At 40.2% G+C, this 72,089-nt stretch overlaps 2 protein-coding genes across 3 annotated transcripts; one reads left to right on the top strand and one right to left on the bottom strand.

Moving 5' to 3' along the window:
* Positions 1–43,302: 43,302 nt before the first annotated feature.
* LOC108703510 (neurosecretory protein VGF) lies at positions 43,303–45,728 on the top strand. The gene has a single exon (XM_018239677.2). It carries the CDS (start codon positions 43,335–43,337, stop codon positions 45,033–45,035), a length of 1,701 nt encoding a protein of 566 aa, XP_018095166.2. The 5' UTR covers positions 43,303–43,334; the 3' UTR covers positions 45,036–45,728.
* Positions 45,729–53,326: 7,598 nt separating this feature from the next.
* ap1s1.S (adaptor related protein complex 1 subunit sigma 1 S homeolog) lies at positions 53,327–62,140 on the bottom strand. Of its 2 annotated transcripts, none has more exons than XM_018239675.2 (5): positions 61,990–62,140; positions 58,553–58,731; positions 56,576–56,684; positions 54,679–54,816; positions 53,327–53,856 (listed from the first exon to the last, which is right to left on the bottom strand). In XM_018239675.2, exons 1-5 carry the CDS (start codon positions 61,990–61,992, stop codon positions 53,809–53,811), a joined length of 477 nt encoding a protein of 158 aa, XP_018095164.1. In that variant the 5' UTR covers positions 61,993–62,140; the 3' UTR covers positions 53,327–53,808. The 2 variants fall into 2 exon arrangements, with proteins under 2 accessions (XP_018095164.1, XP_018095165.1); XM_018239676.2 differs by lacking the exon at positions 61,990–62,140 and adding an exon at positions 61,702–61,896.
* Positions 62,141–72,089: the final 9,949 nt, after the last annotated feature.

The following is a 72,089-nucleotide window of genomic DNA, read 5'->3' as shown; positions in this document are numbered from 1 at the left end:
ACATGACTTGGGGCAGCTGGGAAATTGACAATATGTCTATCCCCATGTCAGATTTCAAAATCGAATATAAAACAATCTGTTTGCTCTTTTGAGAAATGGATTTCAGTGCAGAATTCTGCTGGAGCAGCACCATTAACCGATTCATTTTGAATTTTTTTTTTCTCATGACAGTATCCCTTTAAGTGTAAAAACCACAAAAGCCTTTAATGGCAAACTTTGGCAAGTAAAAGTTGTTAAGGTATTGTAGAAGTTAGTGGGAGGTGTGCTGATCCAATTGGACCATTTTTATACCAATCAGAATTTTAGAGATTTTTGGATTTTTTTTCACTGACTTGTCTGAAAAACGTACATTTTTAGTTTTTTTTTTTTTTAGGTATTTGCTTTTTTTAGATCGTTCAGCGTTCGTACTTTTTATAAGCAGAACTTTAAATAAATCAAATGACAATTATGGTTTTAGCGTTTAGTCGTGGTTTCAAAAACCTCTAAAACCACTAAAATTCAACTTTTAGTAAATAAGCCTCTTGGTCTTTCTTCACACAGACTTTTCTCCTTCCATCATTTATTTTCCTGTATCATGAAATCTTGTTTCATTTCACCCTGTCTTTTACACATGATTTATGATGATACTTTACCTCTTCCAATCTGTCAGTTTCCCTTTTTTTACTCTTTTTGTTTTTTTTTTCTGTTTTCACTTCCTTTCATTTTATCATTTCTCTAATTCTTGATTCCCATATGGTCTTTTTCTTTTTTTCCTGCTTCTGTTGCTTTCCGAACTATAATTTTTAGCTATTTAGTATTTTCCGCCTCCTTCCTAGTTTCTACTGATTATGTTTTAATCTTTATGAGTCTCTGCTGCTGTTTTGTTCTCTCCATTTTTGCAGTCTTTACAGCTTTTTACAGTTATCGCTTCTCCTCATCTTTATGTTACAGTCATATTCATATGTTGTGCTCATCAAAAGCTCCTTTTAATTATGACTCAAGCCCTTTTTATATTTGCAATCCTCTATGACAGATTTTCTCATTTTCAGTTCTCATATTTTTATCTTCCCGTTACTGATTTTCTTCTTTCAATTTTCTTTCAGTTCTTTCTTCTGGATTATTATTAACACTTTCTATGTCCTACATTCCTAATTTCTGCTTTTGCTTCAATTCTGTCTCCTTATTTTTTGCCCTTACATTTTTTGTGTAATAGAAAAAATATCATACAAAGATACTCTCTGCTTCGCATGCTGTTTCTCTTCTGATATATTTCTTCTCTTTAGTTCCCTGATTTTCTCCTCTCTCGATTGCTCATCTCTTTCTGCATGTCTTCTGTAATTATCTTTGATTTTCCTCTAATTATCTCCCTTGTCATGTTCTCATGGCCCTTTTCCTCTCCCTCCTGTGTCATTCTCTCATGAGCTTTCTCTAAGTGGCACATTTATCAAAATGTACATTTTGTTACATTCCCTCCACTTTACTCCAAGGAATTCATATTCCCAGTGACCAGCTGCTAATGAACAGCCATTAGGCGAATGTAAAGGAGAGATTTGTTGAAAAGATACAGGGCCCTGTAGACATTTTTCCTGTTCCAGGAAACAGAGCAAAATTTCATGCAACAAAAGGTTGACAGTAGACTTCATGTTTAGTCATAGCCAATCCCAATATGATGTCACACTTAGGGGCAGATTTATCAAGGGTCGAATTTCGAAGTGGAAAATACTTCGAAATTCGACCATCGAATCCTCCAACATTCGAATTCTAAGGGGCAAATTCACTAAGATTGGTAGTTAACTTTGCCGCACTTCGCCACACTTCGCCAGTCGTAGTTTCGCCAGCACTCCGCAAATTCACTAAAATCCGACGTTGCGCACAGGGGTAGCGTAAGGTTGCGAAGTTGCGCTAGCATTGATTAAGCGAAGCGAAATTGCGCTAGCGATGGTTAATTTGCATACGGCGCCATATTCAAATTTCAATGGAGGAATACGTAGAATCACTACTAATGCCTGGGAAACCTTCAAAACATCAAATAAAATTGTTATTTTGCCCTACACATGTGCCCCCTGTATAGTTAAGTTGCCATGAAATGTAGGGGGAAGGAGGGGAGCCCCAAAAAAATTTTCGATCTTTTTCAGCCTATCACCCATAATATAGAAAAAAAGCCAGCGTTTTTTGGGACTTAGAAAAAATTTGAACTTTTTTTGAAGCAATCTCTATCTACTCTATTGCGCTTCGCCTGGTCTGAGGTGGCGAAGGAAGTCTAGCGTAAAAGGTAGCGTTCAGTACAATGCGCGTGTTAGTGAATTTGCGTAGTTACGTCCGTTGCGAAAATTCGCCAGGCGTAAGGGTGCGAAGTAACACTAGCGAATTTACGCCAGCGTTCGTTAGTGAATTTGCGAAGTAACGAAAATGGCCAACGCTAGCGAATTGACGCTAGCGTTAGGCGCTTCGGCGCTTAGTGAATTTGCCCAAAGGTCGGAGGATTTTATTCATCGTACGATCGTATTCCAATCGTAGTACGATCGTACGATCGTACTCCGATCATACTTCAAATCGTACGAGTCGAACGATTTTATCGTTCGGTCGCACAAGTTCCTTCAAATACAAAAAATTTCTAAAATTGCTCTAGAAGATCCCCATAGGCTAACATAGCACTTCGGCAGGTTTAAGTTGGCGAAGTATTGAAGTCGAAGTTTTTTTCAAGAGTACTTCGATTATCGAATGGTCGAATAGTCGAACGATTTTTACTTTGAATCGAAGTTGAAGTAAGTTCAAAGTCGTAGTATCCTATTCGATGGTCGAAGTATCCAAAAAATGACTTTGAATTTCGAATTTTTTTACTTTTAAAATTCCCTCACATTCACTTCGACCCTTGATAAATCTGCCCCTTAATCTTCAATTTGTAGAAAGAGATTTTTTAATATTTCATTCATTGGTAGTTTCATTTTTGGAGGGATTTAATATGTGCTTGAAGGTCCTTTAAAGGTTAAAATGAAGTTGTACAATGGATCCCCTAGCGAGTTTTATGTTTAACCCACTGGAATGTAAGGGTCTCAGTTAGTTTTATCCAAAGTTCCCCATTCCCACTTGTTTTAAGGTAAGATTTAAGAAAGGGAATCAGCTCAAAATGTTTTTATGACTCTTGAAGTGGTATGAACTGACCTAGTAGTACTTTATACCTACTTTGCAGGTGGTTTCTAAATACATGTATTTGCCCCAATTACTTCCGATAGGAAGTTCATCTATAAATAATGACCACAGTTATTCTTTGCTCAACTGAACAGGTAAAGAGTAAATGGGCCCAAACAAGATAAGTTCTTCAGACCCTACTGTAAAGAAGGATTGATTTGCATGAATAATAATCAAATTGAAAATATATGATTTAATACATATGCTCTTTATGCTGAATTTTTTTTTCTCTAGTAGGTTTGCTCATTGAAAGTTTTCTTAGTTTCTATAAATTATGGTTGTCTGATTTCTTATGATTTCTGTTCATTTGTCCTGATTTTTCTTCCCAGGATCTTTCCCCATTTTGTCATATTTCTCATATTTCTTTATAAATACTGTTTTTTTTAATATTTATTTTGATATTTCACACATTTTTATTTCATGTTGTATTTCACTTGTTAACTGACTATTTATTCATTGACTATTTATTGCACATCTGATGAAAATCAGCTTTTAATATTGATTGATATTGAGTTTGGCTTCGTATTATGTCCTGGGAAATACTAAAAAAAATCACAAGTTATTAACTAATATTTTTTCAAATTTTTGCTCATTGAAAGTTTTTTTAGTTTCTATAAATTATGGTTGTCTGATTTCTTATGATTTCTGTTCATTTGTCCTGATTTTTCTTCCCAGGATCTTTCCCCATTTTGTCATATTTCTCATATTTCTTTATAAATACTGTTTTTTTTAATATTTATTTTGATATTTCACACATTTTTATTTCATGTTGTATTTCACTTGTTAACTGACTATTTATAAATTGACTATTTATTGGGAATCTGATGAAAATCAGCTTTTAATATTGATTGATATTGAGTTTGGCTTCGTATTATGTCCTGGGAAATACTAAAAAAATCACAAGTTATTAACTAATATATTTGCAAATTTTTGCTCATTGAAAGTTTTCTTAGTTTCTATAAATTATGGTTGTCTGATTTCTTATGATTTCTGTTCATTTGTCCTGATTTTTCTTCCCAGGATCTCTCCCCATTTTGTCATATTTCTCATATTTCTTTATAAATACTGTTTTTTTTAAATATTTATTTTGATATTTCATACATTTTTATTTCATGTTGTATTTCACTTGTTAACTGACAATTTATAAATTGACTATTTATTGCGCATCTGATGAAAATCAGCTTTTAATATTGATTGATATTGAGTTTGGCTACGTATTATGGCCTGCGAAATACTAAAAAAATTACAATTAACTAATATTTTTGCAAATTAGTACATTTAATTGTAAACAGAAAATTAAAACAGAAAAATATGATATTTACATGGATATTGTTTTTGCCTAAAGACATTTAGTAAATGAAAGCAGATTTTACATATATAAAAAAATAAAACCCTGGCCCGGGGTTATTCGAGTGAGCACCAGGGAGCGATCCTCTTCCGTGTTCCGCTAATTCGCGCAGCTGCTCATGCGCAGTAGAACAAAAAGCAGAATTTTAATGAAAAAGTCAGATATTTCATTCTACTGCGCATGCGTCTGCCTGGGAAATTTAAAGAAAGCAGACACTGGAAGAGGATCGTTCCGTGGTGCTCATTGGTATAACCCCGGCCGGTGCAATTTTCTGCTGATCGGAGAACCGACTCGGGGTTTTAGGTAAGTCAATACAATCACTTGGGGGTGCCTAACATTTGGCACCCCCAAGTGCACGAAGACTTTCCTTCTCCTTTAGAGTTTTTCTCCCATAAGCTTCATACAGTACATTTTATTTAAATTATTATTTTGATATTTCGGTCTTCACTACGTAACTATGGAAGATTCTAAAAAAAGATGCATTAAGGTCTCAAATGTCAAATTGGCCAATTTCATTCCTTCGTGCTTCCTTTCCACTTATCTTCCCACACTCTTCCTCTCACTTGGCTCCAAAAATAAATCAAGCTGTGTTGCCTTCCATATCTTTTAATCCCTTTGAAGGCCAAAGTATCTTTCTTTTTTCTTAGGTGATACCCTTTTAACCGAATAAGTAACAATTGGAAGCTTTCGGAGCACACAGGCCCCTTTGTCAGGCAAAATACAAATGAAAGCTGGAAATGCACATTATGGGGGTTATTTATCAAGGTCCGAATATCGGAACCTCGAATAATTCTTAGTTTTCGGAGAAAAAAAAAAAACTATGAATTTTTCGATATTTATTTAAGGCTGATGGTCTAAAAACTCCAAATCCGAAACCCCAGCATTTAAAATCTCTCAAAGTCCTGTATAAGTCAATGGGGAAGGTCCCAGTGCCTGCGCTGATGTCTGTACCGATATCTGTACCGATATCTGATGATTTTGGGGTTTCGGCTCAAAAAACTCAGAAAAAAACCCATAATTTTTGTGGACAGCTCCGAACAATACGAGTTTTGGGGGAAAGCTCTGAAGTTTGCCCGAACCTATTTTTTGGGATTTTTTCTTCATAAATAAGGTCCATTCGGGAATCCAGAGTTGCTCAAAGTTTGATATTAGAAATACTGAGATAAATTTGGACCATGATAAATAACCCCCTATATATACTGTTAGATCACTGAGAAAGGGTTTATGGGCAATACATTAGAAAGTTACAGATAGACAGAGATAACTTGTAGAGATAATCAAATTATTTAGGGTTGTAAATAGTCCAGGCGTCTGAATTCAATCAGGTGACACAGTTTGAATTGTTACTTATTTGGTTAGTCAGTAAAAAGGTATCACTAAACTTTACATTTTCTGCATTTTTTCAATGGCTAACACTGTACAACATCTTAAAACTCCTTTTTCTCTAAAAATTTTACCCTCCTACACCTACAAGGAATTTATTCTTTCAAATTTAACTACCCCCTCTTTTTACTGTTTGTTACTGCTACTGTTACTCTCCATATACTGACACTCTCACTACTTATTCTTCTTCTTATTGTTATTATCGTTTATTTCCCAAGCATTTAGTCACTTTTTGACACTGCTAATAACTGGTTACTATTAAAGAGATACTGACACTAAACATTTTCTTTTCAGAATATTACTCTACATTAAGAGGCAGATTTCTCAAGGGTCGAAGTGAAAATTCAAAGTAGAAAAATGTAAATTTCAAGCTATTTTTGTGTACTTCGACTAACGAATAGGCCAAAATTCGATTAGAATTGGAAAAAAATTAGGCTATTCAAATATGGAATTTTAACATGTACTGAATTGCTGTTTTAAACTATGGGGGACCTCCTAGAACCTATTTGGAGTCATTTGGTGGACTTTGAAAAAGTTTTTTGGGGCAAATCCTTTGATTTGAATTTGATTGAATGCGCTAAATTTTGATTGGTCTTTTTTTATTCAAATTTCAAAGTTATGAGAGTTCGAAAAAACTCCCATTACTTCGAAATTCGACCCTTGATAAATCTACCCTTAAAAGTTAACATAACATGTTGATTCATGTTATGAATATGGCAGCCTCCACATAGAGGAACATGGGGGTAAGAAAGGTAATGTAAAAGAATCAGGCAAATACATTTATGGTAAAATTATGAAAAAGACAATGTTATGATAGATATTAAGAAATATTTTTTTTTTCTATTGTTAGCATCTCTTTAAGATCCTTAAAGGAGACCCGTTACCCAAAATAATTATTCCAAATCCTATTTTATCACGTTAGTCAAGCAAAATGAACTTTAATTACACTGTATAAATTATTTGAATATTGTTTCCATCAGTCTGGGAATTCATAATTCTAGCAAGCAGGCAGGAGCCATCTTGTTTGTGCACCAGAATGGGGGACCTGATGTCCATCCCCATGTCCTGGTTACACAATTAAATGGTGAAGAGAACGGGGGAATGTGGGGAGAGCAGTGACATGTAGGAAGTGCTGAATGGAAAGTGAAAGTAATTGCCTAAGGCATAGAGGAGGGGCAGACAATATTTGATTGACAGCTTAGATTTTTAAATGAGTTTACAACAGCTATGAATGCTTTAATAAAAAAAAGAATTTGGATTTCATGTTTAATTTGAAAAGGACTTTTATTATACAGCTTTTTATGTCTGGGTGAAAGGTCCACTTTAAGAAAAAAAATGATATTTTATGCACTTAATTCTTCTTAAACGTATATCAAGTACAATGAGACCAAATTAACTTGTAGAAAAGCAATAATTGAAATACTGAATATTGAAAAATGATCATTGCTGATGAGGATAAAACTAATCACACAGAGAAAATAATAGTTATCTGTTTACACAAAGGAGTAACCAATTATACCCAATTTAAATAATTAAACTGCCAAACAATTGCAGATCAAAATAGCTAAATGAGTAGTGATGAGCAAAAGTTTTTCAAAAATGATGCCCATAAACTTCATTGGTTAAAAACAAATTGTGGTGCAAGAAAAAAAATTGACACCCATATACTTTAATGCATTTTGGTGAATTTTTGCCATTTTGAGAATTTTTGGTGAAGTGAAACAGGTAAGATTTGACGATCACCAACAAGGAGGTTTAACATTGATATTGATATAACAAGCTGTAGAACTCTAGGCAGTGTCAGTCTGAGGCTACTAAAGCTGTCTTTTATATATAAAAAAAAAAAAAAAAATAAGGGCTATAACTCCGGGAAAGAAAACATAATTTTTGCTCTTTATAGGTCCCTGATAAAGCCTCACCTTGAGTATGCAGTGCCGTATTGGGCCCCAGTCCTTAAAAAGAATATTAATGATCTGTAAAAAGTGCAGAGACAAGTAATTGAACTGGTAAAAGAAAGGAAGAATTAAAATCGGAGGAAAGACTATCAAGTTGGGGTTGTTTTTAGTCTTGACTATGAAGACTCTCATTCATCTAGTTCATGAGTATCTAGAGCAGTGATCCCCCACCAGTAGCTTGTGAGTAACATGTTGCTCTCCAACCCCTTGGATGTTGCTCCCAGTGCCATCAAAGCAGGTGATTATTTTTGAATTCCAGGCTTGGAGGCAAGTTTTGGTTGCATAAAAACCAGGAGTACTGCCAAACAGAGCCTTAATGTAAGTTGACAATTCACATAGGGCTACTAAATGACCAATCACAGCCCTTATTTGGCACTCAAAGAACATTTTTCATGCTAGTGTTGCTCCCCAACTCCTTTTACTTCTGAATATTGCTCACAGGTTCTAAAGGTTGGGGATCCCTGATGTAGAGTATCTAGTAGAATTAAGTGAAAGGCAACTGGACATTTAGAGTTTTTCTTGAAAATGTTTCTCCACTCATCCGAGTGGCTTCTTCAGTTCAACTAGAGTGGTAGGAAAATCATGGTTTCAGCCAACTCCTTACTCAAACCATTGTGATTGGATGTCTTTGACTTTACTACCCTCAAGGGTTTAAATGCTACGACATTCTCTACCACTCTGAACTGAAGAAGACACTTGGATGATGGTGAAACATTTTCAAGAAAAACTGTCCAGTTGCCTTGACTTCATTTCCACTAGATCATTTAATCTTCAGATTTTTTTTCTACTTTTTTCTAGTTGCTTCTCAATTTTGTTCATTTCCACATATTATTATTCTTTTTATTTTTCTCCAACTCATATTTTTGTCCTTTTATTTTCCATTTCTAGTTTTTATATTGTCATTCACTCTAGGCTGTAATTCTCTCTCTTTTTACTTTAAATTGTTCTCCCTTAATTCCCGCTGACATCCTTTTCGCCAGTACTTTAATCTACGTGTTTCTCTTCTTCCCTCTCTAATTCTCTTAGTCACCTTCCCACCCCCATTTCCTTCTCAAGTCATTTTTTTCTGTAGTAATTTTCTTTGCTGTCATTTGCTTCTACTTCAAGTGCTTTCTTGAAATTACATGTTTTTTTCTTTCTTTTTTCCAATCTTCTTTTGCTCATTCTTTCATTCATTTTTATTCCCCAATTTTCCAGCTCTTTCTGAATGTAGACTGCTGCTGTTCATTTCCTGTTCTTTATTTAGTTATGACTAATGTTTTCTGACTTCTTTTGTGCTTGAAAGTGGTATATTTATGACAATTTTCTACAAAGCCTTGTAGATACAGTATATACCATAAAAAAACGATATAAATGCATTCGGTTTTGAAGAATATTATAGAGGATTTTGTTTATGAAATTGACTCTTTATCCTCAGTTGCTGTGAGAGCTACTGTGTATCATTTTTCACGTTTTCTATATTTATTTTGCCCTGTTTTTCTTTGTGTTGCGGAGTATGTGGGCTTAAACTCTCGTTTTCTCCATTTGAGGAAAGAGAAAGAAATTCCTCTGTGCTTCAAGGACTTTTACCTATACAAGAGGAATTAAAATAATGGCTTTAGATTTGTTTCAGTCTCAATACGCCCGCGGTTAGGGTCAAACTTGCAATGCATATCTTGCTTTCTAGAAATAAAACCAAGTGATATTAAACAGGAATTAAACTTCATTATTTCGGGGGGTTGGCTGACTTGCCTCTTCTTTAGGCTTGGGATAAAAGGTGAGTGAGTTATTCTTAAAGGATAAGTAAACCTTTAAAATAAGGATGTAAAATTGTTGATTGTGCCATTGTGTAATTTACATTCATTATTTATTTTGTAGTGAATGAATGAATATTTTGTAAAGAAAGAGGCTGCTCTGATGTTCTTCTGCTTAGGAAAGATGTGAGAAAGGTTTCTAATTTTATTCCTAAGCAGAAGAACATCAGAGCAGCCTCTTTCTTTCTCCTGACAACTTCCTTGACTACTTGCTGGTCAGACTGGTGGGAAAATGACAGCAGGTGGCGCTGTTGTAACAAAATTCATTCATATTAACAGCACATGTATCCCTTAATATCTTGGAATAAAAACAAAATAATTAATGAATGTAAAATACAAAAGTGCTTAGAATTTTACATTCACTTACTTTAAAGGTTTACTTATCCTTTAAGTTGAAAATTTGGTCATTCCAACGCCCTACATAAGTAGATGCAATGGAAGCAACAGTTCCCAGCTCACTATAAAATAATTTATAGTAATAATAATTTTCTAAAATCAAAATAACAATTAAATAGTGACCTGGACCAACCACTACAAATGATCTTTATTACTATTATAACTGCATCTTATCTTACTGGCTAAAAGGCCTCCATGCTGGTTTGTAATTCTGAATACTTAAAGGGATGTCCACCGAAATATTTTTTTTTCTTTTTTTGTATAATGCAATTTTAAGTGAATTTCAATATACATGAATTTAAATAATTTATTGACTTTAAGTTCTATTTTTAACTGATAAATTAAATGTAAATATAATTAGTATTAGGTAGAATGACAATACATTTCACTTCATTATGTACAAACAAAATAATTATGGAATGATATTTCCTTTCATTATGTAAAACCAAAAGGGATTTTGTGGGTGGCTATCACTAGTACTACTGCCTGCCTTCTTTTTAGGTTTTATTTCATCCTTCAAATGGCTTTTAGCAACCCCCAACCAGTAGACAACTCTTGCTTAAAACAATGGTGAAGCCCTCAGTTCGATATTTTGTGATATGACATAAAAAATAAAAATGTATATTCTTGTGTTACTAAATTGAAATGTAAATGAATCCACATCTTGTTAACTTTTCAATTCATTCATAGTTTTTTTTTACTTTTCTATTTTAGTTCTGTCTCATTGAGAAATTCAACAGTGCATTTCAATTTTTTATTTCCCCGTACAATGGAAATTTTCTTAGAATTAAATCAATTACATTTAATTAAATCAATTACATTTAAAAAAAATGAAAAAAAAAATCATTTGGGTTGACATTCCCTATAGTATTCGAAATGACTGGGCTTCTCTGGCGTGAGAACGTCCCACAATGTTTCCCATAGACTTTAATGGTAAAGCAACTCATGAATTTTCCCAAACTCTACAGAATTCTTGATTAGCTGAAATGATAGAATGAATGGTTTGAAAGCGTCACAAAAGCTTTGAGCTCCCTCGAACTAAGGCCGTCAACAATAAAAGTGAAAAATTGATCTATGAATCTCTAACTTGAGAGTTTTTTTCCCCTTGGAGAGTTAATATAAATTTCATCACATCATTTGAGGAACTGCCGTCTTAAACGGCAGTTTAGAAAATTCTACAAAACTCGGTCTTATAATTCGTTTACTTTCATTTTCAGGGTTCTCTGGCAAGATCATGGATTTATATCATGAATATGTTAATGAAAATGTATGTGTATATTTCTGATTCTTTAATTCCTCCCTTCCTTCCATTCACTTCTCTCTCTCATTCTCTTTCTCCCTGATCTTTCTCTCCCTGCTTCTTCCCTCTCTCTCTGTCCCCCTCATTCTCTCCCCGTCTCTCTCTCAGTCTGCTGCCAGGCACATTTGCTCCTCTAATAAGCATTAGCCCATCAAAGTGAATCTCTCAGGTGTGTGGGAGTCTCAGTGACTCACAACTGCAGTGCTGGAAGGTTGTGTGTTGTAATGGCTGTGTGTGACTGAATAAACATGCAGCGTGTGTGAGAGTGGGTTATATGGTTACAAACTATAATTTCAGCTCCGTGCCCACCTTTCCGCTGGCATGCCTCAATACTCATTCCTTTCTTCACATTGACAGAACAAAAGAGGCATGGGGGATGTTGGATTTCGGTAGTTAAAATGTTTTTGTTTTTCTGTATTTTAGTGGATTCAGGTTTCCTTTGTTCAAAACAGGCAGCCGGGATTGGCTGAACCTTATTCAGGAAACTGACAGTCACACAAACTGGGCACTTGGCACATTACTGGCATATTAAGCAGATAGTAGATTTAGCAAAGCCGTTCCTTTTTCGAATTTGGATCGAATTAGGAGAATATCACTGGTTTAGGAGTGTAACCGCCGAGTGAGGTTCGGATATCTTCACCAGGTAACCAGGCAATAAAAAACACTGACTATTGCTCCATAAACCGATAATCATTCACAATAGAACGTCTATGAACCATCACCAGATTGTGACTCCGGCCTTGGAACAAAACCAGTATGGCTGCCAACTTCAATCCCCCAACTGACAACACAATACAAAACACCAGTCCACTCAGCCGAAACAAAAAGGTTCATTACCCTGTTAATTGGTGCTTTCATTTCCCTCTGTCAAAAGGATACTGACGCCATTAATTAATGCTTGAATTCCTCTCTATCAAAGGGAGGCTGACACCATTAAAAAACGTATTTTGTTTGTCATCCAATGGACCCATTTCCAGGTCATTTATAATTTCTCAAAACAGTATTCAGGCTTGAGTTGGGTGAAGTGGAAGACTGTGCTGCCACCTGCATGTTCCAATACAACAAACAACAACCCAACTTCCTAGGCGCCTAATTCTGCCCATACATTTGGAAATATGAATGTTCAAATTGGTAAGTGCGTTTGTTCAGTAGAGAAAGTAGAGAAAGCGATAGAGCATTAACATATTGGAGATAAGATGCTTTGTACTGAAGATTAGTCGGCAGACTACCCATGAATTTAAAAATGTCAGTTTGGGAAACCAGTCAGGAACATCATCCATTCCAATATCATTCTATCCTTATTGACTGCACAATATATTTATTGACTGCACACTCACAGCCACAGACAAACCCTCCGATGATTTCCGGAATGGTGTCAGTCTCCAGTTAAAGGCAGTGCACGGGTGAGACACACAATGTTTATCATTTATCCTCGATTAACTAATGAAAAGAAAGTCAATGTCCCCATGCACGTACAATAAAGGAAACAAAAATCTAATTTTATGTTGTGGGACGGTTCAAAGAAACTCTATTCATGTCACATAAATGTCATACCAAATGGTCAGTTAGTAAAACTGAATCTGCTCATCCCAATGCTGATCCTCCTCATTCCCCACATCAGGTACAGTGTTTAGCTATTCAGGAGCTTTTATTAAGCTATTAGCCTACCCTACCCTAGCTACTGCCACCTTCCCAGGGTTCCAACAGTGGGCTGCATCAATGGGTGATCCGTACTTGCACCTAAAGGATCAAGTACTATGACAATTCTAATACAATATTTTTCACACACTCTCTATGAAGAAGCAGCAGCTATACATTATTGGGAGGAAGGAGTCCACTCGAGCCTCACCAGAGAACTTCAAAAGTCACGCTAGTCTCACAGACTGAGAAACACTGACTAAGTACATCTGACTGAGGGAGGGAAGGTTCCCAAAATAATGTTTATTTCAATTTTAGTACACAGGGCATAACACCCTTGACTTGTTTGGGGGAAAAATATCCCTCTTCAACCTTTTGAGATGAGAAGTTGACAACAGCAGCAGTTTTCACCCTCCAGTGTCCTCTCTGATTGGTACAACCATCTGTGTTTCATTGATCGTGTACATTTTAGTGTATGTATTTATTATAAATGGCTACTGAGGGAATATCGGATAATACTTGGGATACAAAACCAGGCAGGCATTACGAGTCAGCCCTGACTGATTGCATCTTGCCTTCAGCAGAACAACTGGCTTCATCCTGAAGGTTTGTATGAAGGATGGAGGTTGCAGAGGAGATGACAAAGAGGATTAATTCTGCCCGTCAGCACACAGTTGACTTATATAGCCTGCCCAGCTTGTCCATCTTCATGTATTGCTTATATACTAGCAGTAACCCAGTCTTTCTCAAGCAACCCAAGCAATCAACCTGGTGACCAGCACATTGGTTTAAAATGAATGACTATTGTCTATTGTAGGAAACATTGTTACTATAATAAATGGGATCATGGAGTTGTGTCCCAAAGAGTACAAGCATATTTGTACATATGACCCCATGACAAGCACTTTACAGGGCAGACTAATACACCATCTACAATTCTCCCGTAGCCTCGCTAGAACTTTACTCCACTCTTGGCAAAACTGGTATTTGGGGAGATGGAATATCCTCCCAATCTTAAACTTGCAGTCAAATGGCCTGAATAGTTTGCCAAACCAGTGCTCTATCTGCCACGATGCAAGGTGAGACGTTTGCCTTAGACGGGACTTCACCGAAAAACCACCAATTGACCAAGGTGGCTGGAGACACCAAAGTGCCCCTGAACCAATTTGAGAACAAAACGAACAGTCAGTGAGTAGAACATATGCAACAACACACACGGCTTTCTGAAGCTCCACTATCAAAAGTCACGGGGCCCTGTCCTAATAATCCGCATCCTGCCACTCAGTTTAAACCAAGGGCCAAAATTAAAAACAAATGCTCAACCAAAGAAAATATGCCTGACTGTACATGTCTCTTGTTGGAGAGTCCACTCATCCCCTCTCTTTAGTGGTCCATGAATTAGGCCTTTGCATAAGTCCTGCCCCCCAAAAATGACAGTACACCCACATTTCCACCTGATTGCCATCCAGGATTTCACCCCCAAAAAAATCTGTATTTTTCCCAATTAGAAAAACTTTATTTAAAGGACAAGGAAACTCTTTGCCACAAGACTTTATTATATTGTAGGGAATCATTTGTTGCACCAAACCACTAACTTTTTTTTTCTTCCTGCAAAATACATTTTTTTTGGGTTGGTAAAATCTTCTCAGTTACAGTAAGAAAGGGCAGTCGTGGCTGCTATTTTTACCTATATTATGTAACTAACATGGCCGCTGCAATTACCCTCCACGTGCATGTAGGGTGTCATTGATTATAGAAAAAAAGATAGTTGCCTGGAGCCGGTATGAGCACTACCACAGTAAATAGGATATCAATAATATGTATAAACAAAATGAAATACGGAGAGGAGTATATACTCACAGTTCACCCCAATCCATGGGTGCATATCAATAAGAAAACCAATAAATGTGAGTCCCTTCAAAAAATCACTCAGAAGTTTATAAAAATATAAAAATATTTATTAGGACATAGTTGATGGAGGGCTAACGAGTTTCGTGCCTATTAGAGCCTATGAGTGATTCCCCCAATAGGCACGAAACGCGTTAGGCCTCTGTGGTGTTTGTGCAGATGGCATGTAGATATCACTGTGCTCAGACTTATACTGTGCATACTTCCTGGATAGCTTAAAAGTGAAAGTTACTGTTGTGTAATGCCTGCATGACTCTGCTAATAAAGCACTGTTATACTCTTCTCATCCTCGGCTACCCAAAACATAACAGATTGACGACAAGGATGGCTCTTCTACCTCTGCAGCAGCCTGCACCTTTTCTTCCAAACCCTGGTGAGCCTACCATACCTTTTACTGCTTGGATCCGTATGTTTGAAAATTACATTATTGCTGCTGACCAAGGGGAGATTTCTGCTGCTAGAAAGCTTTACTTATTCACTGCCTGGGAGCAGAGGGACAGAGTATATTCTATACATTACCATTACCCGATGATACTTATGAAACTGCTCTTACTGCTATAAAGAACTTTTTTGTGCCAAGAGTAAATGTGGTTGCTGAAAGATATACATTTTGCCAACTTGGACAGCGTAAGGGTGAATCCACAGAACAATTTGTAGCAGCTTTGAGAGAGCTGGTTGTTACCTATGAAAACAAACTCACCTCGCATTAGAGAGACACTTCTCCTAGAACAGTATTTAACCCTTGCAAAGGCTACTACAGTTACTAGCCAAATTGAAACAGCAGTAGCAGAGGCTAAAACTCTCAGTCAGGGAACTGCTAGGAATGTACAGACTGTGAATTCAGCACTGTGGCCTAATAATGCACAGTCATAGGCAAAATACAGTGCTAAGGAAAGGGATTCACCTACACTGCAAAACCATACAGCAAATACAAATAGAAAATACTGCTTTCGCTGTGGTTCAACACAACCCACTGCAAATCATTTTACATGTCCTGCAAAAGCTAAACGGTGCCGCAACTGCACAAAAGTAGGACATTTTGCTAAGATCTGCCGTAGTTCTGCTAAAGATGTTCATGAAGTCACTACTACAAATGTCACAGTATTAAGTGTGGATAAAGCTGGTACATTTATTCCAGACAAGTTTATATGCACTGTCAGTGTCAGTACTGCTTCTGCTGACAAGGGACACTCCATTAACCTGATGCTTGATACAGGTTCAGCTCTTTCTTTACTACCAAAGGATATTTTCTTGAAATACTTTGCAAAAGATCCGCTTGTGCACCTGCCCTGAGACTGGTCAGTTACTTAAAGGATCCAATCCCTGTGCTTGGTTGCTTGCCAGTGACTGTACAATTTGAATCAAATGCATTAAACCTACAATTAGTTGATGGTCTCATTACTACAGCACCAGTGCCTGCCACACAGCCAATGTCTAAAATTTCACCACAAAGCAACACTTCACTGGGTTGTGCAAAGAACTCTGTACACAAAGTAAAGTTGAGACCAGATGTAAAACCAGTACCATTTCCTGATTCAGCATGGGAAAAACTTGCTATTGATATTGTCGCTCCTTTTACAGATGCTCCTATAGACTGCAGATTTGCTATAACCTTGATAGACTATTACAGTACTGGCTATATAGACTATTACAAACTGGCTATATGTGCATGCACCACTCACGGATTCTAGCCAATAGGCTTGTTGTGGTGTTGGTCTGAGATGAGGAGAGCTGCATTACCTGGTGTCCTGCCGGCCCAGTCTGACCCTGTGTATGCCTTTCCAATGGGCTTAATTTTTTAATTAGACTTTCCTTGTCCTATAAGAATCTATTTCCCACTCCAGAATGATCCAATCCAGTGTGGAACAAAAAAAAGTCAATTTACTATCTGAATTAATGATTTAGAGGGCCGTTATTACCCAGAACTGTTCCTGAATTGGCACCTCCCCCAGTTCAATATTTTATATATCAGCTCCCAAATGCAAATTCATTGTCCTGGCCCCTATTGCCCTGCTCTGAGGTCCTCTACAGTCAGCTGCTGACATACCTCACTTATAGGTGTTTTTAATTGGTCTTTAATTCTTTCAGGACAATTTAATGGAAAGGATTGTTTCAATTATATTTGTGTTATGAAAACATCCAATCCATATTAGAAGTTAAAGGGCCACCTTTAAACCTTCATTGTTCATTGGTCACATGTCTCCCCCTCCATTAGAAACAGCAAGCTACGTATAAAGGGTCATTAAAAGAATAAATCAATCTTGTACAAGAGTTCATTAGCAATGCAGAGCCCACTAATCAATGATATTGGCAATTAATAAAGTGCTGATCAATTCATATCACATTACAAGAAGAAAAAACAAGTCAATAAAGCCCTTAGGTGTTGACATATTGATTTAATTGGATACCAGTTGAGGTTGTGCTGCCCTATCGGAGGGTACGTGGTCAATGGCTTTGGATGGAAATGAAGTGATATATTGTCTGTGTTGGGCAACAGGTACATCCCACTCACCAGTATCAAGACTATTACTTGCAGTGTCTTATCCATTAATGGGGCTACTGTCTGGCCAACAAGGATCTGTAGCCTCAGTAGGTGAAACAGTAGCAGCCAATGTGTCCCACAGAGGTATTTTCTGCTCTGTTGGACCCTGTACCACTCCTTGATGTGTTTCACCCTTTCATACTTCTTCCCCAGACCCCCAATGTGAGTGTTGTACTTAGTTACTTTAAAAAGCCAATATAACCTCAAATTGGAATACAGGTATGAGATCAGTTATCTGGAAACCCATAATCCAAAAAGATGGGTAGTCTCCTATTCCTAACTCCATTTTGTCCCAAATTTTTAAAAAATAATTGCCTTTTTCTGTGTAATAATAAAACAGTAGCTTGTACTTGATTCCAACTAAGATATAATTAATCCTTATTGGAAGCAAACCAGCCTATTGGGTTTATTTAAAAGCAGTCAAAATTAATCAGTTCATAGTTCTGCTCCAGCCGACTCCTGCAGTGAAATCTGTTTTTCAAAAAAGCAAACAGATTTTTTAATATTGAATTTTGAACTCTGACATGGGCTAGACATATTGTCAGTTTCCCAGGTGCCCCCCGTCATGGGACTTGTGCTCTGATAAACTTCAGTCCATTGCAAGTTGAAATGATATCACCCCCCAGCAGCCCATCAGCGAAACAATGGGAAGGTAACCAGATAGCAGCTCCCTAACAAAAGATAACCGCTGCCTGGTAGATCTAAGAACAGCACTCAGTAGTAAAATCCAGGTCCCACTGAGACACATTCAGTTACATTGAGTAGGAGAAACAACAGTCTGCCAGAAAGCAGTTCCATCCTAAAGTGCTGGCTCTTTCTGAAATCACATGACCAGGCAAAATGACCTGAGATGCACCTACACACCAATATTACAACTAAATACACTTGCTGGTTCAGGAATGACATTTTATATTGTACAGTGAATTATTTGCAGCGTAATATAGAAATAAAAACAACATCATAAAAATCAAGACAGAATCCCTTTAATCTTTAAATGATTTATTTTAGCAGATTTATGAAGTATGAAGAACCAAAGTATCAAAAGATCTGTCAGGTTTATCTATTAGCTGCAATATATATAATCTGCTTAATTTTTACATGTTGCTACGTTTTCTACGTTGGTCCTGCTTGCTCCGAACCAGCCCTCCCTGTCTTCCCCATGCATGCTGGGAAATGGTCCATTGCTATTCTAATTTACTCAATTTAACCAGCAGAACACTATGTTTCCAGGCACCAATAAAACCGTTTTACACTGACGTCAGTTTCCCTGTAAGCGCAAGTGTAGGCATGCATTATGCTGTACATATTTATTGAATAATTAGCGTATAGTCTCTTTCCCTGAAACGAGCAGCAGAGACGCAGCCTTCTCCAAGGTAGTCTTGTTATTCCGCTGAAAGAGGTTTATTTGAGGGATATGTTTCTTAACAGCTGGAGAAACCCAGTTTTATACATATAATCCCCTTCCTTTTTCTCACAAAAAACAGCAGTCCTGCCCTGCTTTATGGCAGCTGAGATTCTAGCTATCTGTATAACAGAGCATTCTGTCCCAGTGGCTGCACAGATCCTATCTGATCCCCATTGTAAGCAGCAGTCCTGTCCTGCTTTATGGCAGCTGAGATTCTAGCTATCTGTATAACAGAACATTCTGTCCCAGTGGCTGCACAGATCCTATCTGATCCCCATTGTAAGCAACAGTCCTGTCCTGCTTTATGGCAGCTGAGATTCTAGCTATCTGTATAACAGAACATTCTGTCCCAGTGGCTGCACAGATCCTATCTGATCCACATTGTAAGCAGCAGTCCTGTCCTGCTTTATGGCAGCTGAGATTCTAGCTATCTGTATAACAGAACATTCTGTCCCAGTGGCTGCACAGATCCTATCTGATCCCCATTGTAAGCAACAGTCCTGTCCTGCTTTATGGCAGCTGAGATTCTAGCTATCTGTATAACAGAGACTTCTGTCCCAGATCTATTATTGTAAGCAGCTCTATATTTAATAGATTTATTTTGCAAAACGATTGGATAAGAAAGCTCAGAAATGCAGAGGACACAACACCACCATTATAAAATACAATTCCATGGCTATATTTAGTAACAGAACCAGCCGTGCACTAATAAGTTGTGTATAAAGAATGAAGTGCAAACATTTCAACAAGACCAAGATAGTCTCCCTGAAAGCATTTCTGTTCTTTAATAGACTGCCTGTTGATAGGCCGGGCCATTTCAAGCTGTAACATCTGACTCATGAACAGGAGGCAACAGAAGGGAATGAAGCGGTGAATTGTTGAAGTGATGCAGAGATGAATCAGAAGCCAGGGGACAGAGACGTGCCGAGCTCCAGGGTAGAAATCAATTGGAAAAAAAGAGCAGGAGATGATTTTCCGAGGCTGTGTGTTCAATGGCGTGTAATTGAGAGAGGTGTGAGACGGGGATGAAATATAAAACAATCGCGGGATAAAAGGGTCGGGGGTGAAAACAATCAGAGAGCTCATGGGAAAAGAAAAGAAGCAGAGACAATGGGCTGAAGCACCACTTCTCTATGTTTTTCAACCCCAAGACACTGTTTCATGCTCAATTTACATTCTTGTTATTTATTGCTTATCTATTCAGGCCTCTTCCTAGTCATCTGCCAGCCTGTCACTCAAAGCTCTGCCTGGTTGCTATAAACACTGGGGCCCTAGCAACCAGGTTGCGTTTAAACAGAGAGAGCATTTAAAGCCTAGATGGCTCAAGTGTGATCTCCCATGAAGTCAGTGTTCCTCAGTCCTCCTCAGTCCTCTGCCTGCCATCTTTTATATATATATATATATATATATTCTAGGTTGGGAAGGTTGGTTTAGGGTTGAACAAAGGTTGACTTTTTGTCATGCCATCCATCATTACTGAATCTGACAAAACACACAGGACAAGGGGTTTTTGGAACCTTCACAGGACTAGACCACCCTGTAGCTAATCAGAGGACCAGAACCTTCAAAGGGCTGGACTACCCTGTAACTAAATGGTGCTTTGAAACCTTCACAGGGCTGGACAACCTTAGTTAAACTCATCAGATCACTGAAACCATCACAGGGATAGGCCACTCCTGTAACTAATCAGAGCTCTGGAACCTTCACAGGGCTAGACCAGCCTGTAACTAGTTGGAACCATAGAACCTTCATAGGGCTAGACCACCCTGTAACTAATCAGAGAACTAGAACCTTAACAGGGCTAGACCACCCTGTATCTTATCGGAGATCTAGAACCTTCACAGGGCTAGACCACCCTCTTATCAGAGAACTTTAACCTTCACAGGGCTAGACCATCCCTGTAACTAATCAGAGCTCTGGAACCTTCAAAGGGCTAGACCACCCTGTAACTAATCAGAGAACTGGAAACTTCACAGGGTTAGACCACCCTGTAACTAATTGGAACACTAGAACAATCACAAGGCTAGACCACCCTGTAACTAATTGGAACACTAGAACAATCACAAGGCTAGACAACCCTGTAACTTATCAAAGAACTGGAACCATCACATGGATAGACCACCCCCGTAACTCATCAGAGAACTGGAACCATCACAGAGATAGACCACCCTGTTTCTTATCGGAGAACTTTAACCTTAACAGGGCTAGACTGCCCTGTAACTAATCCAAGCTATGGAACCTTCACAGGGATAGACCATTCCCATAACTAATCAGAGAACAAGAACCTTCACAGGGATAGACCACCCTGTAACTAATCAGAGAACTAGAAACTTTACAGGGCTAGACTACCCTGTATCTTATCGGAGAACTTTAGCCTTTACAGGGCTAGACCACCATGTAAATAATCAGAGAACTGGAACCTTCATAGGGATAGACCACCCTGTAACTAATCAGAGAACTGGAACCTTCACAGGGATAGACCACCCTGTAACCAATCAGAGAACTGTGACCTTCATAGGGATAGACCACCCTGTAACTTATCAGAAGTCTGGAACCTTCACAGCACTAGACCAGCCTATAACTCAGAGCACTGGAATCTTCACAGGACCAGACCAACTTGTAGCCCAGAACTTTTTATGCACTTCTTGATTGTGTTTACAGGAGATGTGTAGCACATAGAGATGTCGCGAACTGTTCGCCGGCGAACTTGTTCGCGCGAACATCGGGTGTTCGCGCTCGCCGGAAGTTCGCGAACGTCGCGCGACGTTCGCCATTTTGGGTTCGCCATTGTTGGCGCTTTTTTTTGCCCTCTCACCCCAGACCAGCAGGTACATGGCAGCCAATCAGGAAGCTCTCCCCTGGACCACTCCCCTTCCCTATAAAAACCGAAGCCCTGCAGCGTTTTTTCACTCTGCCTGTGTGTGCTGAAGAGATAGTGTAGGGAGAGAGCTGCTGCCTGTTAGTGATTTCAGGGACAGTTGAAAGTTTGCTGGCTAGTAATCGTTTTGATACTGCTCTGTTATTGGAGGGACAGAAGTCTGCAGGGGTTTGAGGGACATTTTAGCTTAGGTAGCTTTGCTGGCTAGTAATCTACCTTCTACTGCAGTGCTCTGTATGTAGCTGCAGTGGGCAGCTGTCCTGCTTCTGATCTCATCTGCTGACTGCTGCAATAACAGTAGTCCTTGTAAGGACTGCTTTTATTTATTTTTTTGTTGTTTTACTACTACTACTACTACTACTATAAGAGCCCAGTGCTATTAGTCTAGCAGTGTTGGGGAGTGGGACTGGTGTGCTAATCTGCTGCTCCTAGTAGTTCAGCAGCACCAACTTTAATTTTTTTTTTTTAATATTCATTTTTTTTTTATTTTACTTTTTTTTATTTTACTACCGCTGTAGTAGTGTATAAGTTGACCTTTTAGGCATTATTTGCCCTGTAGGCATTATTTGCACACTGTTTTCTTCAACCCGCCATCTAGCTGTGTGACCTTGTTCACATTCTGTCTAAATATCCATAATATTACCGTCTCCAGAAAAAACACCGGAGTGACTTTTTTCAAGCAGCATTCATATATTTTACGTAATCCGTATCCACCGCTGTAGTAGTGTATACGTTGACCTTGTAGGCATTATTTGCACAGTGTTTTCTTCAACCCGCCATCTAGCTGTGTGACCTTGTTCACATTCTGTCTAAATATCCATAATATTACCGTCTCCAGAAAAAACACCGGAGTGACTTTTTTCAAGCAGCCATAATATATTTTACGTAATCCGTATCCACCGCTGTAGTAGTGTATACGTTGACCTTGTAGGCATTGTTTGCCCAGTTTTTTTGGCCGCAGCCACTGAAGCACAGAGGCCAGAAAAAATATGCCATATAAATGCTGAAAATAGTCATTTTTTGCCATACGTTGACTCAACGTATATGGCAAAAAATGACTATTTTCAGCATTTATATGGCATATTTTTTCTGGCAACTGTGCTTCAGTGGCTGCAACCAAAAAAACTGGGCAAACAATGTCTACAAGGTCAACGTATGGCGAAAAATGACTATTTTCAGCATTTATATGGCATATTTTTTCTGGCAACTGTGCTTCAGTGGCTGCAACCAAAAAAACTGGGCAAACAATGTCTACAAGGTCAACGTATGGCGAAAAATGACTATTTTCAGCATTTATATGGCATATTTTTTCTGGCAACTGTGCTTCAGTGGCTGCGTCCAAAAAAACTGGGCAAACAATGCCTACAAGGTCAACGTATGGCAGTTGTTTAAAGAGAACAGTAGATTACTAGCCAGCAAAGCTACCTAAGCTAAAATGTCCCTCAAATCCCTGCAGACTTCTGTCCCTCCAATACAGAGCAGTATCAAGCAGATTACTAGCCAGCAAACTTACTATCATCTGTCCCTGAAATCACTAACAGCTCTCCCCCTACACTATCTCTTCCAAGCACACACAGGCAGATTTTTCAGATACATTTTTGCCCTTGATCCCCCTCTGGCATGCCACTGTCCAGGTCGTTGCACCCTTTAAACAACTTTAAAATCATTTTTCTGGCCAGAAATTTTTTTTTTAGATGTTAAAGTTCGCCTTCCCATTGAAGTCTATGGGGTTCGCGAACCGCTCGCGTTTTTGCGCAAGTTCGCGAATATGTTCGCGAACTTTTTTTCCGACGTTCGCTACATCCCTAGTAGCACATAATGCTCTTACCAAGCTCATCACCTGCTATTCATTAACCATCATACACCACTTATACATTATACACTGCTTGTATATTACAGAATCCAGGGTTCAGGGGTCGTTCTAGGGATGAGACACCAGACCCAATGCTCCTGACTAGCCCAGAGAGCTCAATTTCCAGTATTCTACCCTGACACAAACCCTTTCCCTCAGCCTGGGTGCCCAAATATCCCTGCCCCAGTCGGCGACGTTGATCAGTATCAAATGCATTAGCAGAATCTCACTACATCACATCAACAGCCGCGTCCTGATCCAGTTTACTACTGATTCTTCCCCGAGGCTCATCTGATTTGCTTGGTACTAGCGATCCTTCATAACAAACCCGCTCTATCTCTCTCCCGCTAATCGCTTTATATGTTTTATAACCTAATTCTGAGTGGCATCTATTAATATCCCTTCAAATAAATCCATTGCCCAAGCCCTGAGGTCGTCGCTCTCGAAGCTCTGCTTCCTGGTGGGGATCTTGTTCCATCTATAAATATTGTTACTACAGCGGCTTCACATAAGTCTGCTCTATAAAAAGGAGCTCATCAATATTGCAAGGACTTGGGTTTCTCTCAATGCCGAGCCTTAAGTACAACATTGCCGAGTGCCGACAAACCCTCCCCCCATTGCAAAGGGAAAGTCATCCCAGTGAAATGTCGATAAATGCAGGAAATGGTCCTTTATTTTATATTTGGATGAGTGTTTGGATGACATTGGGCAGTCTGGGTGATTTCCACCACATTCCCTGAGTATCTGGACGTGTCCCGGGCCATTTCTATGGATTATCTGGCCTGTTTGCTCATTTCTCTTTGGGGTGAATGGTGTCGCAGCAGATGAAGAAGTGAAAAGAAGCCACAGCTCATTTTGGCTGTTGGCCTGAACCAATGGAACATTGTGGCCATGTATAGATATAACCTGTCGGACAATATCCATTGGTTCACCCTACTGGGTGATACCTTAGATCAGGGGTCCTCAATGTTTTTTTTTTACCCCTACGCCACATTCAAATGTAAAAATAAGTTGGAGAGCAACACAAGCATGAAAAAAGTTCCTGGGGTGCCAAATAAGGACTGCGTTTGGCTACTGGTAGCCCCTAGGACTGGCAACCTAAAGCCGGCTCTATTTAGCAGTACATATGGTTTTTATGCAACTAAGACTTGCCTCAAAGCCAGTAATTAAAAAATAAGCACCTTCTTTGAGCAACATCCAAGGAGTCTCATAAACCACTGGTTGGGGATCACTACTTTAAATGATTTCCCAGTGTCTGGCCCCTCAGCATTAATGAACATTAGACTATTGCACTTTAACTCCCATCAAGCCAATGTGGGTGTATGCCACTCGCACCTGGTGATTGATCAATTTCTCCCCTTTTAAGTCAAATTACAGTATATTCCAGGGAATAACTCGGCTGCCATTGATGCACAATAAACATGGGATTAGTCTGTGTAACGACCCATTTGGTGCTGACACATTGACACCCGGAGGAATTATTAACTCTATAAATCTCTCCCGTCTAGAGTGTTTCTCCCATGCCTCCCTAAGAGACTTCCCCTCCATGCAGTCTAGTATTCACTCCATATAGGAATGCATTTATAATGTCAGCACTTCCCCCAGCTCTGCCCGGCGGATCCCTGTACTTCCCCTTTATTAGTAGTACAATCAATGATGGCGGATCCCTTACAGCTTCATTAAGGCTTAAACCTTCTCAAGCCAAATATTAACTCTGCCGATGTCTGAATTTAGCAGCTCATATCTCACAAATTGCTTCTTGCTCTTCCCTAATCACCTGCATTGATCGGATTGGCCAACATATTTTTTAAAAAATAGTTTTTTTACTAAACAGATTTTTAAAGGGAAATAAATGAAAATGTTTACTAATGACATGCCTTACTTTTGATTTAGATGCCTTATTAAACCTCAAATTCTGACCCTTTCCTGCCTGCAAAAGGAAAATGCTCTGGTTGTCATGGTCACTGCCCCCCCATCCATTCTGACTTCTGCAACCCAAAAACTGGTATCCGTTAAAACTCCAAAAACAAAGAAAAAAATGACTGCTAATTTTCTTAGTTTTCTAGTTTTGATGAAACTGGACAGATTTGCTTCACCAAAAAATTTGTATTGATGAATTTTTTTTTCTGCATTTCCCCCCCTAAAATTAGTTTTTTCTGGAGATACAAAGGCCATAGAGAAATTCTAATAATACCACTGGCATTTTTTTTTAGTTTCCTCATATGTTTTCTCCAGCACATGTTTATTTAGCACTAAAGCCAGTGAGATCCATTGAGCCTCTCTCTGTGCCTCCTCCGTACACACACAATGTGCATTGATCCCATATACATATCCCAGGGTACCTCATACACAAGTGACAGTTTCTAAGCTGCCATAGGAAAGTAAAGAAGGGGATAAACAAATGGCAGATAATTATCCAATAAAGTGGAGCCGGTAATGAGAATCACGGGCAAATCAAGGTGCCATATGGCCAGTCTGGCAATGTATCGTGGGTTCCGACTGTCTGACAAGTGATGATGGATGAGGGGGGTGGCAGCAGGTGCTGACAGTTGGGAGCTTGTATATATTCAGATACATTCACATCACCCAGTCCACCTGGAGACTGCAGCACCCGGGCACCTTATGCCAACACAGCAACCTCTGCCCGATTAGCTGAGCAATAGCCTGAGTCAGACAGATGCTTTTATCAGCCTGAGCCATTATGTACTTATTCGTTTGTCACATTGTCATGCTCCTCTTTTTTTAGATGGGTTAACCCAATCATGCCCAAATTGCACCAAAATATAGCTCCCAGGACATTATAATAGCCGGGGGGATCCTGCTGAATTGTGCTTAGTACAGGGGAATACCTATGCTGCCATAGTTTTATGGGATCTCTCTGTACAGACTATGAGCAAACTTAGGGACTGTTCCTGCTGAATTGTGCTTAGTACAGGGAATACCTATGCTGCCATAGTTTTATGGGATCTCTCTGTACAGACTATGAGCAAACTTAGGGACTGTTCCTGCTGAATTGTGCTTAGTACAGGGAATACCTATGCTGCCATAGTTTTATGGGATCTCTCTGTACAGACTATGAGCAAACTTAGGGGCTGTTCCTGCTGAATTGTGCTTAGTACAGAGGAATACCTATGCTGCCATAGTTTTATGGGATCTCTCTGTACAGACTATGAACAAACTTAGGGGCTGTTCCTGCTGAATTGTGCTTAGTACAGGGAATACCTATGCTGCCATAGTTTTATGGGATCTCTCTGTACAGACTATGAGCAAACATAGGGGTCTGTTCCTGCTGAATTGTGCTTAGTACCAGGAATACCTATGCTGCCATAGTTTTATGGGATCTCTCCGTATAGACTATGAGCAAACTTAGGGGCTGTTCCTGCTGAATTGTGCTTAGTACAGGGAATACCTATGCTGCCATAGTTTTATGGGATCTCTCTGTACAGACTATGAGCAAACGTAGGGACTGTTCCTGCTGAATTGTGCTTAGTACAGGGAATACCTATGCTGCCATAGTTTTATGGGATCTCTCTGTACAGACTATGAGCAAACTTAGGGGCTGTTCCTGCTGAATTGTGCTTAGTACAGGGAATACCTATGCTGTTATAGTTTTATGGTATCTCTCTGTACAGACTATGAGCAAACATAGGGGTCTGTTCCTGCTGAATTGTGCTTAGTACAGGGAATACCTATGCTGTTATAGTTTTATGGTATCTCTCTGTACAGACTATGAGCAAACTTAGGGGACTGTTCCTGCTGAATTGTGCTTAGTACAGGAATACCTATGCTGTTATAGTTTTATGGGATCTCTCTGTACAGACTATGAGCAAACTTAGGGGCTGTTCCTGCTGAATTGTGCTTAGTACAGGGAATACCTATGCTGCCATAGTTTTATGGGATCTCTCTGTACAGACTATGAGCAAACTTAGGGACTGTTCCTGCTGAATTGTGCTTAGTACAGGGAATACCTATGCTGCCATAGTTTTATGGGATCTCTCCGTACAGACTATGAACAAACTTAGGGACTGTTCCTGCTGAATTGTGCTTCGTACAGGAATACCTATGCTGCCGTAGTTTTATGGGATCTCTCTGTATAGACTATGAGCAAACTTAGGGACTGTTCCTGCTGAATTGTGCTTAGTACAGGAAATACCTATGCTGCCATAGTTTTATGGGATCTCTCTGTACAGACTATGAGCAAACATAGGGGTCTGTTCCTGCTGAATTGTGCTTAGTACAGGGAATACCTATGCTAGTGCCATAGTTTTATGGGATCTCTCTGTACAGACTATGAGCAAACTTAGGGACTGTTCCTGCTGAATTGTGCTTAGTACAGGGGAATACCTATGCTGTTATAGTTTTATGGGATCTCTCTGTACAGACTATGAGCAAACTTAGGGGTCTGTTCCTGCTGAATGGTGCTTAGTACAGGGAATACCTATGTTGTCATAGTTTTATGGGATCTCTCTGTACAGACTATGAGCAAACTTAGGGGCTGTTCCTGCTGAATTGTGCTTAGTACAGGGAATACCTATGCTGCCATAGTTTTATGGGATCTCTCTGTACAGACTATGAGCAAACTTAGGGACTGTTCCTGCTGAATTGTGCTTAGTACAGGGAATACCTATGCTGCCATAGTTTTATGGGATCTCTCTGTACAGACTATGAGCAAACTTATGGGCTGTTCCTGCTGAATTGTGCTTAGTACAGGAATACCTATGCTGTTATAGTTTTATGGGATCTCTCTGTACAGACTATGAGCAAACTTAGGGGACTGTTCCTGCTGAATTGTGCTTAGTACAGGAATACCTATGCTGTTATAGTTTTATGGGATCTCTCTGTACAGACTATGAGCAAACTTAGGGGCTGTTCCTGCTGAATTGTGCTTAGTACAGGGAATACCTATGCTGCCATAGTTTTATGGGATCTCTCTGTACAGACTATGAGCAAACATAGGGGTCTGTTCCTGCTGAATTGTGCTTAGTACAGGGGATGCCTATGCTGCCATAGTTTTATGGTATCTCTCTGTACAGACTATGAGCAAACTTAGGGACTGTTCCTGCTGAATTGTGCTTAGTACAGGGAATACCTATGCTGACATAGTTTTATGGGATCTCTCTGTACAGACTATGAGCAAACTTAGGGACTGTTCCTGCTGAATTGTGCTTAGTACAGGGAATACCTATGCTGCCATAGTTTTATGGGATCTCTCTGTACAGACTATGAGCAAACATAGGGGTCTGTTCCTGCTGAATTGTGCTTAGTACAGGGAATACCTATGCTAGTGCCATAGTTTTATGGGATCTCTCTGTACAGACTATGAGCAAACTTAGTGACTGTTCCTGCTGAATTGTGCTTAGTACAGGGGAATACCTATGCTGCCATAGTTTTATGGGATCTCTCTGTACAGACTATGAGCAAACTTAGGGGTCTGTTCCTGCTGAATTGTGCTTAGTACAGGGAATACCTATGTTGTCATAGTTTTATGGGATCTCTCTGTACAGACTATGAGCAAACTTAGGGGCTGTTCCTGTTGAATTGTGCTTAGTACAGGGAATACCTATGCTGCCATAGTTTTATGGGATATCTCTGTACAGACTATGAGCAAACTTAGGGACTGTTCCTGCTGAATTGTGCTTAGTACAGGGAATACCTATGCTGCCATAGTTTTATGGGATATCTCTGTACAGACTATGAGCAAACTTAGGGACTGCTCCTGCTGAATTGTGCTTAGTACAGGGAATACCTATGCTGCCATAGTTTTATGGGATCTCTCTGTACAGACTATGAGCAAACTTAGGGACTGATCCTGCTGAATTGTGCTTAGTACAGGAATACCTATGCTGTTATAGTTTTATGGTATCTCTCTGTACAGACTATGAGCAAACTTAGGGGACTGTTCCTGCTGAATTGTGCTTAGTACAGGAATACCTATGCTGTTATAGTTTTATGGTATCTCTCTGTACAGACTATGAGCAAACTTAGGGGACTGTTCCTGCTGAATTGTGCTTAGTACAGGAATACCTATGCTGTTATAGTTTTATGGGATCCCTCTGTACAGACTATGAGCAAACTTAGGGGCTGTTCCTGCTGAATTGTGCTTAGTACAGGGAATACCTATGCTGCCATAGTTTTATGGGATCTCTCTGTACAGACTATGAGCAAACTTAGGGACTGTTCCTGCTGAATTGTGCTTAGTACAGGGAATACCTATGCTGCCATAGTTTTATGGGATCCCTCTGTACAGACTATGAGCAAACATAGGGGTCTGTTCCTGCTGAATTGTGCTTAGTACAGGGGATGCCTATGCTGCCATAGTTTTATGGGATCTCTCTGTACAGACTATGAGCAAACTTAGGGACTGTTCCTGCTGAATTGTGCTTAGTACAGGGAATACCTATGCTGCCATAGTTTTATGGGATCTCTCTGTACAGACTATGAGCAAACTTAGGGACTGTTCCTGCTGAATTGTGCTTAGTACAGGGAATACCTATGCTGCCATAGTTTTATGGGATCTCTCTGTACAGACTATGAGCAAACTTAGGGGCTGTTCCTGCTGAATTGTGCTTAGTACAGGAATACCTATGCTGTTATAGTTTTATGGTATCTCTCTGTACAGACTATGAGCAAACTTAGGGGACTGTTCCTGCTGAATTGTGCTTAGTACAGGAATACCTATGCTGTTATAGTTTTATGGGATCTCTCTGTACAGACTATGAGCAAACTTAGGGACTGATCCTGCTGAATTGTGCTTAGTACAGGAATACCTATGCTGTTATAGTTTTATGGGATCTCTCTGTACAGACTATGAGCAAACTTAGGGACTGTTCCTGCTGAATTGTGCTTAGTACAGGAATACCTATGCTGCCATAGTTTTATGGGATCTCTCTGTACAGACTATGAGCAAACTTAGGGGCTGTTCCTGCTGAATTGTGCTTAGTACAGGGAATACCTATGCTGCCATAGTTTTATGGGATCTCTCTGTACAGACTATGAATAAACTCTCAAATGTCAAATTTCCGTCTGTGCTCTGTTCCGTAATATGCCGATTATCTGAGCTACAAGAGATCCGACTTCTTTCCAAAATCAGCTCGTGAAAACAGGAGCCCTTGCTGCTGTACTTCTGAGCTGGGCACGATTCGTAAAATGAACCTAGTGAATCATGTATCCTAAGGGAATCAATATGGAGTCAATGTTTTATTTATCATTTGTGAGCGAGTCAGTCCTGATATCTGATTTTTGCTGTAATTATGTGTTTATCCTAAATAGCCATTTACAATAAAACCATAAAAACTTAAAATTGCAGGATGTAAAATTGAAGTTTCACTCTGTAAAACTTGTTAATTTCTTGTTAAGTTCCCTCTATAACTCAGCCTGCAGCCTTGTGCCTTTATATGGTCACAGAACAACCCCTCAGTGACTTCTAATATCCTTATCATTTACAGTAGGGGGTACATTATTCCTTATAATACATGAGTGATACTCAGAGTTCCCTGTATAACTCAGCCTGCAGCCTTGTGCCTTTATATGGTCACAGAACAACCCCTCAGTGACTTCTAATATCCTTATCATTTACAGTAGGGGGTACATTATTCCTTATAATACATGAGTGATACTCAGAGTTCCCTGTATAACTCAGCCTGCAGCCTTGTGCCTTTATATGGTCACAGAACAACCCCTCAGTGATTTCTGATATCCTTATCATTTACAGTAGGGGGTACATTATCCCTTATAATACATGAGTGATACTCAGAGTTCCCTGTATAACTCAACCTGCAGCCTTGTGCCTTTATATGGTCACAGAACAACCCCTCAGTGACTTCTAATATCCTTATCATTTACAGTAGGGGGTACATTATCCCTTATAATACATGAGTGATACTCAGAGTTCCCTGTATAAACTCAGCCTGCAGCCTTGTGCCTTTATATGGTCACAGAACAACCCCTCAGTGACTTCTAATATCCTTATCATTTACAGTAGGGGGTACATTATCCCTTATAATACATGAGTGATACTCAGAGTTCCCTGTATAAGTCAGCCTGCAGCCTTGTGCCTTTATATGGTCACAGAACAACCCCTCAGTGACTTCTAATATCCTTATCATTTACAGTAGGGGGTACATTATCCCTTATAATACATGAGTGATACTCAGAGTTCCCTGTATAAGTCAGCCTGCAGCCTTGTGCCTTTATATGGTCACAGAACAACCCCTCAGTGACTTCTAATATCCTTATAATTTACAGTAGGGGGTACATTATCTCTTATAATACATGAGTGATACTCAGAGTTCCCTGTATAACTCAGCCTGCAGCCTTGTGCCTTTATATGGTCACAGAACAACTCCTCAGTGACTTCTAATATCCTTATCATTTACAGTAGGGGGTACATTATCCCTTATAATACATGAGTGATACTCAGAGTTCCCTGTATAACTCAACCTGCAGCCTTGTGTCTTTATATGGTCACAAAACAACCCCTCAGTGACTTCTAATATCCTTATCATTTACAGTAGGGGGTACATTATCCCTTATAATACATGAGTGATACTCAGAGTTCCCTATATAACTCAGCCTGTAGCCTTGTGCCTTTATATGGTCACAGAACAACCCCTCAGTGACTTCTAATATCCTTATCATTTACAGTAGGGGGTACATTATCCCTTATAATACATGAGTGATACTCAGAGCTGTACATAATTCTTTATAAAAAAAGATTATTTAGAAATACAAATAGTCTAGATGTATTCTATATTATAAATGATTTGCATATATTTTATGTATTTCACTGTAGGAATGATCTGAATTCTAATCTCATATTTATACACAAAGGACTAACACACATACAGGTGTCTCCCTTGTGTCTTTGTCTGGGTGCCCCCCTTCTACTCCCCGTCCACCTTGTGGTGACGCAGGGTCTCTGAGCTCCGCAGAGTGAGTCACTGGGAGTCCGGGGAGAGTTAATGGCTTTGTGAGGCTTAGGGGCAAAGGAACCTGTGTGTGTGTTTGTGTCGACTGTAGCCATTGCCTTGTGTTATCTCCTCCGCACAATATGCTCACATCATAAACAGGGAGCAGATAAGGCAATCAAGGGCAGAGGGACATAGGTTTTCCCATATATTTATATAAGCCACTTAGAAAAGGAACAAATGCTCTGACTCTGTAATATTCTATATATATATATATATATATATATATATATATATATATATATATATATAATATATATATATATATAGATATAGATATATGCGTCTTTACAGCCGTTATTAAAGGGGAACTATCACGAAAATGAAAATTAATATAAGCTTCATCATACTGAAATAAGAAACTTTCTACATACAATCAATTAAATATTCTGCATTGTTTCTGAAATAATCAAGTTTATGGTCACTATTCCTCTCTCAGCATCTGTTTCTCTTCATTCTCTCTTCATGCAGCAGTTGGGTGTCAGTTAGATCCAATATATTTTATAGGGGGGCTCCTTTTGCCTAGAAGATGTATTAGATCTCACTCTATTAAACTCTCTTCATTCTCTCTTCATGCAGCAGTTGGGTGTCAGTTAGATCCAATATATCTTATAGGGGGGCTCCTTTTGCCTAGAAGATGTATTAGATCTCACTCTATTAAACTCACCAGACATCATGTCTCTCTACATGCAGAATTTGTGCAAAAGGCAGTTATTTTGTTAGATTTTGTTTGTACTGGAATCAGTTATTTGAGTGAACTCTAATACATCTGCTAGGAAAGGAGCCCCCCTATAAGATATATTGGATCATTCATCTAACAAAAAAAAAGCTTTTTGCACAAATTCTGCATGTAGAGAGACATGATGTCTGGTGAGTTTAATAGAGTGATCTCTAATACATCTTCTAGGCAAAAGGAGCCCCCCTATAAGATATATTGGATCTAACTGTCAATGAATATGTGACACCCAACTGCTGAATGAAGAGAGAATGAAGAGAAACAGATGCTGAGAGAGGAATAGTGAACATAAACTTGATTATTTCAGAAACAGTCCAGAATATTTAATTGATTGTATTGTGTCCGTTTCTTATTTCAGTGTGATGAAGCTTATATAAAATTTTCATTTTTTTCACAATAATTCCCCTCTAAATAACCAATCATAAATGTGTTTAAAATACTTATTTGATCTAAATGATTTGGGGATCTCTGCAGAGAACCTACCCCTAAAGCACACGTGGGTAATAGCAGGCTGGAGGGGAATGCTGGGAATTGTAGTATAATGGCAGCTGTGGGTTTATTGATTAATCTGGAGACAACAGGCAGGGAGCACAATCAGCGTTTCGCACAATTCTTATCTCGGTGTTGCACACTTGTTGCCTCTGCGTGGATATTATATATTATTATATATATGAGTAATGGCTCCCTGCTATGTTATCAGATAAGCAATGAGCTGTAATCACAGTGGGACCAATCGTTAACCACACTATTGTCTCCTTAGACGCACAAAACTATACCATAAATAATTGGCACCTACACAAACATCGATTGCGGTGACGCATACGCTTTTTTGTGAGGACACGGCACCCACAGAAACATTGTCAAATCCCAATGTCATCCGGCACGAACACACACAAATCTGCATTACATATCGGGAAACAAAGGCAGACCCGAAAATGTCTGAATGAGTAAGTTAAAAAAAGCACAACGCCATTACACCTCCGATGATGATGATGATGATGATGAGACCCCCCCTACACAGGCACCCTGGTACAACACCCACACAATCTGCCACCATTTTGCCGCAATGCGACAGGTGCTCACTGACCAAAATGGAAAAGAAATGAGGAGCAAAATAACTGGTGAATGCAAAGAGTTAAATTAGATATTTTCAGCAGAACTTTGGCAATAAAAGGGGTTAACAAGTGGATAGATTTCTGGCACATTAAAGGTTAATGAAGTAATGGTTGGCAGGCAGCTGTGCGTGGGACAAGATGGACTGATTATTTGTCAGATACAAAAAAAAAGCTGAATGAAGAAGGTGCTATTGGTCTCGGCAAGTGAAGGGTTAATCAGCAGACAGAATGTGAGCCCGTATGGGTTTAGGAGGGCACAGGAGACGTGTTAAAAAAAGAGCAATAATCTGCTATTCTCATCAGTTTGGGAATGTTGAGTTCTGCCAGACTCTGATAATGGAAGAATGTCGAGGTGCTCTGCAGATATCTGGCAGGGTTAGGGTTAAGTGAGCAGCACATTGCTTGTCAGGAAGGACATTTGCAGGTGTTTGGAAAGGAAATGGTTACAGGAGCCCTACATCATTTGCTACTAGCAGCGAGGCAGGTTTTATATAGACATAAAAGGTTCAACTCAGTGGTCTGAATTACTATGATATGTACATGCTCTGCAGGCATTTGGCAGGGGAAGAGTTAAAAGAGCACTGTAATGCTAATATCAGATAGGCTTAGACAAAGGAAAGATGCTCTGCAAGTACCTGGTAGGCAAACAGTTAAAAGTGCATCACATTCTCAGTTTTAGACAAGGGAAGGATTGGGTGATACTCTGCAAATTATTGGCCAGGGAAGGGTTAATGGAGCATCACATTCCTAGTTTAAGATGAAGGAAGGATTGGGTAATACTATGAACATATCTGTCTAGGGAAGGGTTAATGGAGCATCACATTCCTAATTTAAGATAAAGGAAGGATTGGGTGATACTCTGCAGATTATTGGCCAGGGAAGGGTTAATGGAGCATCACTTTGATAATTTAATATAAAGGAAGGATTGGGTGATACTCTGCAGATACAGTATCTGGCCAGGGAAGAAGTAACAAGTTATCACTAGTCTCGAATACATGCGGGATGGTGGAATATATTTAATATCTAATTACAATAATATTATGTATACAGTATATATATATATATATATAGAACACAGTCTACATTAGGAATGGCGACTGAAGAGTCATTCTGAAAGGAGTCAAGTCAAGGAGTAACAATACGTAATGATAAGTGTCATTTGGACGGCAATGTTTGTCTGAAGAGATGCTCTGCATACACAGTATTGTGTGACGACATGTGCTCAGTAATTACTGTTAGGCTGGGCTCAGAGGAGCAATGCTCTGCAGGTACTGAGTGAGAGAGGGCTCAGAGGAACAATGCTCTGCAGGTACTGAGTGAGAGGGGGCACAGAGGAACAATGCTCTGCAGGTACTGAGAGAGAGGGGGCACAGAGGAACGATGCTCTGCAGGTACTGAGTGAGAGGGGGCACAGAGGAGTGATGCTCTGCAGGTATTGTGTGGGGAATGGTCTGCAGCAGTGATGCTCTGGGAATAAGGCTGGATCCTAATGCATCTCAGGGAAGAAGTCATTGAACGAATGTTCTGAGGTGTTTTGCACAAAAACAGGTATGAAAAGGCAATTTGAGAGAGATGCTCTGCAAAAGTATACAGAAATAATGTGCTCATGTATGCCCTGACAACAAAGTGTTAACTATACCAAAGCTTTGCAGGTAGAACTTACTGGAAAAAAACTAAGTATTCTGAGATATTCTGATACAGAAGAGAAACAAAAGCAACCCCTTCCTTCAACAACTACCATTAATAAAGCTGAAATCAAAGACTTACCCAATGTGAGGGGCAACCAACCTGCTCATGTACTGGACACATCAGTGGGACAACAACTGGAAATGGAAACTCTTGAGAAGAAGAAGAAGAAGGAAGGAAAGGAAGGAAGAATACAGGGTTGGATGGATGAAGAAAAGCTTTCATGTATTAAGAGACTGGAAAGTGTGCAAAAAAGATGCAAGTCACTACTGACAAGTCAACAGAAGAACAGACAGAGAAGAAGAAAGGGAAACTTGACAGGTAGAAAGAGGAATAGAGAGAAGAAGAAATGGACACCTGACAGGTAGATAGAGGAATTGAGTGAAGAAGAAAGGGAAACCTGACAGGTATGAGAGAGAAACAATAGAAATGAGCGGAGAGCCACTGACATGAAGAAGGAGACATTGAGATAGAGGAGCAACAAAGTTAGACCTTGGCTGGTAATGGAGAAAGAAAATCAAAGGTAGAAGAAGGAATAAAAGAACAGAAGACTCTTGCAAATGTATGGAGGACAAAAGAGAAGAGGAAAGGGAGGCCACCAGCAGTAGTTGGAGGAATGATGAGAAAGAAAGAGAAGAAATGAGAGGCTCTGGCAGTTAAAAGGCGACAGGACCCCTGAGAAGAATAAGAAGAAATATAGTCTGGAATGGAACAGATGGATACACTAGCTGCTAGAAAGAGACATGAAGGGAAGGCATGAAGGACATACATTAGCGTGTAGGAGGAGAAAGTAAGACATTGAGGAAGATATTGAGTAGGTTGCAGAAGTAATTAGGAAACATGAGGAAAGGGAGGCCCAGACAGGGAGAAGTTGAACTAAAAAAGGAGGATAGAGAGGTCCTTAGAGGTTAAAGGAGGAATCTAAGAGAGAAGAGAGAAGTATGGAGAATTAAGATAAAGGAAGAAAGAGAGAACCTGTTGAAGGAACAATTAAGAGAGATGACATGAAGAGAGATCCTGGTAAGATGAATGAAGGGAAAGAGAGGAGGAAGGTGAGGCTCTGGCAGGTAGAAAGAGGAATGAAGAGACAGAAGCAGAGAGGGGCCATGGCAGGTAGATAGGGAAGAGCATAGAGAGACAGACAGAAGAAGAGACTGGGAAGAGCAGAACAGGGAGAGAGATGGGTAAAGACAAAGCTGTAATGGGGAGAGAAGGAAAAGTGAACTTACTGAGTAGGGAAGCACAGATATAAAGCCAGGAGAGTGAATGGGTGAATGAGAAATGAAAGGGCATGGAGAGAGAGAGAGAGAGAGAGAGAGAGAGAGAGAGAGAGAGAGAGAGCTGCAGACTATGAAATATGTGACTCATTCATAGGAGACAGAACAGGGTGGAGGGACATAGTGTGGGAAGAGAGAGAAGAGAGAATGAGTGAGTAATGGGGGAGAATAAACAGAAGCATTTAATAGCCTAAATAAGAAGGAAGATAAATAATAAGCATTGGGTGGAGGAGAATTGGACAATTCAACATGAAGGTGAAGGGAGACATTTACATTGGCAAGAAGGATAAATTAGATACTCTTCACTACTATACATTACAGCTTGCTGCCCTGAAACAAAAAAAATTTCAGCCCCTCCTTACTACCATAACTTTATACCAAATGAACAGTCAATTGGCCCTGCACTCCTCTCTCACTCCTTACACTATCTGTCACTTCCAGGCCTGCTTCCCAACTGGCGACACACGCAATCAGTGATGTCACTGGCCCTCTCTCTTCCTTCTTCAACAAATGACAGTGAGGGAGAGAGAGAAAAAGAGAGAGATAGAGAGAGAGAGAGAGAGAGAGAGAGAGGAGGAGGGGAGAGATTAGTGATTCATACACTTGCTCCTTACATTGTATATGTGTGTGTCTGTATATATATATATATATGTTGTATATGTGTCTGTGTGTGTATATATGTTGTATGCGTGTGTGTCTAATTGCACGTGTGTCTCTCTCTGTATGTGCCACTGTCACTTTGTCTGTCCTCTTGTCACAACATTCATGCTTGGGTCTGTGCAGTGTGTAGTCACCTGTAATCTCATTCTTTCTTTCTTTCTTTCTTTCTCTTTCTTTCTTTCTCTCTCTCTCTCTCTCTCTCTCGATCTCTTCCTCTCTATCTCTAACTTTCTTCCTATCTATCTATCTATCTATCTATCTATCTATCTATCTATCTATCTATCTATCTATCTATCTATCTGTCTCAATCTCTTTCTTTTTATCTCTCTCCCTCTCTCTCTCTCTCTCTCACTCTCTCTCTCTCTATCTCTTCCTCTCTATCTCTATCTATAACTTTCTATCTATAACTTTCTATCTATCTATCTATCTATCTATCTATCTATCTATCTATCTATCTATCTATCTATCTATCTATCTATCATCTATCTATCTATCTATCTATCTATCTATCTATCTATCTATCTATCTATCTATCTATCTATCTATCTATCTCTTTCTAGTGTTCTCTCTCTCAATTAATCTCTCTCTCTCTCTCTCTCTCTATCTTTTTATCCCTCTCTATATATCTTTATCTCTCTCTCTCTCTCTCTCTCTCTCTCTCTCTCTCTCTCAATCGATCTCTTCCTCTCTATCTCTAACTTTCTTCCTCTCTATCTATCTATCTATCTATCTATCTATCTATCTATCTATCTATCTATCTATCTATCTATCTATCTATCTATCTCAATCTCTTTCTTTTTATCTCTCTCTCTCTCTCTCTCTCTCTCTCTATCTCTTCCTCTCTATCTATAACTTTCTATCTATCTATCTATCTATCTCTTTCTAGTGTTCTCTCTCTCAATTAATCTCTTCCTATCTATCATCTCTCTCTCTCTCTCTCTCTCTCTCTCTCTCTCTCTATCAATCTCTTTCTTTTTATCCCTCTCTCTCTCTCTCTCTCTCTCTCTCTCTCTCTCTATCATCTCTCTCTCTCTCTCTCTATCATCTCTCTCTCTCTCTATCATCTCTCTCTCTCTCTCCATCAACCATAATCCCTTTCTTTATCTATATGTGATCTCCCTCTGACTATTCAACTTCCTATCTCTTTCTCTATCCCTTTATCTATGTATCCATCTTATCATAGATGAATATCTTTGCTCCTCTAGCTGTCTCGTACTGTATATGACATATATTTGGACATGTCTGGGAGTAGTGGACAGGCAGACACATAGATATGTCAGTAAGTGCACAGGTGCAGCAGGAATATGTGTGAATATATGTGTGTGATCATCTGTTTGTGACTGGGGGAATGAGAGATCAGTGAGGTGGAGAGAGAATTGGGGGATTATACAGTGGTAACATATTCAGTGAGATGGCAGATAAAAAGGAGTTGGAGAGAGCAGTGAGGCAGATACATTAGAGAGTGAGAATTATGGGGTGGGGGGGATACAGTCTATAAAGGAGTTTATACTGCAGCCGCAAAGCTGTTAAATGAACTACAAATCTCACCCAAGCCAAGTTCACAAAGAGCTGGTTGATTAGCCCTGATGCAGTGTAATTAATCAGAATGGGAGAGAAATGAGACTGTTGGTTGTGGGAGGTTAATGTGGGGGGGTCCAACTCCCACTGAATTCATTCAGCGCTGCTGTCAGATATGATGGGTGGGGGGTAATGATGGTGCTGGAAGGTGACATTAGAGGCAGACATTAGGGGTGCTGGGAAACAAAGACAAATGTATGGGGTGGGGGGATAGAGAAAGAGCCCATGGGTGAATATAAAGTGAGAGATGTAAGAGAGGAGGGAGCTACAAATAGAAAGGTGCAAGGAGGGGGTTCAGAGATGAGACAGATAGAGATGGGGGGGGGGTAGCTGGAACAAAGAGAATCATGAGATGAGATGTAGCCCCCCGATGTAATGTAGGAACAAGCCGTACACGCCATTCCTATACATCATATATATATATATACATTTATTCCTATACTGTCTATATATATATATATATTTATTGCTATACAGTCTATATATACACATTTATTCCTATACAGCCCATATATATACACACATTTATTCCTATATCCTCACATGAGCTTCCCTCTAGTCTCCTGCAGCCTGGAGTAAATCTGCAATGTTCATTCATGATTCCCCCCCCCCTTTCTTTCTTCATGGACTCATTCATGTTTTCTCTCCCATTCACCCCTCCTCCCTCAGCCTAAGCTCCATTCATCCTTACGCCTGCGCAGAACCGCTCCCCCCCCCATCTCCTCACCTCCATCCAGGGCAAGAATCTTATGAATGAACATTGACGTCAGGGAGGGCGGGGCCGGCCAGGGAGGGAGGGGCAGGGCACGTGACAGGGGCTGGTGGAATATTTAAAGCAGCCGCCTCTGTCCCTGGTGCTGAAATTGGCGCTGAGACTCCGGAGAAGCCAGAGACACCGGAGACACCAACTACCCCGAGACTGCGGGGGAAGAAAGAGACCACCCCAGACTGCACGAAACAAGTGAGATTTATTCCTGTGCATGGGGATAATAGGGGGGGGGGGATAAATGAGTATGAAGAAAAGGCTACATTATTCATGGTAATAAGTCAAATCAACTGGACTTGCTGTGTTTTGTTTATCCTTCTCTTGAAGACCATGACCTGCATACATGAGAACCTTCACAGACAATATTTCATATTATATTCTTATTATTATATTCCATATAATACTTACAGCAGGGATAGGCATGAGGATACAGGGAGGTGAAGTTCTGCAGGAGGGGCAGCTGTTGCTCAGGTGTTTATGTATAGATAGATATATAGAGATAGATAGATAGATAGAGATAAGATATAGATAGATAGATAGATAGATAGATAGATAGATAGATAGATAGAGAGATAGATAGAGAGTGAGATAGATAGATAGATAGATAGATGATAGATAGAGCGAGAGAGAGAGAGATAGAGATAGAGATAGATAGATTAACCCCTATTTATTGTAGGTGTGTCAGCTAGAAATCATTTGGCTCAGTGTGTTGGAAAAACCCTATTGATTTTGTACACAATGTCCATAATGAAATGTGTAGAGACTGCTACAGGCAACACATCGACACAAAGAGGCATTGTCTGTCCATCAATATCCCATCCCCTGGGGACGAATTCACGTCAAATCACCACATACAGTATACAGCAATTATTTATTTATACCCACTTATTGCTACATTCCAATCGGCATGGAGAAAACAATGTTGGTTGTGTATATTGAGTGGAGAATGAGGTGCCGTTAAATCCCACAAGCTCTGGGTGTTTATTATTTAAGACTTTAGCACATTTCTATTGGCTGTTGTGATGCTGTAACATCTTTGTTTTTCTAAGTCATCCTCAATTACACTGACGACCATGTCGTATTTACTGCCCTCTAATTGCACCAAGAAATGTAGCTTAAGCATTTTTGTGAAACATCCCTTTCGGGGGAGGGGGTAACCCTGCTATAGGGGCTATACCTCTGTGTGGAGCTGGAAGGCAGGCTCCATCAGAGTTAAACATATATACTATTTATAGTTGTTGTGTTTACTGGTGGCAATAAGAAAAGGCAGTGATTTACGAGACCCAACATTAAAAATTCAGTTGGGGTCAACAGCAAATCAAATTGCTTATTTATTCCCGATTTGAGTGACGCCGGATCTTTAATGGGAGCAGATAGGGTTTAAATGCCCCTAATGAACCAAGGGGGCAGTGACGCATGTCCTGACACATCTCATTATAAAACAAGCAGTAAATATTCCCTCCTCCTTCCCAGATGTTGAGCAACTGCCACGGATATGTGATATGGATAAATATATTCATCCGTGGCTTCCGATTGGTGCGTTGAACTTATTTATATCAGCCGGGTGGGTTGGAACGAAATGAATGTTGGTGAAAAGTACTGGCTTGGGGGTTTCCCAAAGACCCACTTGCACGTCGTTGTAGACAAAGCAGAGAATAACCATCAATAAACAGGCAAAGTAATGGAAGGACAGGTATATAAAGAGGTTCAAAGAGTGAAGGATGAGAGTGCAAGACAGAGAACAGAAGAGTAGGGTGCATAGGAATACAAAGAGCGAAGCATTGAGTGCTAGCCTCTAGTCATAATGTTATTTTTTGGAATGATGATGTACCCCCTATTCTATATAATGCAGCAGGGCATTCCCTCATAGTGTAGGAGAGGGAAATCCTTCAGCATCTCACAGGGGTGTGTAGCCTCCCAATCTGGTCCCTCTGCAGTGTCTGATGCAGCAATACTTGTATATGGGGAAGATGGGGGAGGAAAGGGAAGAAAACGGCGAGTGAGAGGGAGGGCGGAAGGGGTCTCCTGTAGCATTATCTCAGGTTCCTATAGAAACAGGCTAATTTTGCAGATAATCGTAGGATGTGAAGAGAGAGAGAGAGAGAGAGAATACAATTCTTTCATTAAATACATAGCCCTGTATACTTCTCAACACATTCTCCATCAGGGCAAGGCTGGAAGAAAGAACGTTCACAGATTCCAAATGCAGAATTATTCCCTTAATAATTAAATGTGTACTAAAGGTTCTGCCTACACCACCCTGATGGTGGGGGGGGGGGAAGGAGAAAGGAGAGAAATTGTGTAAGGGAATCCCAGGCTGTGCTCAGCTGACAGAGAAAATGTGAATGCGAAATAAGACCTTCATCCGTATTGTTTCTAGAACGATTGGATGTTCTCTATGATATACGGTATAAAGGGAGGAGGGATGATTTGGGAGAGATCCTCAGGATTCCCTCATTGGGACTCCCTCACTCTCTCTCATGCCTCCACTCCCACCCACGCAAGTCTCTGTCTCCCTGCGTTCTGTCTGTGCCTCCCTTCTCTCCTACGCTTCTCTCCCCGCCAGGCAAACATTTCCAAGAAGAGGTTGGTCTGCAATGTAAGCAAAAAAGAAAAGTCGTATTCAGTAATACATTTCTCCGCCAATAAAATTTTCTTTCTCTCTTTTCTCTTTCTCTCCTTCCATTCACTTCATTTTCCATTTACCCATATTTTATTTGGAACTCGTCTTTGTATTTTTTTCCTGCCCTCTAGAAATGTTTCAAGCTCCCCCTCTCCTGCTAACCCTTTCCCTTACCATCCTACATTTCCACTTCTATAATGCCATTCCTGTTGGGGAGGAGCAGAGACATCAGCCTATACATCAGAATGCTCATGACAGCCCTGCTTATCCCTCTGAAGCTGTAGATCATCAGGAAGCATCTTTACTTCCCAGAAGCCAGCATGAGAAGAGGGAGGGCAATGATGAGCGTGAATCCACACAAATGCTTCCTGCAACAATGCCAGATGAGGGAGATGAATTGTTTAAAGATATCAGTCCAAAGGCCTTGGCTGCTGTCTTGCTACAAGCCCTTAATTCAGACGGGGAAGAGCAGACCCCTTCAACCTCGCCAGAGAGAACTCCCCCTGGAGATCACAAAGCCTTAAAAGATGAGAAAGAGGATGGTCTGACAGAGAGAGTAAAGACCAGATCACAAAGTTTAGAAAGGGAGGATGAGTTAAGAGAAGATGCAAAGGTGGGGAATGAAGAAGACTTAGAAAGTGTGAAGTCACTGTTGCAAGAGTTTGAGAGTTTTCAGTCCCCACCTAAAGCAGAGCAAGAAATTGAACAGCAAACAAGATCTGATAGTGATGACTTAGAAGAGCTAAAGGAGCTTCTAGGTATAGGAAGTGAAATAGAAGAGGAAAAAAGGTCCCCGATCCAACCTGATGCAGAATCATCCAAAAAATGGGGAGAAGAAGAAGAAAGTGATAATCTAGCTGGTGTTGCTCAAGACCTTCTGCTACAATATGTCCTGAATGGAGCTGAAAATGAAGAAGAGCAGGGTAAGGAAGAAAAGAACCAAGAGCAGGAAGGTAGCGAAGAAGCAGCTGATTACCAAGGAGGAGACTTTGTTGAAGGTCAGAGGCCTATGTTTGAAGATGAGGAAGATGCTAATATCCTAGAGAAAAGATCAAATGATGACGATGATGATGAGATTGATCCTCAAACCATTGACAAGTTGATTGAGCTCTCCAGTCGCCTGCATCTTCCAGCCGATGATGTTGTTGATATCATAGCTGATGTTGAAAGGAGGAAAAGGAGAAGGATGAAAAAGAAGAAGGCAAGAGATGACTTCCTTGGAAGAAAGGAAAGGACAAGAGCCCCACCACAATCTTGGCCAGACACCCCAAAACCTGCCTATTATCCCAGGAGAAGGCTGGAACAAGAGCCAGTCTGGAATAAAGTGCAAGATCCAGTCTGGAACAAGGTTCCTGAACCAATTTGGAGTAAGAAAAAGGAGCCAAGATGGAATAAATGGGCAGATCCCAATTGGAATAAGCTGCAGGAACCAAGATGGGATAAAGTGCAACAACCAAGCTGGAACAAAGTGCAACAGCCAAGCTGGAATAAAGTGCAACAACCAAGCTGGAATATAGTACAACAACCAAGCTGGAAAAAGATGCAAGAGCCAAACTGGAAAAAGATGCAAGACCCAAACTGGAATAAGGTGCAAGATTACGGGAATAAGGTGCAAGATTCCTACGGGAATAAGGTGCAAGATTCCAACTGGAATAAGGTGCAAGATTCAAACTGGAATAAGGTGCAAGATTCAAACTGGAATAAGGTGCATGATTCAAGCTGGAACAAGTTGCCAGAATCCAGTTGGAATGAGATAGAAAAGCCAAGCTGGAATAAAGCACAAAAATCAAGTTGGGATAATATGGAAGACTCAAGCTGGAATAAGGTGAAACAGCCAAGCTGGAAAAAATTTATGCAGCCACCTCCCCGCAGATATCGCACACGCCCTTCTTCATTCTCAAATTATATCCGTCCTAGGGCTTTCCAGTCTCCCCCAAGATATTACTACAAACCTCCTCCTCCACAGATCGATGATTATTTTGATGAAGACAAGGCTAGGCAGGAGGAGATGGAGAATTACATTGAAAGGCTCCTGCTGACCCATCCTGAGGTCTTCCAGTGATTTGTCCCAAGTTGTTGTCCCATAGAATACAACTCAACAACTCAACCCAGCTATTGAATCCAACTCAACTACATTGAACATGACTCAACTGAGCAAGATATTTATCTTTCCAAACCAGTCAGTTGCATCCTTTCTGCACAACTCAAGTGATCTTATGCCCACCACAATATATATATAAAACCGAGTGCCTGAAAATGTGCATCAACCAACTTGCCCTTGGTGATACCACAACAAACCGACAAAACCAGTGATGTTTCCTTAAAATGACAGAACAACTGCACGGACAATGAAAACCCCACCTTAAGAGTAATAGAAAAACAAAAGACTGGATCACTGAAACACCTGCATTTTTCAGATTAACCTGTGATACTTCTAAAAACTTTTTTTCTGAAATCTGGTGCAATTTTGGGCAACTATGTGCTCTGGGGCAGATATTCATCACAGTCAATATTCAGTAGTTCCTAAGAGAACGGACCAAATTACAATCTCCTAAACCAGATCTAGGCCCTTCCTACTCCATAAATATATATATATATATATCTAAAAGAAAATGAATAATAAGAGTAATTTGCACTAAAGAGGTTTTGCTTTGGGACGTGCAGAATCGTCCATGTTGTTGAGACCTCTTTAAAGGAGAAGTTCACTTTAACTACATTTTCAGTGTTTCTACATCGAAGTTAGACTGACAGTCAAGAGGAGGTTTTATACTTATTTGCCTTTTGTAGTCTGCCTCTCTCCAGAAATAAAACAATAGGGTCAATACGGGTAGTTTCCGAAGACCCTGTATAGAAGTGCAAGAGCACTAAGGGGCACCAGAGCTCTTGCAGACAAGTGCAACTAACGGAAGGATTTTGGCATTGGCACAAACCCCATCACTATATATCACTTCAGCCCTAGGATCGGATCACAAAGAGAAGTATATGGTTTTTTAAACATGACATCTGGCTGCCTTTTGTTCAAATATCGATTGGAAGCCTATCGGAGGCCCCCATACACTGCCCAATAAGCTGCAGACTTAATCTGTTGACAGCCTATATCGGCCAGTGTATGACCACCTTTACGGTGCTGAAGCTGGGTCTCCTACATGTCTCCTCTCATGAATGCAGCTCTGCAAAATGCAAGCAGCCCTGTATTCATGAGTGCGGTTGAAGGTTCCTATGCTCCATAATGAATAACAGAGACCTAATACGGTTACAAAGTGCATATAAACAGCAGATTGTGCCTGTTTTTTTGCACTTTGCACCCAGCCTTAAACTTTAGAATGTGTTTAGCAACTGGAATTAAATTGGCTTGTTTTATTGTTATTAATTCAGCCCCCCCCCCATTGATCACCCACCAATGCCTCATTGCTGGTGTCAGTAAACCTAGCAACCAGATAGTAAACCTAGCAACCATACAGCACTTTAAAAGGCAAACATGAAACCTACGAAAAAAAGGAAAACATTGGAAACCCTACAGACCAACTGCAGTCGTTGTTGACATCACACTAAAATTTACTCTTAAATTGAACTTCTCCTTGAAATCTTCAGTTGACGGACAGGAGCGACAGATCTTGACAAGTGACCGCTTTCTTCCGCAACTGAGGAGCTATTATTAATGATACTGTTGCAACCGGGTGAGATGGCAGTACCCCTGCCAACTCGCTCACTTTTTGAGCACAATATTTGTAATTATACCCAAAAACCACAAAAAAGAAAAAAAATATATGATTTGAAAGAATCTCTTCATTTGGGGGGTACACAGTCCCCTACTGGGCCCTCAAGTTCCTGCCTGACATTGCCTCCTGGATTCACTCAGTTTGCATGTTCCCCTTCTCCATTCCCTTCAGTGTCTTGGCTGCTGTGGCCCTCTCTGTGATGCTGTCGATGTTACCTTGCTAATAAAGAGCTTTCTCTCCTCTCCTGTTTGTACATATCACATAAATACTTTTTGCTAAGAAAATAAAGCTGACTATTTTATTACGAGTTATGGTTGTTATTTGGCCTGCGAAGGAATCCCAGGCCTCGGGGAAACCGATAAAGAGTAGAAGAGTTTTGTTTCAATGGACCATTGAAGTGGTTCCTGGAGTCCTGATCCTCCTTAGGCCTGGTGGTACAGTGCCACAATTAGTGTGATCCAACCTTCCTGTAGGACGGTAGGGCATCAAAAAGAGTGGCCAAAGGGTGGTACAGTCAAACATACGGAAGGCACTTTGCCCAGGTCCCATTAGCCATTGTAGAAGATCATATGGTTCCTTTTATCATTCTAAACGGCCCATTAAAAGTGTGATGGGTACCTATGATGAACATCATCAAAACAACAAAAATGTATTGGTTACTGAAACACAAAGTATACAGTTATTTAGGAACTTGGCCAAGGTCCAACTGTCAACAAAAATTTCTGCAAAGGGGAAATATTCCTGTACAAATTGACAGGTTTTACAATTCCAAGAAACCAGCAGAAGTAACCTTAGATACTGACCTTTGCAATATTCAAATGCTTAAAAGAGTGCAGCTTGGCCTGTGCCAAGATGGTTTCATATTTTTTCTTGGTAGAACTGCAAAGGGACTTACTTTTTTTCTAGGGTGTTAAAGTCATACATAGACTAGAGTTAGTCTTACATCATGGTAGTTACAGAATATATGCCTTTATATCTAAGAGACTACCCAGAACCAGTTGTTTTCATATGTAAGGTATCTGATCATTTGCCCATGCATTGCTGCTCTTAATAGTATACTGTATATACTTGGTGTGACTTACTGCTAGCCTTGTATAAACCAATAACCCCCACTGACTATTTGTGAGATAACAGGCAGCTCCTTATGACCCCAACTATCGAACAATGTAGGGCTCTATAAAACATTGCTTCATCTAAATAAACGGTTTTCCTAAAATTATAATTTTTTTAGTAGTATGGGTCATTGGGAAATCATTAATAGAAGCGGCCATTTTAAGAACTAAGAGCCGCCCCCTGGGACCATACAATTCACGGTGCTCACAAACATGTTAGGTCACATGAGCCAATTAATGGACAAAGTTCTGTCTTTTACCCCCTCACATCTTCCTGTTCCAGTTAGAGCTGCAGTATTTCTGGTCAGGTGGTCTCTGAGGCAGCACACAGACCATGGCAAAATGGTGGCTCATGGGAAAAGATGTAAAAGGGCAATATTTACTGATATCAATATTGCAGTTTGGTAAGTCTTCAACAGGCCTCTTAATATGATATAAACTATCTGTCGGCTTAGTATTCATTTGGTGGTATAGTCATCCTTTAAATAGGGTGGGTTTATGCTACTAAGGAACACTGAAGGGATAAGTCATTGTAAAGAAGGTAACATGAAAATCTCCCTAAGGGAGAGGAAATATTAATCATCCCTCCCTAAACAGAGCTTATAGTCAAAACTAGAGTTGGACTAGCCCACCGGAACCCTACTCAGTTTGTCGTCTGCAATCTCTTTTATACTGTGTCCACACTTCTCCAGCAATATCAGAGTTAGATGTTGCCTGCAGCACACCAATTTGGGCCAGGTCAGAGTTGGAAGAGGGTGGGTTAGGGTTGGAGTGGGTGTGTATGCAAATATATGTAGGCATGCAAGAATGCACTGGTGGATGGTCATCAGCAGTTCCCAGTCCACCGCTAGTCAAAGTACCATTGGAACCCCAACTGGAAGATGAGTCAGTCTGGAAAAAGTAGGTTGAGGGGTCACAACAGACCACAGATTGTGCCAACCATGTCTGGGACCTACATTAGCACAATTGAGTTGCACACAGCCTCAGTATAATCTAGCCACAATATCTATCGAGGGTTGGAGAAGGATTGACATAAAGCTCCACACCTGGAATTTACTGTGAGACCAGTCAACATTAATTAAACAGTAGTTTAATATTCCTTAAAGGTCCTCTACTGCCACAACAGTTTGCTCTTTAGTACAGATTCTACCTATGGCTGGAGCTCTATTAGAAGAAGGCAACACTTTCTCCAAACCTGAAATTAGATATCGAGCAAGTATCTTAGGCTTGATGCATGCAGGGATGAAAGTTTCAAGACTTTTTGAAGACTTTCATAGCATGCCACTGGTTATTAATGAAATAATCCTGCCCTATAGAGACTTTAAGCATTTTCCTTGACCAGGAGCAGAGTAGATCAGAGTAAAGGGGAAGGGTACTGCACAGTGAGAGGGAAAGTATTTTAGGCGTTCAAGTACATGCAGTGGGGGTCACTGATGCTGGTAGTTACTCCGCCATGTAATGCTGGATACTACTTTGCAATTTAATGTTTGGCGGTCAGTGTCATTTGATGCTGGAAGTTATCATTTAATGTTGGGTGGTCAGTGCCTTGCTGTTTGGGTGTAGTAACATGAGCATGGCTTAATGTTGCTGCACCATTTTGCGACCTTACATTGCCAGCTTCTGGTTTTATAGGTGTGCACCTGCTCTGCCCCTTTTGGGACATCATCATGAGCGTGTACAAGGTGTGTATCACACTTTCCCATAGTAAATGAGGGTTTTTGGATAATTAGCTTTCCAAAGAATGCAATGACATCCTTCAATTTCAGCAGTTTCACTTTCTTGGCTCCAGCACTACCAAGATACAGTATTTGCAAGGGTGGTCTGGGGCCATGTCTTAGATTCCTGGAGCCAGTGCTGTCGAACTTATCCCGTAGAATGGGCCGAAGATTTCCCATACAGCTTATTTGAGGGCCGGAGTACATTAAAATGATGTTATACAACGAAGTCTATGGAGTCTTTGAGCAGACTGAAGGGACCAGAAAATTCTTTTGAAGGCCACATCCAGCCCACGAGCCTCCAGTTGGGTATCGCTGCCTGAAGCTGTAGTTCTGGAGCGTAGACCACCACTATATGGACTGCCAGCATGCTCTAACAGACTATGATTCAACCTGTTATGATTTGCAATAGCTCCCGACAATATTTAAACAGAGCGGTTGTTAGTTTTCTATAATAACCACCCATCCCTCCTTGACCTCCTAGTAACTTAATTAAAATTTAATTCTGCATCTTGCCCTGAGGGGCTATAGCTTATACATCTTCAAACTGTATCTATCGTCCTGGTTTCTATTGTTACTGAAACACTCTTGGTCTCATGCTCGGTGTCCTGCATTAAAGAATAAGTAAATCTTAAAAATAAGTGAATGAAAAATTGATGAGGGGGCTATCCTAAGCACTTTTGTAATTTATATTCATTATTTATTTATTTTTTTGATTCCAAGATATTAAGGGATACATACAGTATGCTGTTAATATGAATAATTTTGTTACAACAGCACCACCTGCTGATCAGTTTCTGACCATTCTGACAACCAAGTAATCAATATTAATTTTGTTACAACAGCACCAGTTTCCCACCAGTCTGACCACCAAGTAGTCAAGGAAGTTGTAAGGAGAAAGAAATTAGCTGCTCTGACGTTCTTCTGCTTAGGAATAAAATGAGAAACCTTTCTCACATCTTTTCTAAGCAGAAGAACATCAGAGCAGCCTCTTTCTTTCTCCTGACAACTTCCTTGACTACTTGGTGGTCAGACTGGTGGGAAAATGACCAGCAGGTGGCGCTGTTGTAACAAAATTCATTCATATTAACAGTACATGTATCACTATGAAGTGACCTATACTAGATATAAAGTACATGTATCCCTTAATATCTTGGAATCAAAAGAAAATAAATAATAAATGTAAAATACAAAAGTGCTTAGAATAGCAACCTCATCAATTTTACATTCACTTATTTTAAAGGTTTTCTCTGATCCTTTAAATGTGCTTTTTCTTTTATTCCTAAAGGGGGACTTTGGCCCACAGTACAGCTTGCATGTGAATGCAGACCTAGCAATTAGTGCAAGGAGGCCTTAGGCTGTCTCTAGGTTCACCCCACACAGCTCATCAGGGGTCAAACACCCTGTAGAGCTGACAATGTCATATGGCAGACGTTAGCATCACAAGCCATGCAGTCTGTATAAAGAGAGTGCATCCAGGTCTCAACGTAATCTCAATTATTTACAGTCAGCCTAGCAGCCAAATGTGAGCTGTTATTTACCGCCCTTTTTAACTTAGAAAATTCCAACACACTAGGGGCTTATTCCACCCATACGTCTAATACAACTCACTCTCATATTAATGTAGATTTCCTTTTTCTTTGTAATAACAACAGTAACTTGTACTTGATCCCATCTAAGATATAATTAATCCTTATTGGAGGCAAAACATTAAGGTATGGAGATCCAAATTACGGAAAGGTCCCTTACCCAGAAACCCCTAGGTCCTGAGCATTCTGGACACCATTTTAAGAAAATATTTCTTACAATAAAACCACACCAGCAGGTATGTACTCAATACCATGTGTTCAGCACAGTTTAGCAGGAACAGCATCTTACAAAAGAATTCGGTCAGGATTTTTATGATGTAGTTTTTATGTCTAAATGACACTGTTTACACTGCAAATAATTCACTGTACAATATAAAATGTCATTCCTGAACCAGCAAGTGTATTTAGTTGTAATATTGGTGTGTAGGTGCATCTCAGGTCATTTTGCCTGGTCATGTGATTTCAGAAAGAGCCAGCACTTTAGGATGGAACTGCTTTCTGGCAGGCTGTTGTTTCTCCTACTCAATGTAACTGAATGTGTCTCAGTGGGACCTGGATTTTACTATTGAGTGCTGTTCTTAGATCTACCAGGCAGCTGTTAGCTTGTGTTAGGGAGCTGCTATCTGGTTACCTTTGTTCTGTTGTTAAGCTGCTGAGGGGTGATATCACTCCAACCTGCAGTACAGCAGTAAAGAGTGATTGAAGTTTATCAGAGCACAAGCCACATGACTGGGGGCAGCTGGGAAACTGACAATATGTCTAGCCCCATGTCAGATTTCAAAATTAAATATAAAAAAATCAATTTGCTCTTTTGAGAAACAGATTTCAATGCAGAATTCTGCTGGAGCAGCACTATTAACTGATGTGTTTTGAAGAAAACATTTTTCCCATGACAGTATCCATCAAACCTTTAAAGAGGAACTATTGCGAAAATGAAAATGTAATATAAGCTTCATCATACTGAAATAAGAAACTTTCTTAATACAATCAATTAAATATTCTGTACTGTTTCTGAAATAATCAAGTTTATCTTCACTATTCCTCTCTCAGCATCTGTTTCTCTTCATTCTGTCTTCATTCAGCAGTTGGGTGTCACATATTCACTGACAGTTACATCCAATATATCTTATAGGGGGGCTCCTTTTGCCTAGAAGATGTATTAAAGAACTTGACGATTCACCATCTAAAACCTGTCGGATTGCTGTTTGAGTCAATGGGAGAGGTCCCGGGATCATTTTGCAGCCTTCCTGACATTAAAACTCAAATCTAGTTTTTTTAAATTCGAAACGAATTCTATTCGTGATTTCGGGTCAATTCAATTCATCAGAGTTTTAAAAATCAGATTTTATTAATAAATATCCATTCGTCTAATTTCGAGGCGTTTTTTTTTTTAAACTCGCATGTATTTGAAATTCGCCCTTTGATAAATGTGCCTCCAAGTGTGCAAACAAGTTCACCAGCATGTGATCGTCTGTGCAGAGATACAGAAATGGAATTACGTCAGAATGGAGAGGTGTGAGTGTGTGATCAGGAGTAGGAAGGTGCGGCTGAGCGATTGGTCCCTTTTCACATTGTTATCATACTGCAGAGAGCACGAACACACACGTTAAAGGAATTCTACCATGATTTTTATGATGTCGTTTTTATTTCTAAATGACACTGTTTACACTGCAAATAATTCACTGTACAATATAAAATGTCATTCCTGAACCAGCAAGTGTATTTTTTAGTTGTAATATTGGTGTGTAGGTGCATCTCAGGTCATTTTGCCTGGTCATGTGATTTCAGAAAGATCCAGCACTTTAGGATGGAACTGCTTTCTGGCTGGCTGTTGTTTCTCCTACTCAATGTAACTGAATGTGTCTCAGTGGGACCTGGATTTTACTATTGAGTGTTGTTCTCAGATCTACCAGGCAGCTGTTATCTTGTGTTAGGGAGCTGCTATCTGGTTACCTTCCCATTGTTCTGTTTTTAGGCTGCTGGGGAGAAAGGGACGGGTTGATATTAGTGATGTGTGGGCCGGCCCAATACCTGCGGGTTTGGGTCGACCTCGCACTCTTCCTCGCGGGCAGGTGTGGGTTGAGCTCTTCTGCTGCTCTCCCTGCCCACCACCGTCAAATGCTGGCTTCGTCTTTTATAGACACTGTGCCTGTTCACCCCGCCCCTTTTGTGACATCATCGGCGGGGTGTGTTGGCACGGGTCTTTAAAAGCAACACGCAAGTCGGATGCGAACGGGGGCCTAAGGGAGGGCAGGTTAGGGAAATCCAGACCAGCACATCATTGATATCAGTCCAACTTGCAGTACAGCAGTAAAGAGAGACTGAAGTTTATTAGAGCACAAGTCACATGACTGGGGCAGCTGGGAAACTGACAATATGTCGAGCCCCATGTCAGATTTCAAAATTGAATATAAACAAAAACTGTTTGCTCTTTTGAGAAACAGATTTCAGTGCAGAATTCTGCTGGAGCAGCACTATTAACTAATGCGTTTTTTTTAAAAAATATAATTTTTCCCATGACAGCATCCCTTTAAGACACACATACCTATACGAACTCCTACATGGCAGTGGTCAGTGTGTGCGAGAGAAGGAATAAAGGGGGGGGGGGGGAGAATGTTAAAGTGTTTAAAGAGTTGCAACGATTGAAAGGGTGGGAATGTCGCAGTAATGGGGAGGGGAGGAATGTGGGGTCTCTGTGTTTCAAGCCAGTCCCATCTCCTCTAGAACGCTGCGTGGTGACTCATCCTCCTGCAGAGACGGAGAGAACAAGTGTACAGGGGTCAGATGGAGAGAAGAGAGAAATATAAAATAGAGATGTGCTAAAGCAAACCCTTATATTTCCTAGTGTGCCGCATTTATTCCTCCTCTTCATCAGTTCTGGAGTCATTCCGGACCCACTTCTAAACCTCACACGTTCACTGCTCCAACCTGCTTCTCTAGTCACTTTGGGCTCACTTTCTGCTCCATCTTTCAGTCTTCTATCCCCACATTTAAATATTCATTTCTCCATCTTGAACTTTGCTCCTTTTGCAAATTCTCCGTGACACAACCTGAAACTTCCGATCTCTTTATCACAGCCGCAAGCCTCTACTCTCTCATCAATTTCCATTATTTATTTATTTTTTTGCCTTCATTTATATAATGCACATTCTACTGATCATTAACCCCCACCATCCTGAGCCCCTCTCCCTCCCACCAGAACTCCAGTGTAGAAATGTCTTGCTCTGCAAGCGAGTGGGTGGGAGTCAGTGAGCTGTGACAGGACAAGAGAGATGTGTGATTCATCCACTGCAGAGAATGGGTGGGGGGGAGAAAGAGCAAAGCAAGGAGAGCGCGGGAGACACAAAGGAGGGAAGAAAAGACACAAAACAAGCAGAGACATAAAAAGACGCCGCAAGCAGAGGACTTCGATGTACAAATGGGAGAATAAAAGCTTGTCAGTGATATGAAAAAAAAAAGAGAACGTGACCTGAAAAGGTGAGAGAGAGAGAAGAAAGTAGACGCCTTTCCCTTGCGATTCTTTCTCTCTTCCTTTCAGTTAAAGACAACTGTTACTTTCTCTGTCCTCACCTCCTGCAGCATGTCGGACTGCTCGATGGCCTTCAAGACGCTTTTCTTGGACGTATCCTGGATTTCGCCTCCCATCAGGAACTCGTCCAGGATGAAATAAGCCTTCTCAAAATTAAATATAATATCCAGCTCGCACACCTGCAGGAAGTAGGGGGTAGGAAACAGAAGAATGAGGTCTGTTAGAGAATAAAGTAACTGGTTAGAGAAAAGGTAGAAAAACGGAGAAGCAAGAAAGAAAGAAAGAAGTAGGGAAGGAATCAGGAAGGGATGGAGGTACAGAGATAAGCAACGTGTCACAAAGAATAACAAACACTGGTTGCTTCTATGTACACTAATGTGAATTAAGTAGCGGCCTCATTGTTATACTGCATATTTAAAGGGGAACTATTGCGAAAATAAAAATGTAATATAAGCTTCAGCATACTGAAATAAGAAACTTTCTAAATACAATCAATTAAATATTCTGCATTGTTTCTGAAATAATCAAGTTTATCTTCACTATCCCTCTCTCAGCATCTGTTTCTCTTCATTCTCTCTTCATGCAGCAGTTGGGTGTCAGATATTCACTGACAGTTACATCCAATATATCTTATAGGGGGGCTCCTTTTGCCTAGAAGATGTATTAGAGCTCACTCAACTGATTCCAGTACAAACAAAATAACTGCCTTTTGCACAAATCCTGCATGTAGAGAGACATGATGTCTAGTGAGTTTAATAGAGTGAGCTCTAATACATCTTCTAGGCAAAGAGAGCCCCCTATAAGATATATTGGATCTAACTGTCAATGAATATCTGACACCCAACTGCTGCATGAAGAGAGAATAAAGAGAAACAGATGCTGAGAGAGGAATAGTGAAGATAAACTTGATTATTTCTGAAACGCTACAGAATTTTTAATTGACTGTATTTAGAAAGTTTCTTATTTCAGTATGATGAAGCTTATATTAAATTTTCATTTTCGCAATACTTCCCCTTTAAACAGAATGTAGGCTGAGATATTTAGAGGTGACGTGGGGAGCATAATTATAGCATCCTCTTGTATAGCACAAGCTACATTTGACTGGGTCCGTGACCACGGACTAATGGCACCTACAGAGAGTCTACGTTATTGGGCTATTATTAAGCCTGATTAAGCCCTGATGTGGTCCGCATCATCCTTTCTATTTATTTCGCAAAGTTTAGGACTCTACCACCAAGTAGTCAAGGAAGTTGTCAGGAGAAAGAAAGAGGCTGCTCTGATGTTCTTCTGCTTAGGAAAAGAATTAGAAACCCTTCTCACATCTTTCCTAAGCAGAAGAACATCAGCCTCTTTCTTTCTCCTGACAACTTCCTTGACTACTTGGTGGTCAGACTGGTGGGAAACTGACCAGCAGGTGGCGCTGTTGTAACAAAATTCATTCGTATTAACAGCACAGGTATCCCTTAATATCTTGGAATCAAAACAAAATAAATAATAAATGTATCTTATCCTTTAAACTTGACTGAATGAAGATTTTGGACATGTCAGTATTCAACATGTGGCCTTGCGGTTACAGCTACAAATCCTAGTACATCGTCATGCTGGAACTTGTAGCTGAACAGGCAGAAGGCTATAGTGTGGGCAACACCATTCTGAAATAAAATAGGGGAAGGCAGACAAAGAAGAGTATAAAATGAAAAGCATAGACAGACAGACAGACACCCATATGAGAAGCACAAGGGCAGAAAGTAGTGCACATGCTAATAACACAGATTTCATAAGGTGAGGATTACATGCACAGACTGTGATCTCTGCTAAAGCTAATTAGCAAAGAATAATGCCTGGGAAGGAGATTAGTCACAGCCCCCCACTGACTGAATGTTCTTTCCTTTGGCTCCTCTATCTGCCCACCCGCCCCCTTGTCTAGGTCAAACTCACGCTGCCAAAATATTTGTCCAGGAGTTCGACGTATCGGTGTATGAGTTCCAGGGTCAGCAACTCATTATCCTGATCTTCAACAGCACAGCAGAAATACAGACTGGCGTATCTGGAAAGAATAGAGAGGGTTAGCGCCAAGAGTAAGGAAAATATAAAGATTCGGGGAGATTAAGTAGCCCAGGTGACAAATCGCCTCTTCTTCGGGCGAATAATTTCCCCGAAAAGCCTTCCCACCGGCTAGAATCTAAATCGCCAGCAGGGTGGCACTTAGAGAGCTTCGTTTTCCGAAGTTGCCCAAAGTTTCCTCGTGAGGCGACTTCGGAAAACGAATCGCTCCGAGTGCCATCCCACGGGCGATTTACATTTTAGCTGGCGGGAGGCAGTTCGGGGAGATTAGTCATCCTGAAGAAGAGGAGATTTGTCACTGGGCGACTAATCTCCCCCCGAATTTAAGCAAGTGTCTCTGCCCTTAGTTCCCCGGCAATAAATTGCCTCATCTTCGGGACTAATTTCCCCAAACTGCTTCGCGCTGGCTAGAATCTAAATCACCGGTGGGATGGAACTCGGAGTGATTCGTTTTCTGAAGTCGTCCGAAGTTTCCTCGTGAGGCAACTTCGGAAAACGAAGCCTCCGAGTGCCATGCCTCCAGGATTTAGATTCTAGCCGGCGGGAGGCAGTTTGGGGAAATTAGTTGCCCAAATAGAAGAGGCAATTTATTGCCGGCCGACTACCTCTCCTCGAATCTTTGCGTCTGTCTCTGCCCTAAAGCTCACAATGAGACGCGTGTATGTTTATTTTTATTCTTTACTTACATATTAATATAGTGCCGCTTGTATACTCAGCACAATGCATTCATACAGACAAAAATGGAACAGATATCACTGTACAGAATGACATCCAAGGTAAAAGGGGAATTATCGCAAAATGAAAATGTAATATAACCTTCAGCATACTGAAATAAGAATTTTATTATTATTATTACTATTATTATTGCATAGTATATACAGCCGAAGTACTTCCCCCCCCCCTTTATCAAGGGGACAGAAATGTCGGTTGTAGTAACTATGCAATAATGTATCTTTTTTTTGACACTGCAAGACCCTTGGTGTTGGCCTTTGATTTATAATAAAAAAAAGGGCCTAATGTGGGCCAAAAAGTTGGATACACAGCTGCACGAAAGAAAATAAGTTTGATTTTGAAGAATATATATATATATATATATATATATATATATGGCCAAGACTGAGCTCATGGTCTTTCCACCCAAACCGAGCCCTTTCACCATTACTATTGATGGCATGACTATTAACCTGGTTAACTCGGCACGCTGCTTAGGGGTCATCTTTGACCAGTCCCTCTCTTTCACTAATTATATTAATAATACTGCCAAAACCTGGCCAGAATATAGCCAAGATATGCCCATTTCTTTCACAAACAACAGCCAAAACACTAATCCATGCCCTTATCTTATTCAGTCAGTTTCCCACCAGTCTGACCAGCAAGTAGTCAAGGAAGTTGTCAGGAGAAAGAAAGAGGCTGCTCTGATGTTCTTCTGCTTAGGAAAATAATTAGAATCATCTCACATCTTTCCTAAGCAGAAGAACATCAGCCTCTTTCTTTCTCCTGACAACTTCCTTGACTACTTGCTGGTCAGACTGGTGGGAAACTGACCAGCAGGTGGCGCTGTTGTAACAAAATTCATTCATATTAACAGCACATGTATCCCTTAATATCTTGGAATCAAAAGAAAATAAATAATGAATGTAAATTACAAAATAGCACAATCAACAATTTTCCACTTATTTTAAAGGTTTATTATCCTTTAAGACCTAGAGCAGAGGCTGCCAACAGAACGGCCTCAGATACATTTTCTTGCTGCTATAGGCAAAATAAAAAGAAGACCAAATGGGACGTGATTGACAGCTGGACTCACCTCTTCTATGTAAAGGTGATTTTGACACCGCTTTATGTGCTCACCTTTTGTAGACAACTTTGAAGTCTCTCCATTCCAGGAAGCTGCACATTTTGGGTTTCCTGCTGAGCACGGTCTGCATGAGATCTCGCACCAGCTTCTTCTTGTCTCGTTCGGGGATGGCTACATACCACTTCTGCAACCGGAGCTTCCCTTGCCGGCTGAAGAGCAGCATAAACCTCATCTAAAAGTAGAGAAGGACATAAATAAATGTAAACATCAACTCTATTACAGTTACGACCTCTACTGGCGGAACGGGGCAGTGCATTTTTTTTGTAAACACTGCAGCAATGTGACTTCCTAATGATTGTCCATGAATGAGTACCATTGAGAAGCACGAATATGCATATTTAATTATTACATTCCTAAAACAGAGATGAATCATCCAGCGTCAGATGTTTTGCTGTAAGGCACATGAATCTGAAAATAGCCTCAGTCTGGCCTAGGACAAGCACCACCGATTCTAATGGACGGCTGCAAATTTCTTTGACAGCTGCAATTTTTTTTTTTGTGCCCTACTAGCAAAAAAATAACGGGGAAATAAAGCCGCCGGAGCCGTAACTGAATACAAGTGGTAATGAAAAGGGGAATAGATTGTGTCAGAAGCAAATTCAGGCTTGCAGTTGGTCTATTCAGCGACTTGTCAATGCACGAGCTGCGCCGCTAATAAAGGCTTTTAGAAAGGACTCGTTGTCATGTAGCGGGTTGGGAGGAAATCTTGAGTTTTTGCAGAGGAGCATTGAATACACAGGTGACTTGTAGAACCAGTTCTTCGCCTGGAATTCGGCTGTTGTGGACACAGAGTAAGAACAATGGTGGCCACAAGCTGCTGTTTGAGGACACAGGACAATCCAACAAACGTCTTGGCTGATGGTTCTTAAAGGGATACTGTCATGGGGAAATTTATTTTCCCTTCAAAACACATCAGTTAATAGTGCTGCTCCAGCAGAATTCTCCACTGAAATCCATTTCTCAAAAGAGCAAACTGATTTTTTTATATTTAATTTTGAAATTTGACATGGGGCTAGACATATTGTTCGTTTTGCAGCTGCCCACAGTCATGTGACTTGTGCTCTAATAGACTTCAGTCACGGTTTACTGCAAGTTGGAGTGATATCACCCCCCTCCCTTCAACCCCACCATCCCAGCAGCCTAACAACAGAACAATCGGAAGGTAACCAGATAACAGCTGCCTGGTAGATCTAAGAACAGCACTCAATAGTAAAATCCAGGTCCCACTGAGACACATTCAGTTACATTGAGAAGGAAAAACAGCAGCCTGCCAGAAAGCATTTCTCTCCTAAAGTGCTAGCTCTTTCTGAAATCACATGACCAGGTAAAATGACCTGAGATGCACCTACACACCAATATTACAAGTAAAAAGAATGTAATAGAATTTAAATCGCTGGCGGGATGGCACTCTGATCCCTTTTACGAAGTCGCCTGAGGATAATGTACCCCCTACTGTAAATGATAAGGATATTAGAAGTCACTGAGGGGTTGTTCTGTGACCATATAAAGGCACAAGGCTGCAGGCTGAGTTATACAGGGAACTCTGAGTATCACTCATGTATTATAAGGGATAATGTACCCCCTACTGTAAATGATAAGGATATTAGAAGTCACTGAGGGGTTGTTCTGTGACCATATAAAGGCACAAGGCTGCAGGCTGAGTTATACAGGGAACTGAGTATCACTCATGTATTATAAGAGATAATGTACCCCCTACTGTAAATGATAAGGATATTAGAAGTCACTGAGGGGTTGTTCTGTGACCATATAAAGGCACAAGGCTGCAGGCTGAGTAATACAGGGAACTCTGAGTATCACTCATGTATTATAAGGGATACTGTACCCCCTACTGTAAATGATAAGGATATTAGAAGTCACTGAGGGGTTGTTCTGTGACCATATAAAGGCACAAGGCTGCAGGCTGAGTTATACAGGGAACTCTGAGTATCACTCATGTATTATAAGGGATAATGTACCCCCTACTGTAAATGATAAGGATATTAGAAGTCACTGAGGGATTGTTCTGTGACCATATAAAGACACAAGGCTGCAGGCTGAGTAATACAGGGAACTCTGAGTATCACTCATGTATTATAAGGGATAATGTACCTCCTACTGTAAATGATAAGGATATTAGAAGTCACTGAGGGGTTGTTCTGTGACCATATAAAGGCACAAGGCTGTAGTCTGAGTTATACAGGGAACTCTGAGTATCACTCATGTATTATAAGGGATAATGTACCCCCTACTGTAAATGATAAGGATATTAGAAGTCACTGAGGGGTTGTTCTGTGACCATATAAAGGCACAAGGCTGCAGGCTGAGTTATACAGGGAACTCTGAGTATCACTCATGTATTGTAAGTGATAATGTACCCCCTACTGTAAATGATAAGGATATTAGAAGTCACTGAGAGGTTGTAATGTGGCCATATAAAGGCACAAGGCTGCAGGCTGAGTTATACAGGGAACTCTGAGTATCACTCATGTATTATAAGGGATAATGTACCCCCTACTGTAAATGATAAGGATATTAGAAGTCACTGAGGGGTTGTTCTGTGACCATATAAAGGAACAAGGCTGCAGGCTGAGTTATACAGGGAACTCTGAGTATCACTCATGTATTATAAGGGATAATGTACCCCCTACTGTAAATGATAAGGATATTAGAAGTCACTGAGAGGTTGTTCTGTGACCATATAAAGGCACAAGGCTGCAGGCTGAGTTATACAGGGAACTCTGAGTATCACTTATGTATTATAAGGGATAATGTACCCCCTACTGTAAATGATAAGGATATTAGAAGTCACTGAGGGGTTGTTCTGTGACCATATAAAGGCACAAGGCTGCAGGCTGAGTTATACAGGGAACTCTGAGTATCACTCATGTATTATAAGAGATAATGTACCCCCTACTGTAAATGATAAGGATATTAGAAGTCACTGAGGGGTTGTTCTGTGACCATATAAAGGCACAAGGCTGCAGGCTGAGTTATACACGGACTCAGGGAGTAAAGTTTGAGTGACAGACAGTAGAAGTCTTACAGAGAATGAAAGTAGATAGAAGTCAATAGAGAAATATAAATGTGAGTGACAGGAGGGATAAGACACACACAGAGGCCACATTGGCTCAGAGTTACTTACACCGCCGGTAAAGTTGTCACCTGGAAGCTCCCGGCCTCCTCGTCTTACTTAAAACCCTGACAGCACAGCCTCATCATCACGTAACCGCAGTGACGTCACGAGCACACGCAAGCGCGGTGACGCAACACGCAGCTGCTTTGCGGGACTAAAAAGCACGGACGACGTAACTCAGTATTTCGACAACAATCGGAAGGTGCTCGAGACACGGGCACCTGGGTCCTGCTCACTAATGACACCGCTGGCGCCGAATACGTTGAAATGCACAGCCCAATACTTCCCATTTCTCACCATCTTGCTGCCTGGCCTGTGTGTGTGGCTAGTGTTAGGCCTCGGTCCCCGGTCTCTAGTTGCACAGTGTCCGGACCTGGAGACTCCTCCCAGGCCTCACCCGTGAGGGGGGAGGGAATTCACCTGTTGCGCATGCGCACTAAAGACATTCGAGGCCATGCCAGGTATCGGCGCTTGGAATCATAGTGCGCATGTGCAGTGTTCTCTGGCGCCGACCGATGCGCGCTTTGTGTCCATGGTAACGGTCACAGACGTCAGCCGAAGTTTTGGGCGGGCTTTTGCCTCACCTTTGCTACGAGTTATTGCCTGAGTTTCCTTCAGAGAAATGAAAACTGAACATAGTTAGTGTGAGATGAGCTTAAATGTGTTTCATGAGGTAAATACCTTGTGATTTTAGAAGGCTTCACTTTTCAGAGGAATGAGTAAGGGCTGCTCGTGTGGAAAAAGCAACGCCGCTTAGTAACGTCAGGGCCGCCATCAGGGGACAAGTGGCTCGGGCATGAAGTGGGGCCCGGCAGTGCTGCAGTTTTGAAAAAAGCCATACGTGCGAACAGCCGAAATGCGGAAGTGCCGAGAACAGCCAAAGGACCCGAAGCCATGAAAACAGCCGATCTTATAAGGGGGCCCCTGACCATCAATAGCTTTTTATAACTTGTTTGTGGAGGGGTTACTTTTTTAGCGCTGATGTCTGTGTGGTCTTTGGGTGGGATGGAGTGGGGGGGATCTGGGGTGGGGCCCAGGGGGCCCCGAAAACTTTGTTGTACGGGGCCTCGTGATTTCTAATGGCAGCCCTGAGTAACATCCTCTGTGAGGCATAGGGTTGCCACCTTTTCAGGGAAAAAATACAGGCCCTCCTATATACTTATATTTTTCCCTATTAATAACATTGGTATCAACCAGGCTCGGACTGGCAATCTATGAGTTCTGGCAAATGCCAAAGGGGCTGCTGTAAGATGCCATAGACTGTTTAGGCCTCTCTGTACTTGAAATGTCAGGGCCTATTTTGACTCCCAGTCCAGACCTGGTATCAACCATCATTTTTACCGGCCAGGCCAGTAAAATACCAGCCCGGTGGCAATAGGCTTAAAGGAAAACTATACCCCGAAAATGAATACTTAAGCAACAGTTTATATCAAATTGAATGATATATTAAAGAATCTTACCAAACTGGAATATATATTTACATAAATATTGCCCTTTTACATTTTCTTGCCTTGAACCACCATTTCGTGACTCTATCTGTGCTGCCTCAGAGATCACCTGACCAGAAATACTACAACACTAACTGTAACAGGAAGAGATCACCTGACCAGAAATACTGCAGCTCTAACTGTAACAGGAAGAGATCACCTGACCAGAAATACTGCAGCTCTAACTGTAACTGGAAGAGATCACCTGACCAGAAATACTGCAGCTCTAACTGTAACTGGAAGAGATCACCTGACCAGAAACACTGCAGCTCTAACTGCAACAGGAAGAGATCACCTGACCAGAAATACTGCAGCTCTAACTGTAACAGGAAGAGATCACCTGACCAGAAATACTACAACACTAACTGTAACAGGAAGAAGTGAGGAAGCAAAAGGCAGAACTCTGTCTGTTAATTGGCTCATGTGACCTTACATGTGGTTTGTATGTGTGCAATGTGAATCCTACGATCTCAGGGGGCGGCCCTTATTTTTTAAAATGGCAATTTTCTATTTATGATTACCCAATGGCACATACTACTAAAAAAGTATATTATTATGATAATGGTTCATTTACATGAAGCAGGGTTTTACACATGAGCTGTTTTACTCAGTATCTTTTAATAGAGACCTACATTGTTTGGGGGGTATAGTTTTCCTTTAACCCGAACAAAGGGGTGGGGCAGATAGCATTGGGGGTGAGCAGGAACTACGTGGATGTTTTCGGCACAATCTATCTCTATCCCTATATCCGTTGCATGCGTTTTGTCGCAGCAAGTCGGAAAAACTTCCGTGTAGTCCTACCCTTAAAGGAGAATTCAACCCCCCAACTAATAAAAACCCCTACCCTCCATAGTACCCCTTCCCTGCTCCCCACACACAGGTGTTAAGAACTGTAAATACCCCTTGTTGCAGAGTCAGCGGAGCTCACGGGTGCCATTTTATGGCACTTTGGTAATCTTCCGACGCTTCGGTAATCTTAAACCTGATAAAATGAAGCTACATCCTTCTCCATCTTATTTCAGTGACATCATATCCTGAATGTTGAAAAGTCATAAAACTTCTAAAAAAAACACTGTTGTTTTTTCTTATTTTAAAGCAGGATTGTCTTTAAAAGTTGATTTTTCTGTTAACATTTCTTTCCCAACCATTTGAGGGGCAAGCCACATTTGTTTTAGGGTGGGCTCATACTTAGGGCATAAGAGAAGGGAAGGAGTCTATGGTCGTCCCGTTGCAGTCTATGGGCGTCATTTCCGTGGGGAATTGCAGCAAATAAATTCGCTCATCCCTACATTAGAGGATCTATTTTGTCTTTATTATGGTTCCTTCGACATTTGTAATAATAAGTGGCCACGTCAAGCATTTGCACCAACATCTCTAATAAAGACATATATATGACCTATATTTTTGATTTGGTTCTAGGGAAACTGTTAAAATTATAGCGATACTACCACGGGCCAGATGACTTTTGTCTTAGGTTGAACCCAGGCAAAGATACCAATGATATCTTGTCCTTGTATGAAGCAGCTCATTTTGTATCTGAATATTTGAACTAATTTCAGAAGCTGTACTGGACATTTAAAGGGGAACTATTCTGAAAATGAAAATTGAATATAAACTTCATCTAGAAATAAGATTTCTAAATATGCTCAATTAAATATTCTGTACTGTTGTTGCGATAATCAAGTTAACCTGCCCTATCTCCCTCTCAACATCTGTCTCTCTACATTCTGTGTCTTTGTTCAGGAGTCAGTCTATCAGGAGTATGTCTATCATTTTCAGATTTGAATAAATAGTGAATCATCTAACAGCTTTAGCAGAATACTTAACTGAATCCTTAGTTGCATATTCAGTTCAAGGAGACGGATTGTGTGAAAAACAAAAATGTGCCAGTGCATTATACTCTTTAAAATATAGTAGGAACGTGCTGAAAAAAGTAGTGTTTTAGGTTGTTTTTTTGAAAAAACCTTTTAGTCTCGCCTATTTGTTCTACTTCCTGGTGCTGAAAAAGGCTGAATCCCGAACGGATCCTCGATTCGGTATATCCCTACCTTATAGGGAACTGTCTTTGTTTGTGTAACTGGAGGATTGTGATTGGCTGTCCCCCTCCTAATGTACTTCTGGAAGGGACAATTATGACCACCTCTCATTTAATGGGAGAACAGTCGAGTGAGTACCCGCACACCCTGGCCCAACGAGTATAAGAGATCCCTGGTGCACAGCGAAAATGAGGAAACGGCAACCTCACGAATCAATGGCAGCGGGAATTCACCAGCACACAGGTAATACAAGCAGGATATACCTTGCTAGAAGTTTATTGCAGCATGCAACGTTTCGGGGTTACCCCCTTTATCAAGCATACAGATACAGACTGCATGCAACATTTTATAGGTTAAACACATCACATGATCAATTAGGTGGGTGTGTACATACGTGAAATAGTTAACACAACTAATAAAAAACAAATTTATACATGTATTTGTACTAGTGCAGTAGCCGATACTGGTGGCAAAAATTATTCAATAGTGTACAACAGTTGCAATAGAAAAATGTCCCAATAGTAGTTATTCTTTCCTAAGAAATTGAAACAATTAGACACAATACTTCATGTTAAAAGGTGTATCAAAAATAGTATCCATATTATATAAACATGTAAAAAAGTATCAAAAAAGTTTCAAAAGGCGAAAAAGTGTCAAAATTGTCCAAATACCAAATGTCAAAGAACAGGAGTTAAAAAAACCAGATAAAACAGTGTAGAAAATTTTATAGAAAATATTTAGAATTTTTTTTAAAAAAGGCTATCATGAAAAGGCAGTAACGAAAGCTATCTTACCCTATCAGGAGACAAGAATCTATCCCTGAGGTAAATCCAGGCAAAATCTGCTTATCTGTAAAAAGGTAAAGAAATTTTATATTAGCACAATTATAAGAAACAGGACATATTGAATTCTTCGTTTAACCCCTTCGGGTGTCGTGATTGCAGGAGCCAAATCCAATAACATTCCCTTTGTAATAAATACTTCTTTCTATCTAAACCTGTTTTGGAATTGACCTTTTCTAAAATCTGCCATCTCAGTTGGGATAAATGATGCCCATGCTCAAAAAAATGTTTCGCCAGCAGTGATTCAGTTTTTCCTTTATCAGGTTTTCCTTCAGGTTTTTTGTTAACAGTTTGTGGCATAGGGGGTAATGCCCGATAGGTCCGAATATTTGATTTGTGTTCGTTAAGTCTTAATTTAATCGCCCGGCTTGTCTGTCCAATATAAACTAGACCACATGGACACTTAATACAGTAAATCACATCCTTGGTATCACACGTGAAAAAGCCCTTAATGTCGTATTTCGTACCGAAATGTGGATGGGTGACTTGGCTTCCAGGTATGATTGCATTACAATGGCTACAGTTTCTACAGGGAAAGGTACCGGTGCTTTGGGTCCCTAGAATATTACGTCTCCCTTTAGGGGTTGGTGCCTTTCGTTTAATCAGTTCCCCTACATTTCTACCCCTTCTATAAGGGGTTAAACGAAGAATTCAATATGTCCTGTTTCTTATAATTGTGCTAATATGAAATTTCTTTACCTTTTTACAGATAAGCAGATTTTGCCTGGATTTACCTCAGGGATAGATTCTTGTCTCCTGATAGGGTAAGATAGCTTTCGTTACTGCCTTTTCATGATAGCCTTTTTTAAAAAAAATTCTAAATATTTTCTATAAAATTTTCTACACTGTTTTATCTGGTTTTTTTTAACTCCTGTATTTGGACAATTTTGACACTTTTTCGCCTTTTGAAACTTTTTTGATACTTTTTTACATGTTTATATAATATGGATACTATTTTTGATACACCTTTTAACATGAAGTATTGTGTCTAATTGTTTCAATTTCTTAGGAAAGAATAACTACTATTGGGACATTTTTCTATTGCAACTGTTGTACACTATTGAATAATTTTTGCCACCAGTATCGGCTACTGCACTAGTACAAATACATGTATAAATTTGTTTTTTATTAGTTGTGTTAACTATTTCACGTATGTACACACCCACCTAATTGATCATGTGATGTGTTTAACCTATAAAATGTTGTATGCAGTCTGTATCTGTATGCTTGATAAAGGGGGTAACCCCGAAACGTTGCATGCTGCAATAAACTTCTAGCAAGGTATATCCTGCTAGTATTACCTGTGTGCTGGTGAATTCCCGCTGCCACCTCTCATTTAAAACACGGACAGCGACTGTAGCAGATATATAGGGAGCTCCAATAAAGGGCATATTTTTAAATGCAGGAGTAAAGCAGCCTAGTGGGTTGGAAGAAGCCACTCACAGGAAAAGTTAGTTATTGAATACCATGCAAACTGAGATGGTTTAGCTACCATTAGCTTTGGGGCTGCCATTTGACGGACATATATGCCTACACTACTGTGAAAAGGGTCGTGAATCTTTGTGCTTATCGTTGCTTTCACTTGTGCCAAAATCCAACCTCTGAGATATCTCACATATTTCTTTAACCCACTTTTTTTTTTACAAAAAGTCCATAGTGTTACAGTGGAAAAAATAAATATAACTTTTTAAAAACGGCTCACTGTGGGAGGCAGTGCCAGTGAATAGGTTTTTTTTACTTTTTCTCTTGACTATAGTGGCAGTCAAAAAACTCCGCATGACATAGAGCCTTCATAGAACTACAGCCCTGCCATAAATCCTCTTATTTTATTATAAGAGAATTCAATATTCTATTTCTCTCCAGTTGGTAGACACTAAGGGGCCCATTTACTTAGCTCGAGTGAAGGAATAGAATAGAAAAAACTTCGAATTTCGAATGTTTTTTTTTTGGCTACTTCGACCATCGAATTGGCTACTTCGACCTTCGAATCGAACGATTCGAACTAAAAATCGTTCGAATATTCGACCATTCGGTAGCCGAAGTAGTCTCTTTAAAAAAAAGTTCGACCCCCTACTTCGCCACCTAAAACCTACCGAGGTGCAATGTTAGTCTATGGATTAAAATCCTTCGATTCGAACGATTTTTTGTCCGATCGAACTATTTGCGGTAAATCCTTTGATTTCGATATTCGAAGTAGAAGGATTTACATTCGGTAGTGGAATATCGAGGGTTGATTAACCCTCGATATTCGACCATATGTAAATCTGCCCCCAAGGGGCAGATTTATTAAGAGTCGAATTAAAAATTCAAATTAATTTTTTAGTGGTCAAAACTCTCAAATTTGAATTGTGAAATTGTGAAGGTATTATCACATTCTGGCCCTTTAAGAACTTGAATTCGACTATTACTGCCTAAAACCTGCCGAGTTCATGTATAAGTCAATGGGAGAGGTCCTGGGACCAATATGGACATTGGTAGCCTTCTACATTCGAGAAAAAACATTTTCACGTCAGTAAAATTAGTGTGACTTTAAGATTTCCGATTTTTTTATTGAATAATCCCCCGATCAAATTTTGAGTATATTCGAATTTAACAGAGTTTAAATAAAACACGTATTTGAAATTCAACCTTTATTAAACGTGCCACTAAGGGGCACTAAAAGCGAATTATGATTTTTGGAAGAAAATTTGGCAATTTGTAGCAAATTTGCCAATTTACTAAAAGGAGAAGAAAACAATTCGCTAGCAAAAAAAGCTCAGAGAATTTTCACTCAGACGAACGTTCGTTAATTTGCAAATTTATCAAAGTGTAGACTTTCCAATACGTTACCCTTTTCACCAAAGTCTACTTTGCCTGGTTCTGCCTGGTGAATTGTTAAGATGAAGCTACATCATTAACATTATTATGTCAGTGACATTGTATCCTGATTCCAAAAAGGTCATAAAGCCAAAACACTGGAGTTTTTTTTTCATATTTTAACGTGGAATTATGTGCGCAAGTTGTAACTGTTAAATATATGTTATTTACACTTTTTAGGCTAGGGTAGGCTTGTATCTAGGGCAATAGATCTGTCTTTATTTTGCTTCCTTAATAATACATGGCCTAAAGTCCTGCGCGGAACCAATTTGTTAGGGCCCCCACCCAGACTTGCAACCCGAATACTTACTTGGATCCGCTACCCGACCCCCAAGTACCTTATCCACGACCCGCTGACCATCAAAAAACCCGGAAGTGCTGTCGTAAAGCAGAAGTGACATCATTAGAAGTAAGCGTGATCAAAAAAAGAATGAGTAAAACTCGCTATTAGGAAGACCGCAACCCGACCCACAAACCTGGAGAACTGCCGACCTGCGTCTATACCCACTCCCGAAACTTCATCCTGCAACCTGCATACTTACTTGGATCCGCTACTCGACCCCCAAGTACCTTATCCACGACCCGCTGACCATCAAGAAACAGGAAGTGCTATCATAAAGCGGAAGTGACCTCATTAGAAGTAGGCGTGATCAAAAAAGAATAAGTAAAACTCACTATTAAGAAGACCGCAACCCGACCCACAAACCTGGAGAACTGCCGACCTGCCTCTGTAGCCACTCCCGAAACTTCATCCTGCAACCCGCAGGGTACCGAAGGTTTTTGTGGGTAATTCGCGGGTACCTGACCCGCTGCAGGACTCTAACCACTTAAAAAGACATACGGTAAATATGACCTGTTTTTGCCCACCCTATTTAAATTGACTTGGCATGAGTGTTTCGCTAGGAAGAAAGTTACTCTACAGAAAACTCATTAAGAAACTTTTGCGCTAACTAATTCTCTCTCAAATACTCAAATACACCAGCGTTCATTTGGCAAGATGAATTTTCGCATTTTGATGAATAAGTGTAGTCGTATCGAAATAACGTCTGAAATAGTTGTGAAAATTTCCAAAAAATTCAAACACAAGTAAATTTGCCCCTAAGGCTCTGAGGTCACTTCCCTTCTGTGTGCTGCTGCTGTGACTTTCCTTCATGACTTACTCCGAAAAGCCTGAATCAGAGTGCAGAGACCAGTGTTAATTCTTGTACCTGGAGGGCAAAACTCAAAGACATGTTGAATTCCATGTGTCTTCCCACTCTGAACCCTGCCCCTCCATTGAGTACATCTTGTAATCCCTCGTTATCTTTATATTCATGTTTTTCAACATTTCTAACAGCCATTAGCTGTAGAGCTCTCCAAATATTTAGTAATTGTCCTAACGAGATAAACTACTCTATCATTTGGAAAATGTACCCAATCAACCTACTCTTAAGAGAAAAGACTTATTAGGTTAATGCTGTACATTCTGTTTGGGAAGGAAATTTTACTGCACTGAAGTACATTTATTATTAGTGAACTCGAACCCACACGTGAAATAGTTATACAGGTACTGGACCTGTTAACCAGAATGCTTGGGATTTTCTGGATAATGGATCTTTCTGTAATTTGGATCTTCATACCTTAAGTCTACTAGAAAGTCATGTAAATATTAAATAAACCCAATAAGCTGGTTTTGCTTCCAATAAGGATTAATTATATCTTAGTTGGGAACAAGTACAAGCGACTGTTTTATTATTATATTTATAAAAAGGAAATCGTTTTGAAACAGTTGGATTATTTGATTATAATGGAGTCTATGGGGTATATTTATCAAAGAGTGAAGTTAATAGTGAAGTTCCGCCACTAGAGTGAAATTCCGCCACTCTCCATTCATTTCTATGGGATTTTTATAGGCGTATTTATCAAAGGGTGAACTTTCACTTTCACCCATTGATAAATACGCCTTTCAAAATCCCATAGAAATGAATTGAGAGCTGCGGAATTTCACTCTAGTGGCGGAACTTCACTCTTTGATAAATTTACCCCTATGAGAGACTGCCTTTCCGTAATTCGGATCTTCTGGGTTTCCAGATAACGGATCCCATACTGTACCAACAGACACTGCATACTTCAATAATTAGCTAATGTTTAAAGTGACTCGGATTCCCACTTTTTAAAATATTTTTTGTTATATTAGATGATGTTTATGCGGGAACACACCCTTTGGGGTGGATTTACTAAAGGGCGAAGATTCGGCAGTGTTATCGCTTTCAGGCACTTCGCTGATTTATTATCGGGCGCAGGCGAGACTTAGCTAGCGAAAGAGACAGACACTAACGGTGATTCAAACTCTATTGCCAGGTGAATTTTCGTTCTGGTGAATGGACGTTACGCCACAAATTCACTAAGATGCGGATTTTACTGAACGTTACCTCTTTCGCCAGACTTGCCTTCGCCAGCTCAGACCAGGAGAAGTGCATTGGAGTGCATAGATCTTCCTCAATATTCTGTTACTTACATCATATTTTTAGTGAAAAAAGTCCCAAGTCCCAAAAAAAGCTGGCGTCTTTTTGGTAACGGGGTTCCCCCCTACATTTTCTAACATATGGAACATAAACTATACAGTGGGCTCATGTGTAGGGCAATATAACAACTGTATTTTCTTTATTAAGGTTCCCTGGACTTGTACAAAAAAAGAGGGTAGGGATGTAGCGAACGTCGGAAAAAAAGTTCGCGAACATATTCGCGAACTTGCGCAAAAACGCGAGCGGTTCGCGAACGGTTCGCGAACCCCATAGACTTCAATGGGAAGGCGAACTTTAACATCTAGAAAAGACATTTCTGGCCAGAAAAATGATTTTAAAGTTGTTTAAAGGGTGCAACGACCTGGACAGTGGCATGCCAGAGGGGGATCAAGGGCAAAAATGTATCTGAAAAATCTGCCTGTGTGTGCTTGGAAGAGATAGTGTAGGGGGAGAGCTGTTAGTGATTTCAGGGACAGATGATAGTAAGTTTGCTGGCTAGTAATCTGCTTGATACTGCTCTGTATTGGAGGGACAGAAGTCTGCAGGGATTTGAGGGACATTTTAGCTTAGGTAGCTTTGCTGGCTAGTAATCTACTGTTCTCTTTAAACAACTGCCATACGTTGACCTTGTAGACATTGTTTGCCCAGTTTTTTTGGTTGCAGCCACTGAAG

This window comes from Xenopus laevis, chromosome 3S (genome assembly GCF_017654675.1).
Source record: "Xenopus laevis strain J_2021 chromosome 3S, Xenopus_laevis_v10.1, whole genome shotgun sequence".
In the NCBI taxonomy this organism is placed as follows: domain Eukaryota; kingdom Metazoa; phylum Chordata; class Amphibia; order Anura; family Pipidae; genus Xenopus; species Xenopus laevis.
This window is presented reverse-complemented; position numbering and strand designations above follow the sequence as displayed.

Bases quoted from the DNA above. Each gene is read 5' to 3' on its own strand.
- LOC108703510 (XM_018239677.2), top strand. From the start codon at position 43,335: ATGCTTCCTGCAACAATGCCAGATGAGGGAGATGAATTGTTTAAAGAT.
- ap1s1.S (XM_018239675.2), bottom strand. The intron at 56,685-58,552 runs GTGAGCACATAA...TATTCTTTCCAG, and splicing joins TTCAAAGTTGTCTACAAAAG to ATACGCCAGTCTGTATTTCT. The intron at 53,857-54,678 runs GTGAGGACAGAG...CCGTCTCTGCAG, and splicing joins AGTCCGACATGCTGCAGGAG to GAGGATGAGTCACCACGCAG.